The sequence below is a fragment of the Crotalus tigris genome, unplaced genomic scaffold (assembly GCF_016545835.1).
Source record: "Crotalus tigris isolate CLP2741 ecotype Arizona unplaced genomic scaffold, ASM1654583v1 scf7180000017622.5263843, whole genome shotgun sequence".
NCBI lineage: Eukaryota > Metazoa > Chordata > Lepidosauria > Squamata > Viperidae > Crotalus > Crotalus tigris.
In genome coordinates this window covers 4778356-4849144 of record NW_024096517.1, presented here as the reverse complement: position 1 = coordinate 4849144, position 70789 = coordinate 4778356, and the positions used below count along the sequence as shown (strand labels likewise).

Genomic DNA, 70789 nt, shown 5'->3' with positions numbered 1-70789 from the left:
TCAACACACTTTAAGCATTCCCCAACTCATCAAAAATCAGAATAAAGAAACTTCTTAAATAATTGGGCACCTCAAAGTTTCTTCTTCTCTTTTCAAGAAAAAATATAAAAGCAAGTTTTAAAAAAAAACTGATGTGGGTTTCTAAAAGGATTCCCACATCAGTTTTTTTTTAAAACTTGCTTTTATATTTTTTCTTAAAAAGAGAAGAAACTTTGAGGTGCCCAATTATTTAAGAAGTTTCTAATAATAGAATCCAGAAATTAATTTGTAGGCAATCCAGACAAGATAGTTATTTCTACAGCAGATAACATAATGGTAGACCCCTTGGACAACTTCAAAGAGGGGCTGACAAATTCCCGGTGATAAAGATCTCGGCATCTGCTAATCACAGTGGGTGTATATGAACCTTAGATCTCAACAATGTGTTCTGGGCACCCATTATTAGATTATAAGGTTGGGAAAGTGCTATTGCCTATATCCTCCTTATGAGATTAGTCTTTGGTTGACCACAACAGGAAATAAAAAGATGAACAAACAGAGAGTCTAGAGTAGGGGTCTTCAAACTTGTCCCTTTTATGACTTGTGGACTTCAGCTCCCAGAATTCCTCAGCCAGCGTGCCTGGCTGAGAAATTCTGGGAGTTGAGGTCCACAAGTCATAAAAGGGCCAAGTTTGAAGACCTCTGCTCTATACCATTTCAGACAAATGGTTGTCCAATCTCTTCTTAAAAACCTCCAGTAATGGAGCACCCACAACTTCTGGAGGCAAATCATTTCATTGTTTAATTGTTCTAAGTGTCAGGAAATTTCTCCTTAGTTCTAGGTTGCTTCTCTCCTTGATTAGTTTCCATCCGTTGCTTCGTGTTCAGCCTTGAGATGCTTTGGAGAAGAGGTTGACCCCCTCTTCTTTATAGCAGCCCTTCAAATATTGGAAGACGACTGTCATGTCACCCCTAGTGCTTCTTCTCATTAAACTAGATATACCCAATTCCTGCAACCATTACTCATGTGTTTTAGCCTCACATTTCTGGGGCCGAATTCCCTCCACCAGTCCAGTCCATATGTGTTACTTTCCAAGCTGGAATCCTAAAGGCTTCAAAAACTCGCTTCCCAACAAACCCCCTTTTCAAGTAACTGAATGACTTCAGTGGTTTGTCCAGTTCTATGTCAAATGATTCTGAATTGCTTTTTTCGTTTATTGATCCCTTTGATCTAACACTTGCATGAGCAATGAGAGACATGCCTGTCAGCATAGTTGAAAGAGCCAGCAAGCATTTCTGTAACCTTTCCCTGTGACCGGTATAAATGGCATTTATAATTCATTCAGTTTGTGTTTTTGAAATCTTTTCTTCCGTGATCTCTCTTGCAGGTATGTCAACTCTGCTGCTGAGCGCCAAGGAGGTACAGCTATGAGAAAGGTAAATCCCCAAAACCTCACCCTGGTCTCTTTAGAGAAATAATTTACCTCTATGACCCATTGCATGGTTATCTCTGGGGTTTTTTTTTAATGAATGAGTCAATCCAGCAATTCTGCCTGGCTTTCAATGCAGCTGTTTGCGCAGTAATGTTTTTAAAAAGTGCTCAACTTCTCCATCAATGTCAAACTGGAGATCAGAGATAGATGGAAAAATATGGCCTAAACCAGTGATGGTGAACCTCTTAGAGACCGAGTGCCCAAAAACCGCCCTGTCCCCTGTCCCGCCCCGCTGCTCCGGCCCCGTCCTGCCCGGCCCCACCCACCCCGCCTCACAGGGCCACCCGCCGCCTTCACGGACCACCACAGATCGCCCAGTGGCCCTGCAGCACCATGGCGGCCACACCTTCCATCCGCGCCCTGCAGTATCATCTGCACGCAACAGAGCACGAGGGCGGAGTCTTGTCCCTGCTGCATGTCCTTGGCTGCGCTGCTCTGTGCAGGCCGCGCCTGGGGGCAACTCTCCTCCAAGGGGGCTGCTGGTGAGGAGGGAGCCACAGGGGGAGGCGGGGCTGGGACAACAGCACACGTGCCCACAGAGAGGGCTCCGAGTGCCGCCTCTGGCACGCATGCCACAGGTTCGCCACCACTGGCCTAAACAGAACAATGATGGCCAAGGGCCTAGAGATTCGGTCCTGTGTAGGGAAAAAGTTTGGTATTCTTAATCCTAGGTAAAGATAGTTAAGAAATAAATAAGGATAGTTAAGATCGTGTTTAAATAATAAGAGACCAGCCATCTTTTCAGATCCCGGATACCAGCATACAATCTTGTGCAATGATATGGGCACCACAACTATTAAAATTGGTCAGTCTTCATGAGACATTAGCAATCTCGGCCCTCACAAGATGTCAACATTTTTGCTGAAAATGTTGATGTGATTTAATACTCTCATAAGATTTCGTCCCTTTTTCATCCATTTTTAAACAGAGAGATAGGGTTTGCCGGTGTCATTTCAGACCTGTCACAGGTGGTTAGCAAGGGAAGGAATGATATTCTGAATCCCTAACTTAATAGGGCAGAAACGGTTCCCTTGTTTCTGAAGAGTGCACAACCCAACTTATTAGACTGAAATTGCAAGAAGAAATCTTTTGACTAAACCTTAGGCAAAAACTTCTTGAGATAGATTGTTTTTTTTTCTTTTTCAATGCACTTTTTCAGTGTTTTCTTTGGGTCGCGTTGTTTGTTTTTGTTTGTGTTTTATTCTTTAATTTTTTGTTTTTGTTTTGAGTTTTTTTTTGTATTTTAATCCTTTTCGGAATAAAATAAAAATTTGAAGACGAAAGAAAAGAGATAGGTGACGGGTGCACGTGGATTGCCTTGATGGGTCTGTCTTTTTAGCTACATTTCAACAGAATTTGTTCAGAAGTGGAACAGTAATGTATCTTTGTGTCCAAAGGAATGCAGAAGATGTAATATTTGTATCTGTTGGGAGCCAGTTTGATCACGCAGTAGGCTAGAAACCAGGAGAGTGGGGAATTCTAGTTCCATCTTATTCATGGGTGATCTTGTGCTAGTCGCACTTTCTCAGCCCAACTCATCTCATGTTGAGTTATTTGTAAAAATAATAAAAGCAGGTTAATTTTTTAAAAAAAATAAGCAGGTTTAGATTACATTGATGTAGGCTTCCATGATCAGTATCTATTGGGCAACATCAGGTTGCAGGTTTTAGATATAAATATAGACCATGTTCACTAAACCTGGAAGCCTAAAACTGCCCATAGAACAGAGTAGAGTAGAGTAGAGTAGAGTAGAGTAGAATACAGAATAGAATAGAATAGAATAGAATAGAACAAGGAATAGGATAGGATAGGATAGGATAGGATAGGATAGGATAGGATAGGGATAGGATAGGGATAGGATAGAATAGAATAGAATAGAATAGAATAGAATAGAATAGAATAGAATAGAATAGAATAGAATAGAATAGAATAGAACTGGATGGGACCTTGGAGGTCTTCTAGTCCTATACCATCTCAGACAGGTGAATGTCTAGTCTCTTCTTAAAAATCTCCAGTGATGGAGTGCCCACGATTTCTGGTGGCAAGCTGTTCCACTGGTTAATTGTCCTCACTGTCAGGAAGTTTCTCCTCAATTCCAGGTTGCTTCTCTCCTTGATCAGTTTCCAACCATTGTTTCTCGTCCTGCCCTCTGGTGCTTTGTTGAATAATGTGACCCCCTCTTCCTTGTGGCAGCCCCTCAGATACTGGAATACTGCTATCATGTCTCCCCTATTTCTTCTTTTCTTTAGATTAGCCAAACCCAAGTCCCACAGCCGTTCTTTGTATGTTTTAGCCTCCAGGCCTTCGATCATCTTAGTTGATCAATGAGTCTTGATTACTTTGGGGCCTTCTTTCAAATTTATAATTTTCCTATTCTCCAACCCTTGAAGGGCACATTTTCAGTCCTTCAAGTGAAAACTTGTGCATGCACTGTGGTCACGAAGGAAAAAAGCAAGATAGAGAACAATCATTACAACTTACAAACTTGCAATAACTTGGATATCAGAAGCCCAAGTTGGATGGATTTTGTCAAGCGTTAATAACACTGAATTAAATTCCAGACCGTTTTAAGACACACTGCCTTCTGCTTGTCACTTTTCCCAGGGATTTGACACTCATCACTCAAACGGCTAGAAAACATTGTGAGGACAGATTTGTTTCTTAGCAAGAAATCGGTAGACTACTGTTTATTAGAGAGGTGTGAATCAATATAATATCATGTCTTTTTACCGTGTAAATTAATAAGGCAAGATTCCAAACTGGTATTTTTTTGGGGAATTAAAACATCTACTTTTAATAGCTTTACATTTCTAAAGTTCAAAGGCTTTGATGTGTCTTCCATTAAGTTGTGGAATTGTTTAATATAATTTGCTGAAGAAAATCATCTTGCTTTTCTTCTTTGACAGGAAGGTTTTTCCTTAATTCTAAGGTGACCAACCATCCTCCTTTAGGGAGGACAGTCCTCCTTTTGTAAGTTCTGTCCTCCCTCAAAAAGTGTCCTCCTTCATGTCCTCCTTTTCGATATTTGAAGACTAATCTGCAGGGCTTTTTTTCCCCTCATAGAACGCTCAGAACGGCGTTCCGGCACCTTTTTTTGATGGTTTTTTTTTTCAACTTTTGCATGAGCTGTGCTACTCCCCCTATTGGCTTTGAAAGCCAATAGGAATTGCTGCTGAGTGTGCCAAAACACCCGGCCGGCAAACTTTGCACATGCAAGTTGTCTGTATTTATTGTTGCAATGAATAAAATGTTTCTTTTATTTACGATATTTTTTTCTTCAATTTATTTGTGTCCTCCTTTTCATTGTAAAAAAGTTGGTCACCTTATTAATTCAAATTCCTCAAGTGTAGGTTATCTTGAACAAAACTATTGCTAATTTTGAGTAGCATAATTCTTTTCAAAAATAGTCATACGTAAATTTATGTTCGGATAAAAAGAGATGAGAGTTGCCTTTTAAAAGGTAAGATTCATAGCCCAGCAAAGGCCAATTACCTCCAAATATCCATATCTGATCTTAATGAACTCTATGGTGGGATTATGTTATAGGCCAAATATTATGGAGGTCTTGCCTTCTCACACAGCCCATGTCACCCTTGTCACCCAGACAGTTTGGGATTCAAATATGTGAAGAACTGGTTCTCTGTGTGGATGCTGCTTCTGGAAGTCCATTCTGGGCCTGAGCAACAAAAAATTAGCTACCGGTTCTGCTGAAGTGGTGCAAACCAGCTGAATCCCACCACTGCACCTAGACCATTTGTGCTACCGGACCATCCCTGACCCAATCAAAAGAATAAACAATCACTTAAGCTATTCTTCCCATACTGACACTTATAGGAGAAGGACTGGCAGAGCTGGGAGAGGAGTCAAGCGGGGCATAAGTTTAGCATCTCTACATAGTCAGAAAGGATGAAGGACAACCACCTTTGAATGCTGGTCAGTGTGGAGCCAGCTTTCTTCAAATGATGCTGATGTTTTGGTGTTGTTGTTTTCTCCCTGAGCTCTTTGGATTTGCTTCTTTGTAGCATTCCTGCTGAGGTTTAATGCAGATGCTTCGGCAGATGTTGCTGCAAACAATGTAAGCAAGTTCTGTGCTTTATTGTTGCCATTTGCCAGCCCGTTAAGAATTCTCTCTTCCTTTTGGCCCTATTCTTCATGGAGTGAACACAGGATAATTAGCCTGAACTCTAAATGCTTTGAATAGAAGAGTTGGCAGTTTCAGTCCTTTTGGGGGAGTGCTGCCTTTCAGTTTAAGCTGCTTTCTGACAAACTGAAAAGAGCATCTTGTAGCAAAGTGTACAATTAGGTAAGCATTCAAGATTTCAAATGAGGCGCAGGCTTTGAAAAGCAGCTGCTTATAATATTCATTTTTTAAAAAAAAAATATTTTCTTTATGTGGCTTCTGCCTGGGGATGACTAATCAGTCAGATCGGTGTGCGCATTTGTCATTTATCAGAGCAGACCCAGCTTGCATACAAAAATCGTATGTTTATTTTGAAATCATTGTGTGGTTTCTTCTCAAAAGGAGTCTTTTTCGGCGCCTCCTGTTTTCTCACAGGCTACAATTAATTGCAAAGGTTGTTTCGGAGGGGCTGAGTTTTTAGAATTAAATATACTATTTTGTTTAGAAGATTGGAAATTGGTCACCTAAATTACCGAGGCAACAAGTTGCTTAGATCAAGGGTCCAATTTCAAACCGAACAAAAAATAATCAGTCTCCAATTTCCACCGAAAAATAGACAATCAAAGACTGATTTAAGCACAAGAGACCTTTAGTCAAATTTCAAAAGCCCACTGCAAGTAATTAGTTCTGACTCATAACAAGAAAATCTTGTCTTTTGCCCAGCAAAGGAGGAGGAAAATGTTTTATTATTATTTAATTCAATTTCTATGCAGATATCTGGAATTTATCTTAGTTATGAGAAAGATAAAAGGGTGTATAACTAGGAAAATGGAAACCACTTCTCAAACCACTCAAGAATCATTACTTACAGTAGCGGCCAAAATCGTGGAAACCTTTTGGGAAAAGCGTACAGTAGAAATGCCACCTTTGGTTAAGTTTCCACCAATTTTTCTTCTAATTTCTTTATAACTGTAGCCTGGTTCACTTAATAATACTATTTTACATTGCTTTCTGGGTAACCAGTCAACTCATTAAATCAGTGGTTCTCAACCTGTGGGTCGGGAACCCATTTGGGGTCGAACGACCATTTCACGAGGGTCGCCAAACAACGCAGTCCACCATTTTTCCCCCTTTTCCTTAGCTGTGCTACTCCCTTTTATTCTATTAGTTTTTGAAAGCCAATAGAATAGACTCTCTTGAATAGAGTCTAATTCTATTGGCTTTCAAAAACCAATAGGAATTGTCCAGGCTGTCTCTGCCCTGCTGAGCCCGCCAAAAGTCCCATTCTGCAAATGGTGCGGCACCAGTTGAGTAGTCCTCGACTTACGACCGGTTGAGTAGTCCTCGACTTACAACCGGTTGGGGGGTTGCAGCATTAAAAAGGTTGAGAACCACTGCATTAAATGAAAGAACACAAAAACCCAACCAACTTGATAGCCATCACATAACACCCTGACAAACGTCCTCCTCTCAGCTTCAACACAGGACATCGATAACTGAATCCTACTGTGATCTGATTGGCTCATTGCCAAAACAAGAGGACACCCGATTGGCTCTCTAAACACTCATGCTCATTGGCTGGCATCAGATGAAGGAAAGCTACCTGATATCAACCTAAGCAAGTTGTGCTTCCTTTGTCTGGTTCTTTGGCTATCACTTTTCATAGAATACAGTACAGAGAATTGAACAAACTTTGTTGCATTACATTCTTGATTAAATTATCTTTCCGCTGATATATAATTTTATGTCGTCCAACCCATCGCGACCCCATGGACAACGTTCCTCCAGGTCTTCCTGTCCTCCACCATCCTGTCCTCCCACCCACGATGGGTCGGACACGACTTCGCAATTAACAACAACAACATAATTTTATGGTACTATTCCAAAAGAAAAGTGGTGTTATTAGCCATCAGACCTCAAATACACTTTTCCCAAAAGGTTTCCACGCTTTTGGCCACTTCTCTAAATATTTAGCACGGACCGGAGGGTGTGTGGTTTTGCATGCTGCCTGCATCCCATAGATGGAGCTTTGCTTGTTTGTGCGGACCGGTTGCTGGCATGCCGCAGTCCAGTACTGGTCCATGGACCGGGGGTTGGGGACCCCTGGTCTACATAATTCAGCACAGGGGGAAAGTCAATTATGGTAGACCAGTTGAGTTGCATCAGGCATGTCAATGAAAACCACAGGCTCACTATCTTGACTTACTGGCATTGGGTACCAACCTACTATTTGCTGTGGTTAACTGACAGCAAGAACACACATTCAGGGTTTCTTGCGCTCCTCTTCCTGTTTCCTGTAGAAATCTGGAGCTGTGCATTCTCTGTCTCTCATGTCAAGCCTATCTGCCCAAAGGCTGAAGCTGCCCACAGCTTTCTTATCTAGTCTGCATTTTTCTGCAACCCTGTTAACTGTCAGACAGCAGAAAGAGAAGTTAAGCCCACGTCCCAGAGATCTGAACTCCCTTTCCTTACTTTTGGCCCTTCTGCTGTTCTACAGGCTTGTATTCATTTTGCAGGACTTCCAGACTCTGAAACAAAACTCAAAGCCAAGGGCTCGTTTCTCCGTGAACTGGCTCAGATACTCCCCCCTCCTAAACAGTCTTTCTTAATTACCTGATTTTGAACAATGCAAATCCATATGCTCTCAGAGTTCACGGAGGGAAAGGAGAAGAATGTGGCTGATTGACTCCTATTTTTAGGCGTTTTTTCTCCCTTCTGCTTTTCTAATCTCTTCTGCTTCCCTGATCACCCTCTTCAGAAGCCTTTCATTATGCGTCGGGGAGGGGTGAGCTGGCGGTTGTTTGAATAGACAGCATGATCTGCAACTTCTTCAGCTGATTCTTAAGAAGCTTCCACTCTGGGGAGTCAATCATTTTCACTCAAAAGAAACTAATATTCCAAGAGTGGCATTTCTTCGGGATTATATCAGCTCGTGGAATCTCCTTGGCAAAGATGCGGAAGAGTTGTAAAAGGCCAAAACTCTGAAAGGGGCCTGTTTTCGGAGACCTTTTTCAAAGTGTAAATTGTTTTGTTTGTTTTTTTGCTTCCCTAACTACTCAGAGCAAGCTGTTTTTACTTATAATTCTACTGGAAATGAAGGTGCTGTGAACTCTGTAGAAGTAAACAAAGCAAAATATACACTAATAATAATAATAATCAGGTCTTTTTTGGATGGAACCTTGTAGGGTAGGCAAGGCGGGTTGTATAACGTGTGTGAGTTCCAGCACTTTTTTTTTTAGAAAAAAAGCAAATAATAATAATAATAATAATAATAATAATAATAATAATAATAATAAAGTTGGAAGGGATCTTGGAGATCATCTAGTTCAACCCCCTGCTCAGGCAGGAAACCCTACACCATTTCAGACAAATGGCTGTCCAGTCTCTTCTTAAAAACTTCCAGTGTTGGAGCATTCATAGCTTCTGAACACATTCATGGCCCATTGGGTGGGCGTGGCTGCAGTGGTAACAGCAGACTGGATAGGACTAAAAAGTTCAATCAATCAATTCCAACTTTGCAAGATCTTTTTTTTCCCACGAGAAGTTGAAATTGATTGAGTGAACCTTTTTTTTTTTTTTTTTTTGCACACGGCGGCGGAGGCCTAAAGCGAAAAGGTTTTATAAAACCCAGCTGAAGGCCTAGGACTGGGGCGACGGCACACATGCCCACAGAGAGGGCTCCGCTTGCCGCCTCTGGCACCCGTGCCATAGGTTCGCCACCACTGTTCTAGGATCTCAGCATCTTTTTTCTATTGTAGTGACCAGTACTGGATATGGTATTCCATTACTCTTTTTTTAATAATAATTAATAATAAAGATTATTTGATCAGAAAAGCTATTCAGGGGTTGTCTTCTTCACTTCTTCCTTCTCTTCCCAGCTGTTAAATAAGCACCAGGATGTTAGCTGCTGCCATTTTAACTTGATACCAACCCTGGCCAGTTAGAAAGGTAGATGATACATCTTCAAATCTGGCAGTTTTCCATGACATAAAAAAAAAACTTCATGCATAAAACAATTCTGCCTCAACCTTAGTGTAAGGGTAGGAACAACCAAGCCATTCCTCTCAAACCATACATAGATCTTGAGTTCAATTTTTGAGAGTTAGAGTCTCCCAAGAGTGTCCAATATTTGAGGGGCTCTTACAAAGACGGGGGTGGGTGTCAAAATATTTTTCAATGCACCAAAAGAGACTGGACAACCATTTGTCTGAAATGATATAGGGTCTCTGGCTTGAGCAGGGGGTTGAACTAGAAGCCCTTGGACGTCACGTCTATTATTCTATGTTCTAAGAACACTTCGCTAAAATCTGGCAGGAAATTACCACTTTTTAGTAGCATGCCTATGGTGTAATTTTAAAAAAAGAAAAGAGGTAAAATTGATGGGATAACCCTTACACACACACACACACACAGCCATATATTTCAGCTCTTCTCCTCTTGGGATCTTATGGGGTCATTCCTTTCCCCACTAGTTCTTCGGGAACTAATTAAACCCGACAGCAGTCCAAAAAACTCTTGTCTCTTCTTAGTTTTTAAAGGTAATGTTGCTGTCTTGTTAAATTTGCAGCTTGAACTTTACACAAGCTAGTTTTTTTTTTTTTTTTTTTAGCACTGATTGAGACATACAGAGAGTTTATGTTGCTGGAACTGCCCACCCCGGTTGCTATTTTTATCTCTTATTCCAAGCTGGATTGTCAAGAAAGATTGTTTCTGGTAAAATAGAGTGGTGGTGCGTGTGTGCGTTATTGTGTTTGCTTTCTGCTTGCTTACTGGAGCCAGAAGAATATCATCCAAGCAGGGCAATATCGACTGCCCTAAAATAACTCAGACTGGCCTGATGTTGTTGTTTGGGGGTTTTGTACTGGTTGCTGTTTTTGATTTGCTGATTGTTAAAACTCTCTTTTCAGAGTCACATTAACTTTAATGGTTGGTCTTTTTAAAGCAGCCACATCTGTTTCCCAGCTCACATGAAGCTTCAAAGAAGAGCGGCTGCTTTAATTAATAGCAGGAATGTGTTTGCAAAACCTGAAGCATTTCTTCTAAATTGTTTTCTCCTGTATAACTTTTACTGTTTTATCAATGTGTAAAATACAAAGAAAGTTAAAAATGGGAAATTAAGGGAAGAAAAAAGAAAGCGGGAAAGAAAACAGGAGGTACAAGAAATAAAGAGGCATTGATTTCCGACTCTCTTTAGCACAGTATAAAAGATAACATTACAACCTCAGCTTTTTACTTTTTCACATTAGTATATTACTAGCCACTTCTATAACAACAAATCTATCTTAATCAGCAAAACCAAAGTTAGTTTCGATTTTTTTTTCCCAAGCACAAAATCCAGAAGTGATATCAAAATAAAAAAACATAAATATATTCTCCTCTTTGAATAGAACAACCAGTTTAACCATTACTGCTTTATCTTCCTTGCTGTTAAAATAATATGTATTTCTATTTGCACTTAATAACCTTTAAAAAAAACTATCTGCATTTTTATGAACAAAATTCGCTGCACTCTTTCAAATTCTTTAACTTGAAAAGGGAAAATATTATCTTTTCATCCATTTTAACACACTCAGCTTTTCATTAAAAACATTTCTAAAACTAAAACATTCCAATGCATCTTTTTTTAAAAAAAAAAACACAAATGGCCATGAGCTTCCACCAAATAATGTAAAATAATAATATATAAGGAAGAGGAGGAAGACGTAACTGTCATGGTGACAGGAAAGAGAAACTAAAATAAAGGCTTTGAATACAGGTGGTCTTCAACTTATGACCACAACTGAGCCTAAAATTTACGTTGCTAAGTCAAACGCTTGTTAAGTGAGTTTCGCCCCATTTTACAACTTTGCTTGCCACAATTGTTAAGAGAATCACTGCTGTTGTGTTAAGTTAGTAACACGGTTATTAAGCGAATCTGTCTTCCCCATCGACTTTGCTTGTCTTCTTCTTCTTGTGCCATATCTGTTATCGGACGTTGGCGATCATGTTTTTATCAGCAGCCGCACGAAAAAGTGCTGCTGAGTTTTGTCCAAACCTGTCGCTTAGATTTTGAAGCCACGATGTTCTTCTTCTGCCTGGACCTCGTTTGCCTTCCATCTTTCCCTGGAGGATTAAATGGAGTATGCCGTATTTTTCTGGGTGTCGCATCACACGTCCGAAATATTCTAATTTTCAGTTTTTTAATTGTTTTGATGATTTCCCTGGGTTTTCCCAGGCGGCTTATCACCTCATTTCTGATCTTGTCAACCCAGCTTATACATAACAGCCGCCTGTAAAATCCACATTTCAAATGCTTTTAGTCTCTTCAGGTGGCCTTCTGTCAGAGACCAACTCTCTACTCCATAGAGCAGGATAGAAAAAATATAGCATCTGACAAGTATTTTGCTTGTCAGAAGGTCACAAAAGGGGATCCCATGTACCCAGGACACTGCAACCGTCATAAATATGAGTCAATTGCCAAGCATATGAATTTTGATCAGGCAATCACAAGGATGCTGCAACGCTTATTTTTCAGTGTCGTTATAACTTTGACTGGTCACTAAATAAAACTGTTGAAAGTTGAGGACTAGCTGCATTTCCTTTAAAGTAAAAGCTGCATGTGAGAAAGAAATCAAGTTAGAAAGAAATCAGGTAAAAAATAGGTTAGAAAGAAATCAGATTCCTCCCCCCCCCCCCAAAGATGCTGGCTGGGGAATTCTGGGAGTTGCAGTCCACAAGTCTTAAAGCTGTCAAAGTTGGACATCAGTATAGCCTGAAAAATCTCACCCTCAGCTTTCTACCACTTTATTCTGCTGCTTTTTATAGACTAGAGTAGACGTACTGTAGGGTCTTTAAAAAAAAATCTGAAAGTTTTGCATATTCCACATATTGAGAAATTTCCCTGTGTGGGTGGGGTTTGTTTTGTCCTGACTGATAACCAGAATGAATGAATCTTTTCTGCTTCCTACAGCAAGACTAATTTGTTCCGTTCCAGATCTGCACCAGTTTGAAAAATTCCATTTTTAAAGCTTGCATAGACAGCCATGTACCATTCTTTTTTTTTTTTTTTTTTTTGGTTCGCCTCCGTGTGATATTTTTACACCCAACGTGAACATGTTTGTGATCTCTTTTTAGAATACATGACATTTCGTAGGGGATTTCTCCCAATGCGTGCTTTTTTTGGTCACAAGTTTTCATAGTTTTATATGCTTAAAACACCCTTGGAAAATTATATCCCAAAATGTCAGGGCAAAAATTGAAGTTCACACATCATAGCCAGGAATTGTGAGCTCATTGGTATCTACTTGAATGTGAACCAAACATATCTCCCCACTTTACTGAACAGAACACAACAGAAGAACAGAATTGGAAGGGGCATTGGAGATCTTCTAGTCCAACCCCCTGCTCTATTCTATTGTTCTGTTTTGTTCTGTTCTGTTCCATCCACTCCACTCCACTCTCTATTATGTTCTGTTCTGTTCTGTTCTATTCTATTCTATTCTATTCTATTCACCTGGCTAACAAAGTCTTGACGTCTTCATCCCCCTCCATGTCCAGTTCTAAGATTGCTGGAAAGAAAGCATGTATTGTGTTGCACTTTGTGTGTACCTGTGTGTGTGTGTGTGTGTGTGTATGTGTGTATGTGTGTATAAAGAATCAGCATAACTGTTTGCTAAATCACCATCAAAGCTGACAGCAACTGGAACATAGAACAACTTAAAGACGTAGTGCATGATAGGAAGATGTGGAGAGACCTGGTACATAGAATCACCAAGAATGAATAGATATCATCATCATCATCATCATCAAATAAATAAAGGCAAACGTTTTAAGAAGTGTGGGGTTAATCACAAAGGGAAATGAGACCGGTGTGTTATTCACAGGGCAGGGTGTTTTCTCCACAATGCTGCTGTTTAACTTTTTTCTGTGATAGTAACTAACTAATATTTTCCTTTTGTCTTTTATTCTAGTCTTTTCACTATGCTTCCTTGAGGGTAAAGAGCAAAAAATGGCCCAAAGGTAAATGGCTGAAAAAATTAAGAATTTAAATAATATGACATTAAAGCCACAGTTGGATGGAAGTATAACATTGTATTTCACAGGTACAACATACGGTGCACCTAGAACTTGTTAAATTGTTGAGTTAGGTCAAATCCTGCAATGGGAACAATCACTCTTATCTCTGCTTTTCTCCAGTCTGTTCCCCTCCTTCTGTCTTCTCTTCTATCTTTCCTTCTTTCCTTCCTTCCTTCTCCTTTTCTTCTGCTCTTCTTCTCCTCTTCTTCTTCTTCTCCTCTCCTCCTCTTTCTCGTCTTCTCTCCTCTCCTCCTCCTCCTCCTCCTCCTCCTCCTCTCCCCTCCCATCTTCCTCCTCTTCCAGCACAAACCATTGTTTACAGATCTCAGTAGCCAGGTTCCTGAAATGAATCAAACCCTACCAACACACAACGTAACTTAGAATTATATGCCAGTTCATTTTCTTTGCCATTTTTCCTTGGTCTGCCTTTCTACTGATTTGGAGACTCTTCTGTATATTAATGGTAGCAATTCCAGTGAAGAACGTGTTACAGCTTCCTCGGTTTTCTACGGAAAGGAAAAATAAAGTTGGATGTCAACCAACACATTGATAACATCAAACCTCCAGCCCGTCTCAAATTCTGCCCAATGCCTGCAGTGATTTCAGGGTGTTAATTAGTACACAGAATAGTTCAATTTTTAAATGTCAGTCAGAATGAGTCATTATTTGGCAATTTCAATAAATTCATTTTGTAATCTATTTGAAAACCACAGGATTGTTCAAGAGTAATGCCTTTTTTATTACACACTTGTACACTGAATTGTTCTACAATTGACGGAATTCAGAATATCGGTTCCAAAGAAATAAACTTTTTACAGCTCAGCTGTGGGATTGTACAGAAGAAAGAATCATAATTTAATGGGATCTAAACTCCTGACTACGCTTCACAGCTGTAGGACAAATATAATTAATATAACAATGTAAACCCAATTTTTCACACTGCGCAGTCTGATGTTTTAATTAAATTTGCCCTCGGCTTTATAGGAAAAAGTGATATGAATATTACAAGAAATTCTGTTTCTGGTGATAAAAGAAAAAATGGCGAGAGAAATGGAGAATAGAATTTCTGAGCGATCCCGTCGTTTGAGAATAATGAAAACAAAGTCTTCTGATTTCTTAGTCCTCAGCTTGCACCCACAGTGGAGCCCAAAATTCTTGTTAAGTGAAACATCTGTTAAGTGAATTTTGCCCCATTTTACCATCTTTCCTGCCCCAGTTGTTAAGTGGATCACTGCAGTTGTTAAGGCAGTGGCACAGTTGTTAAGTGAATCTGGCTTCCCCCTGGACTTTGCTTGTTAGACGGTTGCAAAAGGGGATCACGTGACCCCTGGGACACGGCCGCCGTCATAAATATGAACCCCTTGCCGAGTGTCCACATTTTGATCATATGACCTCAGGGACCCTACAACGGTGATAAGTCCCTTTTTTCAATGCCGTTGTAACTTTGAACGGTCACTAAATGAACTGTTGAAAGTTGAGGACGGCCTGTGTAGTAGCCATTCTACATCTTTTCTTTATAGGCGGTTCTCTGAACAACAGCAGCCGACGGCGGATTTCCTGTAAAGATTTGGGTCACGGTGACTGTGAGGGTTGGTTGTGGAAGAAGAAGGATGCCAAAGGTTACTTCACTCAGAAGTGGAAAAAATATTGGTTTGTCCTGAAGGATTCCTCCCTCTACTGGTATACTAACCAAAATGTGAGTACTGAACACCATCGCAAGGAAGACAGAACCTGTAAACTGAATAATGGGAATTTGTCTGTTTTAACGAAACAGAGAGAGAAGCAGAGAAAGTAGGAGACGCTTCCAGTAAAGGGATAGCTTGATCAACAGAGGCGGCCGCAGAATGTTTATGTAGACACGTGATTGAGCTGATAAACGAGGGATGAATGTGTCCCCTCAGACTTCTGCGCCTAGCAGAGAAATGGCTCGCTAGAGAATGAAGCTGCCTTTTTCTTCACCCAATAGGAAATACAGTGTCAGTCCTTCTGCTGATGTCAGCTGTTGATACATGTGGACAGTTTGGAGATGTAGAATCTCCTTGATCCATGGATAGACTCAGGCTGATATTCAGCCACTGCACAGAAATAATATGAGAGTTGGGTATATTGTTCATTTGTGTGTGTGTGTGTGTGTGTGTGTGTGTGTGTGTGTGTGTGAGAGAGAGAGAGAGAGAGAGAGACAGACAGACAGACAGACAGACAGACAGACAGACATGGCCAGACAGACAAGATAGATAGATAGATAGATAGATAGATAGATAGATAGATAGATAGATAGATAGATAGATAGATAGATGATGGATGGATGATGAATGATGGATGATGAATGATAGATGGATGGATGAATAATGAAAGATGGATGGATAGATGGATGATGAATGATAGATGGATGGATGGACAGATGATGGATAGATAGATAGATAGATAGATAGATAGATAGATAGATAGATAGATAATGGATGGATGATGAATGATGGATGATGAATGATGGATGGATGAATAATGAAAGATGGATGGATAGATGGATGATGAATGATAGATGGATGGATGGACAGATGATGGATAGATAGATAGATAGATAGATAGATAGATAGATAGATAGATATTTTATTTATTATTTTATTTCTGACTTGTGCATTGCAAAAGACAAGGCAAACCCATCTTCACATTAAAGTTGTAAATCACTGGTCTTAAGTGCCTTTAATTCCAATTTTGATTGTGGCCTAGGCTTGCAGAAAGTAACATTAAATCAAAAGTCATATGCCCCATGCAGAATTAAAAGCAGTCGTGGTTCCATGTTCCTGAACATAATGTGGTTATTAATAGACTGAAAATTAGCCTTCCTTTTTCTGAAATTGCTTGGAATTTAAAGGCCATCTACAAACAGAACTGGCATCAGCTGTAGCATGCTCAGTGATCTGATAACCTTATTATCTGCAATGTCTCTGTCATCCTTGGTTCTGTCTCAGTGGTATGGTCTCTTTTCTCCGACCACAGGATGAAAAAGCAGAAGGATTTATCAGTTTACCAGAGTTCAGAATAGACAGAGCAATTGAATGCAGAAGAAAACAGTAAGTAAGAACCAGAATCACCTGCGAAGTAGAGATATGAGTAGCTTACAGACCCAACAAATCTGTTTGTGCTTTATGTAGAATTGTGCAAAGCTGCTTTAGGGGTGCAGGTCCAAGATCGCCAAATTTGAAGGAGCTTCAGATTTGAAGACTAGCACCTAGTTTGAGTAATGAAATGTCTGCAAGAAAATAACCAAACTCAGAGAGCACCAAAGATTCCACATTCTGCCCCCTCCTCTTCTTCCTCCTCCCATGAACCTTACTCCCTTCTAGCACTGATGATGTTACCTAGTTGGGTCATGAAATGTCTGCAAAAAAACAACCAAGCTCAGAGAGCACCCAGGACCCCACAGTTCATCCCTGAACTACAAATATTCTCCTTGATTGAAGGAGCTTTAAGTTCAGTGTAACAGGTGAAGTGATTCACTTAACAGTTGTGGCAAGGTTGTAAAATGGGGGCAAAACTCACTTAACCACAGAAATTTTGGACTGAATTATGCTCGTAAGTCGAGGACTACCTGTATGTTTTGATGCACATATAGAGATACAGGCTGTGCAATCCAACATTCGAAGGGACGGCTTCCACCCAAACTAATGCCAGCACCCAATCTCACCATGACAGAGTCCTTGAAAATCCTCATTTTGTCTCACTTTCGTTGACTGGTCTTGTCTGCCACCTAGCGGACTCTGCTTGCTGAAGTCCCTTCAAGACCTGTATTTTTATCACAGTCTGTCCCAGGGTTTCACAATCCTGGCAGCTTTAAGAGGTCTGGACTTCAACTCCCAGAATGCCCCAGCCAGGTTTCCATTCAAAACCACTGGAAATGCTGTCTTTCTCAGCAGAATTATGTGCCGTGTCTGAATCTCGCAGGAGGAGCATAACATGATGGTTAGCCATGACGAAACATCTCCTAGGACAGGGGTCCTCAAACTTGGCCACTTTAAGACTTGTGGACTTCAGCTCCCAGAATTCCCTAGCCAGCCATGTCTGGCTGGGGAATTCTGAGAGTTGAAGTCCACAAGTTTTAAAGTGGCCATGTTTGAGGGGAATTTTGGGAGTTGAAGTCCACAAGTCCTAAAGTAGCCAAGTTTGAGGGGAATTTTGGGAGTTGAAGTCCACAAGTCTTAAAGTAGCCAAGTTTGAGGGGAATTCTGGAAGTCCACAAGTCTTAAAGTGGCCAAGTTTGAGGGGAATTCTGGGAGTTGAGGTCCACAAGTCTTAAAGTGGCCAAGTTTGAGGGGAATTCTGGGAGTTGAAGTCCACAAGTCTTAAACTGGCCAAGTTTGAGAGGAAGTCTGGGAGTTGAAGTCCACAAGTCTTAAAGTGGCCAGGTTTGAGGGGAAATTGGGGAGCTGAAGTCCACAAGTCTTAAAGTGGCCACGTTTGAGGACCCCTGCCCTAGGATATCAACAAGGAAATGGTGTTCCCATAGATCACATGGAATCTGCATTTCCTGCCTTTGGAGGCATCACAATTTTACTAGTAGGCACATAAATCCAGGGCCTTCTTGCCAACGTTTGACATATTGAAAACAAGAAAACCCAAAACACAAATACTAACACAACCTTAATTGTAAGGTTATAGTAAAAAGAATCTTACAAGTTTGAAAACATGTCCCACCCCATTCCTCTGTCCTTAGATTCCAGAGAACCAGGGAGGGTCAACTGAGATGCTTTGTCCATCCCCCAATCCTGTTTCAGATTCAGGTTTTTCTTCTCAGACCATTGTCTAGATGTAGCTCTTCCTCCTGCCTCCGAAGGTTGTTCCCACTTTGGAAAACTTTGGAAGAATGAAGAGCTTTACATCCAGAGCAGAAATTCCATGTTAAAGAAGGGAAAACGTGGGTTCATGTCAAGCTCTCCACATTTTACCTAGGATAACTACTGGTTGAAAACCCCGTGAATTTCTGTTTCAAAAGATATGGATATACCTGGTCGCTATCAAATTCAAACAGTAACTTGGCTTCAGAATAAATGGCAATTTAGTCTAGTGGTTAAAGCATTGGGTTAGAAAGCGGAAGGTTGTGAGTTCAAGTCCCGCCTTAGCCATGAAAGCCTGCTGAGTGACTGTGGGCCAATCACCAGGAGACTATGAAGTCCAGTCCCGCCTTAGGCATAAAAGCTGGCTGGGTGACTTTGGGCTAGTCACACCCTCTCAGCCCAGCCCACCTCACAAGACTGTTGGTGTGGGGGAAAAGAGGAGGAAGGAGCACGGTGTGTGTTTGCCGCCTTGAGTTATTTGTAAAAATAATAATAATAAGCAAGGAGGGATACAAATAAATAAACACAATAAAAATCAAAGCCACTTGCTGTCCTATTAATAGACACCACATCTTTTTTCTTCTGTCGCCTCTCCTCCTAGTGCTTTCAAGGCTTGCCATCCCAAAATCAAGAGCTTCTACTTTGCAACGGATTGCCTGGAAGAAATGAACCGGTATGTTGCTTGAGTTTCTGCATCGGGTGAGGACAACAGAGCTGGAAGGGACCCTGGAGGTCTTCTAGTCTGACCCTTTTCCTCAGGCAGGAAACCCTATACCCTTTCAGACAAACAATTGTCCATGATTTACTCTGATTTCACTCTGATATGTGTTTGGGGGTAGAGCAGGAGAAGGGAAAGATTATGTCCTTTTATCTTTAGATCCTGGGGTTGAGATTCCCAGCAATATGAACAGATATGACATTCCTATTTTGCTTCCCCTGACATCAGGACTGGACTAACACTGAGATCAAGAATACTGATCAGGAATTTTTTTTCTGGGTTGTATTCAGAGGTGTATTAAAGAGTTGTGAAATGGGAAACCGAGGGATGGAAGCTCTGTAAAGAGAGAGAGAAAGAGAGATTAGCAGAATCATGTCCTCTTATTATCAAATCACAGAAAAATACTTAGAGAATATTTTGCAAGTACCTTTGCTTTTCAAAAATGCGTCAGCTGTAATGGTCAAATCGCAATTTTCGAGGAAGGAATAAAACTAAACAATTGCACGTCAGGGTTTCACCTCTGGATGGACACAATCACAAACACACACACCTCTTACATCCTTCTCTTTCAAAGAACCAACGCCTTACAAAAATTTTCTTTGCCTCCAACTTTCACATTTTCTGCATCTTCAATTTCACTTTACTTTTCCCCGTTTGTGCTTTAGGGTTAGCAGTCTGCAGCCAGATCTGCAAATGTTGCTGCTGAATGCAATTTCCCAACATTTAAGTCAACCCTGTTAAAGAGGAAAAAAAGGAGGAGAGTACTAGGAGCAGACCTAGAAATTGAATAAAATGAATAGTTGAATAATTAGTTGAAATTTAATAACAAAGAAATTGAATGAATGAATGAATGAATGAATGAATATGTAAAACCAGTATCATTGCCAGCAACTTCAGAGAGCCAAAATTTTCCACTCACTGCTTAATATAAGAAGTGTTTAAAGCCATTGGAACCCGTTTTTCTTTTTTAACAATCTTTCAATAGATGGATGAACCGTCTAGGCCTGGCTGCCATTGGTTACACACCTGATGACAAGGATATTCGGCCAGATGAAGGTGAGACTCCTTTCCTTGATGGTAAGAATAGAGTAGAACAGAGCAGAGCAGAGCAGAACAGAACAGAATAGAATAAGTGAAAAATAGAATAGAATAGAATAGAATAGAATAGAATAGAATAGAATAGAATAGAATAGAATAGAATAGAATAGAATAAGAGAAAGGAATAGAGTAGAGTGGAGTGGAGTGTAGAGTAGAGTAGAGTAGAGTAGAGTAGAGTAGAGTAGAGGAGAGTGGAGTGGAGTGGAGTGGAGTGGAGTAGAGTAGAGTAGAGTAGAGTAGAGTAGAGTAGAGTAGAGTAGAGTAGAATAGAATAGAATAGAATAGAATAGAATAGAATAGAATAGAATGAATAGAATAGAATAGAATAGAATAAGAGAAAGGAAGTGGAGTGGAGTGGAGTGGAGTGGAGTGGAGTAGAGTAGAGTAGAGTAGAGTAGAGTAGAGTAGAGTAGAATAGAATAGAATAGATAGAATAGAATAGAATAGAATAGAATAGAATAAGAGAAAGGAATAGAGTAGAGTAGAGTAGAGTAGAGTAGAGTAGAGTAGAGTGGTTGGTGGAATGGTGGTGGAATGGAATGGAGAGGAGTGGAGTGGAGTGGAGTGGAGTAGAATTGAATAGAGTAGAGTAGAGTAGAGTAGAGTAGAGTAGAGTAGAATAGAATAGAATAGAATAGAATAGAATAGAATAGAATAGAATAGAATAGAATAGAATAAGAGAAAGGAATAGAGTAGAGTAGAGTAGAGTAGAGTAGAGTAGAGTAGAGTAGAGTGGAGTGGAGTGGAGTGGAGTGGAGTGGAGTGGAGTGGAGTGGAGTAGAGTAGAGTAGAGTAGAGTAGAGTAGAGTAGAGTAGAAATACAGAATAGAATAGAATAGAATAGAATAGAATAGAATAGAATAGAATAGAATAGAATAGAATAGAATAGAATAGAGAAAATGAATGGAATGGAATAGAATAGAATAGAATAGAATAGAATAGAATAGAATAGAATAGAATAGAATAGAATAGAATAGAATAGAATAGAATAATACTTTATTTCACCAAGTGTGATTAAACACACAAGGAACTTGCTTCCGGTGCAGAAGCTCTCAGTATATATGCAAAGCAATAGAATAATAATCATAATAATGATACCAATAAGAGAAGGTAGTAGAAAAGATGAGAAGGATAATAGTAATACAGCCATACTACATGGGTGAATATACTTAGGCACAAGACAATGTTCTGAGAATTAGTTGTTCAAAAGAGGTGGCTGAAAATATCCAACTTCTCTGCAGCCTTTGGGAAATCTTGCCTAGCAAAGCATACATTTTAGTACAAAACGAAAACCTCTTTTTAGCAGATTATTGGAGTGAAAGTGACCAGGAAGACACTGACAACTCATTAATGCTGAAGCAAGAAGGACCCATTGTGCTTTGTGACTCCTACCATCAGACTCCCTCAGTAAGTCAAGCAAGTTGTGAAATGCAAAACTTTCAAAACCCTAGCCCTTTCTGGATGTCCCAAAGGTGCTTCCCCCCCCCCAAACGTTAACTGGACTTTCTTAGGTTTTGTTTGTTTGAAAACGTTTCGCTGCTCATCCAAGAAGCTTCTTCAGTTCTGGCTCTGTTAGGGTTGGATGAGCAGCGAAACATTTTCAAACAAACAAACAAAAAGAGAAAGTCCAGTTGCCTTTTGGAAAAACCACCTTTGGGACAATCATGACCTGGATGATGGAGAATCTCCCTAGAACAGACATGTCAAACACAAGGCCTGGGGGCCAGATGCGGCCCGCGATGTGGTTTCATGTGGCCCGCGAAGCCATCCTGGAAACAGTGAGGGAACAGCCCCCGCTGCCTTGGCCCTGGCCCAGTCCGGACGGGAGCCAATGTACAATTTTGTGGTGGCCATTTATGATGAAACGCATTCAGTCTTAGCGCCACAAGGCCGTCTGGAAACAGCGAGGAAACAGCCCCTGTCACATTGGCCCCACCCCCTGGGTGCATGCTGGGGAGATGTCACCCTTTGTGAGGATGCACCATCGCCTGGAAGTGGCCAGCAAATAGCCCTCACCTACTTCACATATCTGGCTTGATGGGCTCCGGGGGAGGGGTTTCGGCAGGCTCTTCCAGTGGACCATGCCTTGGTGCTTGCCCCGGTCCCACCCCCTTCTGCCAGAGACCCTCAGATCTGTCCCACTCCTGCCCGGGCCCCCACAGGCACCCTTGACGCGAACGATGTAGAGCTGGCCATGCCCACCCAGTACACCACACCCACTCCAGCCACACCCACCCAGTAGGCTGTGCCCACCCTGGCCACACCTACCCGGCCCCCCCAAGGACAACCGCAATGCTGATGCGGCCCTCAGTGAAATTGAGTTTGACACCCCTGCCCTAGAAACTCGTTCTGAATGTGTGTGTTGGGAACTTGAAACCAATGGTCAAACTGGATGGTTCAGCTGCATCAAAACAGTCCTACTTCCAAGGAGGCTTGGATATGTTCTGGGTTCAGCATGTTGTCAGTAGATAAGCCATCCTGGGTTCTTGTTGGCCACTCAGTCCTTTCAACCCTGGCCCTGAAGACTGCAATAGACAAGCCCACCTAGCCCGGATGATGTGCTGAATTAACCACTGGGAAATAAGGATGAGACCTGCTCAAACAAAACAATTCATATTTTAAATCTCCCTTGCTGTGTGGTTGATATATTTGTCGCTCAGAGATCAAATAAATATCCTTAGCCTGTGTTTCCGGATGCAGATAGGACCTTTGCTATTCTTCTTTCATATTTATACTCAGCCTGAAACATGTCACCTGCACATAACTCCAAAGAGTGCATGACGGAGTATACAGCATCACGTGGGCGAAGCTCAGACTGACTTTCCACCCATGTGATTCTGTCCCATCCTCTGGAAACAGGTCCTGCCCTTCTGTTTCCGTCCCCCACACCACTTTTTACCTTTTTTCCCTTGCCTCTCCCCCTCCCATGTTTAAACGTCTGCATTTAAGAGCTGTCTTTTTAGGCTGCATGGGGTAAAAATCTGCTGCATTCTGTTCTTGACCAGCCCCTAAAGCAGAGGTCCCCAACCATTGGGGCACCAGGGATCGGTTCCATAGAGAGATGTTTTTCCATGGACCGGAGGGGACGTGGTTTTGTGTGCTGCCTGCATCCCGCGGATGTGACTTTGCTTGTTTGTGTGGACCAATTGCTGGCATGCCGTGGCCCTGTACCGGTCCACAGTTCGGGGGTTGGGGACCCCTGCCCTAAAGTCCAATCCCTAAAGTCCACTTGTCCAACCCCTAAAGCCAATGCCACCATTTATGGGGACAGTGAGACAGATTCAGAGGGCAGCATGAAGGATGAGGGAGAAGAGATATTGAGGACACCATGTATGCATACCCATAAGGTTTGAAGATTGAGCAAAGTGTCACACAGAAGGCAACAACCATAACGTACTCTCCTTGAGTGCAGAATATCGAAGGAATGTTTGGAGAAATTTCCAAAATTCCTAACAATTTGACTATGGATCCCAAGTCCATGCTGAGCTGTCGGCCAACATTGCTATAAGATTTCACTTTAGACTGCTACTATCGTTACAAAACTCAGCAAAATGCCTGAAGTATTTTATCCCTACAGTATAGAAAGCAATCATTGCATAGGATATTGAATTATCATGGAACTGGGCATTTCCACTGCTACTGCCCATCATGATATCATGGCCATTCAGATAACTGGGGGGGAGAGGGGAAGCTTTAAAACAGCTTTGTTAAATCTGCTTCTCTCCAGACATTTTGGAACTGCATTTTCCAGAATTCCCAGCCAGTGGGTCACTCAGATCCAGGGCATTGTAGTATCAAGATATCTGGAGGCCACAAGGTTGAGGAAGGACAACATGGAAGCAACTCTGCAACAAGCAGTAACAGCCTGTTGAGGGAAAGAAAAGGTTTTACCTTGAAGAGTCTATCTTGTATGGTTCCGTCTTCCCATAACTATATCTTACAATTAGGTGTTTTAATTCTTTTTAGATGAATTCGTCAAGTCCATTCCCTGAGCCCAAACACGGCCGTCACTTCTCCAGTGAATCAACCTATTCCCATTCTTCTGCGGAAGAATCCCGTCAGGATCCAGCAGGGAACACACATTCTGCAGGAGGTTCTAGACCCCCCTACAGAGAACGGCGTTCATGGCAGGATCTTATAGAGACGCCACTGACCAGTTCAGGACTCCATTTTCTCCAGACTGTTCCTACTGACTCAGACTATGTGAATGAGAGATTTGGGGTGTCGCCGGAGAGGCGGCGACAAGCCACCTTACCCGTCCAGAGACGCCACAACCACGATCAGGATGGTCCTTTCCCATTGGTCGAGTGCTACAAAGGTCAGAATTCTCACTCTAGGCCCCAGAAGCAAAGAAGTCAAAGCCTTCCACGCAACCGAGACGTCCGAATCAAAGGGCGAGTAAAAACGAATGGGATCACTGAAGAGCAGTTGGAAGAGGAATTGGCTATTAAAAAGCCGAGTAATTTGTGTGAAGATGGTAAGAGGTTAAAATGACTGATCGTGGGAGGGGTGGAAGTGGTGAAGCTCAGCGACCAGACTTCTGCTCCTCATGCAGAAGGTGCCAAATGTCAAAACATGCCATCTCCGTTAACAGGCAGAAGATCTACAGAAGGTTTCTTTAGGAGATCTTGAAACATTAATCCCAGTCAGAGTAGATATTTCTGGATTAGGTGAACTCAGCATGAAACAATTTCTAGTATTGGTAAAAATAGGGTCATCGCTAATTGAGTCGACAAAATATCTGATAGAACAGATAGAACACAGAACGTAGAATTGTAAGGCTGGAAGGGACCTTATAGGTCCTCTAATTCAACCCCTTGATCAAGGCAGAAGACTTATACTATCCCAGTCAAATAATTGTCCAGTCTATTTTTGAAAACCTCCAACGATGGAGCACCCACAACTCCTGGAGGCAAGCTATTCCACTGATTAATTGTTCCCACTGTCAGAAAATTTCTCCTTACTTCTAGTTTGGATCTCTCTTTAACAAGCTTCCACCCATTAGATAGAAACTACTTAAATGTTCCCTAGCAAAGAGGTAGAGAGTCTGTGGCCATACTGCTGAACTACAAGACCCATTATCATGTTGGCCTTGCTGTCCAATCAGCAATATTTGAAGAGTCAAAACTTTCCAGTTATTCTGGAAAGTTCTGAATACAAGCAGTCCTCAACATACAGCATACAACCATTTGTTATGATGACATTGGAAAAGGTGACTTATGACTAGTCCTTATACTTAGAAGCATCGCAAGCATCCCCATGCTCTCATGATCAGAATTTGGTGTGTCACAATTTGTATGTATTTACGATGGTTGTAGAGTTTTGAGATTTACATGATTGCCATTTACCAGCCAGCTTTTGACAAGCAAAATCAATGGAGGAACAGCTTATCAACTGCAGTGGTTCACTTAACAACTGGAGCAGAAAAAGGGTGGATTCACTCAACAACCCCCTTGCTTAGCAAATGAAAATTCTGATCCCAATTGTGGTAGTAATTTGAGGACGATTGGTAGACAATAGGACTTTAAGTCTAGATTTTATATTTCATGACACTGTCAATGACTTCAAATAGGATTTTGAAATGGATTAAGAGCCAGCTATACCTCTAAAATGGCGTTGTTTGGTTTAGTTCATTTGCAGAGTTCAGATAGGCTGGAAGAGGGCTCTTTAATAGGTGTTATTTTTACATTTCATTGGGACCACAACAGAGGTAGCAATAGCACTTAGACTTATATACCGCTTCACAGTGCTTTACAGCCCTCTCTAAGTGGTTTACAGAGTCAGCCTATTGCCCCCAACAACCTAGGTCCTCATTTTACCGACTTCAAAAGGATGGAAGGCTGAGTCAACCTTGACCTGGTCAGGATTGACCTGCTGGCAGTTGGTAGAACCTGCAATACTGCATTCTAACCACTGCGCTTCCATGGCTCTTATTTACACAATATCTAGTTGCACAATAAGGATTACATCTTTACTTTTGCCCTGTTTCCCTTCACTATAAATATGTAGCTTCTAAAGCAGATTGGCTTCTCTTTAGAAAAAGTAGAAGAACGAAGGAACAGCACAGATGGCCTTCATGAACTCTACAAGACTTTGGAGCAAGCCAGTTTGTCAGCCTTTGGAGAGCAACGTCCTTCCACCAAGCAAGAATTCCGGAGGTCCTTCGTAAAGAGATGCAACGACCCTGTCGTCAATGAAAAGTTGCATCGCATCAGAGTACTGAAGAGTACTTTAAAAGTAAGAACATGTTATCTCTGTAATAGATTCTGTGAAAGGGGCTGTAGCTCGTTATGGTAACAACTAAGAGGGGTTTTGTTACTCCTGAATCAGAGAAATGTAGACAGTCCAATCCTCCATCTAGTGGCCATCTCTAGATCTCTAGAGCAGAGGAAGGGAAATTTGACACATTCATGTTCACAAGATCTTGCTGCTTTCATTAAAATAGTGAAAGAGCATTTCTGTCATGGCCTGGGTGAAGCACTATGACACTAAGACAGAAAAAGGGTGAGACTTGAGCGTAACGTCAGGTATAAAGGATCAGGATCACACATAAGTTCCAGTTCAGGAGATTTATTGCTGAAACTTATACACAAGAATCTGGTCAACTAACATACAATACTAAATTGGGGTATGATGACTGTCAACAAAATGAAAGCGGGGTTGGACTTCACATAATAACGTAATGTTATCCTTTCATCTTTCTGCTTGCTTCTCTCACCCATCTCGCCCTAGATGCTGTTGATTTCACCCCAGAGGGATCTAAATAAGTGGTTCTCAACCTCTGGGTCAGGACCCCATTTGGGGTCGAATGACCATTTCATGGGGGTCGCCAAACAATGCAGTCCGCCATTTTTCCCCCCTTTTCCTTAGCTGTGCTACTCCCTTTTATTCTATTGGCTTTTGAAAGCCAATAGAATAGACTCTCTTGAATAGAATCTAATTCTATTGGCTTTCAAAAGCCAATAGGAATTGTCCAGGCTGTCTCTGCCCTGCTGAGCCCGCCAAAAGTCCCATTCTGCAAACGGTGTTGCACCAGTTGAGTAGTCCTCGACTTACGACTGGTTGGGGGGTCGCGGCATTAAAAAGGTTGAGAACCACTGATCTAAATGTTTGATTCAACTCGTTATTTTGGGATTATTTGTCAACTTAATCTTATTCTTCTACTTTTTCCCCACCCAGTCTCTTTTCTTTCTCTTTTATTTCAAAGTTGAAGGAAGGGTCTCTCTCCCCCTGGCCTCAGTTGGTTACCTTCAGAGATAATATCAAGTCAAAACTGAAATTCAAAATTAAATGCATAAAAATGAACCATAAATCACACACACGTCAAAGCACTGCTTAGATCTTGTGTCCGCAAGCCATTAGCTGGAAGGCTCCTAATACTACTGCTGTTCCCAGAATGGAGTTATTAAGCTATTTTGTCTTTTTTTTCTTTGAATGAATTCTTTTTTCTGCTAAGGTAAAGAAGGAAAATAGGAAGAGGGCTACAAAATCAAAGAAACTTCTGAAATCTTTGTGAAACGAGGCGGTGTAATTGCATAACTGATCGCCAGTTTGGTATAATCGTCAAGATACTAGGCACGAAATCAGGAGAGTGTGAGTTCTAGTTCTGCCTCAGGCAGGAAGCCAGCTAGGTGACCTTGGGCCTGTTACTCTCTCTTTCCCATCCCTAGGAAGGAGGCAACAGCAATCTTCTAGAGCAGGGGTCCCCAACTCCTGAGCCACTACTGGGCCTTGAGCCCTTCGGAACCGGGGTGTGGAAGTGCTGGGCGAGCACACGTGCATCCCCACTTGTGTGAGCACTGAGTGCAGGTGCCCACTGCTCACACAAATGGAGCCCGCCGCTCACACGGAACCATACGTTTGCCCGCTGCTCATGTGGAACCATCCCCTCCCCTCTGTGTTGGTCCACAAAGCCGGAAAAGTTGAGGAACTCTGTTCTAGAGAGCCATCAATTCTTCTCCTCTGATGTTCTCCTTAAGTCAAACAGGAGCGTCTACGACTTGTATCGTCTAAGATCTACGACTTGTATCTTCTAAGACAGGCTTGGTAGTTCAAAGCATGACACTTTTTGTGTGGGGTCATTTATCTGCCTTCCTATGTCTGGACCCATTTGGCTTTCCATTGTGAACTGAGGTTAAAGTTGTTGGGCAGATGTTGTGCAAGTGCTAGTGGGGGCTTCTTAGATTTGAGCCTTCCAGCTGATAAATGAAGATGGTTGTCATGCACTGGTAGGAGCTGTTGTTTTGCTCTTTACTCTCACTAGTGCATCTTGCCTTTGTAAGGCTGGGAGCACTATATGGCTCAGAACAGGAAGCCAGCAAGTCGGAGTGGTTTTAATACATCCATTTATAATCCTCATGGATTATAACTTACTAGTGTCTAATTTACTAGTAGGGCAGCCTTTGAGCCATACAGGGACACAGTATTCTGTTGTGGAGTAGACTAATCCTAGTGCTGATGACTTGAGGGTGGTAGATGAAGCTATCCAAGAGCCATAGTGGAGTGGTTAGAGTGCAGTACTGCAGGCTACTTCTGCTGACTGCCGGCTGCCAGCAGTTCGGCAGTTCGATCCTGACCGGCTCAAGGTTGACTCAGACTTCCATCCTTCCGAGGTCGGTAAAATGAGGACCCCGATTGTTGGAGGCAAAGAGGCTGAGTCTGTAAACCACTTAGAGAGGGCTGTAAAGGAGTATGAAGCAGTATATAAGTCTAAGTGGTATTGCTTGGAAAGGAAGGAAGGGAGGAAGGGAGGGAGGAAGGAAGGAAGGAAGGAAGGAAGGAAGGAAGGAAGGAAGGAAGGAAGGAAGGAAGGAAGGAAGGAAGGAAAATGAGGAGAAGGAAGGAAGCCTTCCATCCTTCCGAGGTCGATAAAATGAGGACCCCGATTGTTGGAGGCAGAGAGGCTGACTCTGAAAACCGCTTAGAGAGGGCTGTAAAGCACTGTGAAGCGGTAAATAAGTCTAAGTGCTATTGCTATTTAATTCCACATAATTTCTGGTGTATGTTGTTCCCAGTATTGATTTTTTTTTTTTTTCTTTTTTTTTGCATCTGAAATGTTCTCTTTTTGAACAGGCCAAGGAAGGAGATCTGGCCCTGATCAACAACTTGCTCCACGAACCTAACTTGACGTCCAAGAAATTCAAAGAATGGAAAACAAAGAACTATGAGTTTTTTCTGGACATTTGTGAGTACAGCGGTGCTTTGAAAGCCCAGAACGGAGCTTCTGAACTCACCATTACGGCCTCTCTGCTCACACACACACATTCCTTCATCGAAACCCACGTCTGACCACATGAGGGATTGTCCGAGAAGGGCGAAGAGCCACCAGGAAGGGGGGGAAACGATCCCTTGTGACAAAACACTGTAACCCGTGTCAAAATAATGTATCCAGCTATATTGTAAATAGATTGGATAAGAATTTAGTACCATCGGATGCCTACTGCATTGCATGACAAGACAGACTTCTTTATTTATTTTATTCCCCTTTTCTGGAATTATTTCGGGTTGTTTTCCAATTCTGCTTTGGTAAGAAGCAATGTAGAAGGACGAACGGGCGTAAAGGACACAAAACTGCAGTATATTTATAGTGCTAGTATACTTACCCATATATTTAAAAAAAAAATCAGGAGAAAGAAAATCCTCTTTCTTTTATATACGTCGATACACTGCACCTACTCGTATCTACGTATATAAAACGTAATGTGAGAGCTGAGGTTTTATTTTTTAAATATTTCCAGATGTCCATCCTCATAAACTTCCCTCCCCCTTTTTTTTCTTAAGAGTGGAAATTTTAAATATGAAAAAGAGAAGAAGAAAAAAGAGTAAAGAAAGAAAAGAAAGGATCCATCGCTCCTAGGGAAAGAGGGTTTAACCATTCAGCATTTCCAAGGAAAGAGAGCTTGACGAAGTCTAGAAATGGAAAAGTTAAATTTTCCCCCCCCATCCCTTTTTGTCGTGCCTTAAAATATGCAGCATTTATCCAGGAAAACCACTTGCTTTCCCTTTAGCCTCTCCGGAGCGCAACTGGTACATGCTGTTGAAATGCTGTGCTATTTTTAACAATACTGTGCCTGCTTTTCAGAAAATGGACCCAAGACGCGTGAGGGCGTGTGTGTGCACGCTCACACGAGCCCCCTGTACGTTAATGTGACAGAGAAGAAATTAAGGTACAAAACTATTTGGGAGCAGGATTGTGCAAAACTGCAGATTCTGCTCACCTTCTCGGCCGTCACAAGTCGGGACCAAGGACATAATCCATCTTTCTGGAAATGGGTGGCTATTCCGGGTGTCAGCAATTGTCCACTGTGAATTTTAGGCAAAATTCTGATCTTGTCTTTTTGCAGCCTCAAGACAGAATAACAACAACAACCACAAAAAAAGGGTGCCAAACTGAATACCAACGGCTTTCTATACTTACACTGTGCTATGAATAAAGATCCTCAGATTTATGATTTGAGAACCGTTGCAATAAAGGAAACTAAAATCCTGTTGAGGCATTATAACTGAACAATAATGAGATGTGGGTTCTCCTACATTCCTGATCCTTCCAAACCTGTCTTGTTGAGCAGGAACTTAGCATCATTGTCCATCTCATGTCCATGCAAAAGCTAGTGGAAATCTCTATCTGTTCTAGGACATGGCCTCTAGTTATTTAGAAGGGATCTTCATCAAATCCTAACCAGAAGAGTGTTTGGAAGTACAATGCTATGTTTGCTTGCTTTAAACCTTTTGCACCCTTCAGCAAAGCATCATCCCATCCATCATATTATCTTTTTGACCATACCTTGAGGACATTCCTGGCACATGAAAAAATGTAATACTTTGATTACATAGTTAGAGTCCAAGTGTTGAAAGCATTTCTAGGACCCAACAGAACTCTGTTGGCCACCATCTGACCACCTTCTAGCTATAGAATGCTTAGATCAGACAGGTATATTTGCACTGAAAAATAAGCCTGGTTGGTTTTAAACTTGGTTTGCTTTTTTGGTTGGGATTTTGATATCTCTCTTGTGGCTTAGTATGTGTTGAAAACCCAGGTTAATTTTTCATTTAATAAATCAAGTACATTGCATCCAATTTTGGTCACCACGATATAAAAAAGATGTTAAGACTCTAGAAAAAGTATAGAGAAGAGCAACAAAGATGATTAGGGAACTGGAGGCTAAAACATAGGAAGAACAGTTGCAGAAATTGGGTATGCCTAGTCTAACAAAGAGAACATGATGGCAATGTTCCAATATTTGATGGGTTGCCACAAAGAAGAGGGGGTCAACCTATTCTCCAAATAGGTTGACCCCCTCTTCTTTGTGGCAACCCATCAAATATTCTCCAAAGTACCTGAAGGGAGGACAAGAAGCAATGGATGGCAACTAATCTAGGAGAAAACCAACCTAGAATTAAGGAGAAATTTCCTGACAGTGAGAACAATTAACCAGTGGAACAACCTGTCTCCAGAAGTTGTGTATCCTGTAACACTGGAGGTTTTGAAGAAGAGGTTAGATAACCATTTGTCTGAAATGCTATAAGGTTTCACACTCACATGGGTTAATTTACTAACCCATGGTATGTAAACATAACCGCTGAGTAGTGGCACTGATGCCTCCAGAGAAAAAATGTGGTATGTTAAGACCACATACCAAGTGCCTAGATAAAAACTTCTAGGATTTAAATAGAAAAATATGAAATTAAATGAAATTTAAAAAGCAGAATATTTATAATCCCAGGGTGAAGCTTGGGCCTGATTTGACAAAACAATCTTTGTTCGCTAAAGCATTGTTTACTTAATGGCAGACAAGCATTATGCCCTTGTGTTATGGTTTATTAAGCCAGAATAAACTGGTTTAGCTTGCACAGCTACGTAGTTTTATTCAGTTGGATGTATATCCCATTAGATATGGCAACTACTTTGAAGTTGGTAGATACAAGCTTCTGTCATAATTTATGTCTGCCAAACAGAATATGGTGGCAGTTTGATATTCTGGTTTTAATGTTCTAGTAATCTGTAATTCTAAGATTATGATAAAACTATAGAAGGAAAGATGGTGTCATAAACCACAAAGCTGGAGATGGAGGGACAAAGATGGGGTTTATATGCCCCAATCTCAGCTTTATTATGTCTGAATCAGACCTTTGACTCTGTTTATTTAACAATTACTTTCCCAAAGAACATTTTTCTTCTTCTTCTAACTGCTTTCTGCTCTTAGAAAAAGAAAGCATTTACATTTTTCAAGGCAAGTTTAAAGGCAGTATTTGATACACTGGCGATAACAGATTCTGGTGCTTCCAAAGAAGATGCTGAGATTACTTCATCCCAAACAGTGTGCTTCCCAAACCATGTTGCCAAAGGTTTATAAATCCACTGTTTTATTTTTGTTAGTCTCTCACAGGTCAGTCACTGTAAATCTATGCACATCAGCCTTTTCTATAAAGCAGCTATCCAAAATTGGCAACTCCTTGATCTTGATAGCTAGATTGATTCCGCTTCTCAGTATCCTCACTAACTTGTTTCTTTACATTAAGAGCCTATAAGTTCACAATCAATCTTTTTTCTCTTACTGAAAATGGCAATTTTATTGTTTATAGCAATGTTTCTCAATCTTAGCAGCTTTAGGATGTCTGGATTTCAACTCCCAGAGTTCCCCAGCTGGCATGGGGAACACTGGTTTATAGGATCCCTTTTCTCTCTCTCTCTCTCTCTCTCTCTCTCTCTCTCTCTCTCTCTCTCTCTCTCTCTCCTATTAAAAATATTTGGCATGCATTCCTACACAGGAATGAGACTTCCCACTTTTGTCAAAAACCATAATATTGCTGTTCTGTTAAGAAACACCATACAATGGATCAAGCCTAAGGTTGTTGCATCTGATTTCCACTGAAATCAATGTTTTCAACAGCAGAGAAATTCTGTGGCTCGGGGTTAAATTGTGGAGTTATTCATGGTTTCTGAGCTTGTTTGCTTGCAGATGTTTCATCACCCAATTAGGTAACATTATCAGTGTGAGTGTCTGGGTTTTGCTGGCAGGTTTTATTTGGGGAGGGGGGCGGATGTTGAAGGGTCTTCCTTGGTGGTTCCTTGATTAGACGATTGTTTTCTGCCTGTTCATTTGTCTGATGGTGATCCCTATTTATCTGAGTATAGGCTGCTAGAGGGGATGTTATTATATTTTGGTCACCTTTTTAAATTTGTTATTGTCTCCGTTGAATGGTGTGTAATTATGGTTTATGTGTCTAAGGATGGGTGGTTTAAGCCCCAGAGATTTCAATGGGAATCAAATGCAAGTGATTGAGAGGAGATGCAACCTGATGCTATTTCATCTATACCAAGTAGCATCTTCTGAGTGAACATTTTAACCAAGAGTCACATTTTGTTGATGATCTGGGTGTATCTGAAACTAATAAGACTGTGAAGGTAGATGGATGAGGTTGTTAGATTACTCTTTGTTTTCTCACACATCTTATTTTCTTCTTGTTTGTTGCTTAATTTTAATCAGTTTTATTGTAAGATAAAAATACAAACAGAAAAATGAAATAAAATGGAAGTTAGAGAACTAAAGAGAGAGGAGAAAAAAATAGTGACTTCCAACTTTTTTCACAATAGTCATATATGACAAAAAAAAACCCCACAATCATGACCCTTTGTTTTACAGTTCACAACATTTCAAGCCATTTCTAGAACAACAAATTCATTCTAATCGTCAAAGCCTTTTAAAAGTTTTGATTTTTTTTTTCATTTTTGAGCGAAAAGTCCAGAAGTAGTTTCCAAGTACAATAGAAACAAAACGAGATATATTCTTTTCTTTGATTAAAGCGGTCCATTTTGCTATCTCCATTAATTCCATCACCTTCCACTCTTCCGTTGTGGAAATTAGTGTGTCTTTCCATCTTTGCACATATAAGATTCTCGCCGCTGTTAACATATAGAATAAGAAAGTTTCTAAATTTTCTTTCAAGTTCTTTATTCATCAAACCTGATGATAAAAAGTACCTTCTTTGCAATTGCATTTCCAACCTACATTAGAAATTCCTTTATACATTTATACGTTAAATGCCAATGTTATACATCTAGTTTTCTTTCATCCTCTCCCTCCTAAACGACTAAGTGGGCAAGGAAGGAGAGCCTGCTAGAAGCTGATCCAAATGCTTCCAGTTCTTTCTAAACTTTCTTAAACGCTTATTTAACTTCCATCCTTAATGATCTTCCAGTAGGGTATACCTGAAGTGGTTCAGAGTCACGTAAGTGTCAGAGAAAATTGACAATTGTTGTTGTTGTTTAAAAAATGGAAACCTGAAATAGGTATTCTCCTTGTGTGAATCCATTCAGGTCCAACGTTGTGTGTGCAATGCTAGCGAGTGGTGGAGAACGAAGATCAAATTTGGTTGTGTGTGTTTTGTCCCATCAGCTAGAATCAAAGAAGGAACTCTCTGACTGACACAATTCTATGTATTCTCAGGCAAAGAAACCGGAAGTTAAACACTAGGTACATCTGCACACAAATATAAATCATGCTGCATTGGATTCCAACGGTCAAAATCTTCTTCCAAAGACTCCTGAGAAAGGTAGTTTTGTGAAAACATTGATTATTCCATGACTGGATTCACTCATCATACAAAATCACAAATCCATACTATACATGGTTGGATTTGCACAATACATTAAGGCTGTTGCCTCCTTACACCTAAGATCCTCGTTGTTGTTTTCTTAACTGTATCTCCACTGCATTCATCTTATCCTCGGTTCAGAAGTAGGGACCTTGATTGGAGTCATCCTTAGCTGTACCAACATTAAAGTAGCATTTAATATTCCAAATTTCTCCAAGGATAGTCTTAAGAGGAATAAATGTGTTAGGCTTTGGAACCCACTACTTTGAGTCAGTGAGCTATCTACAATAGGAGCGTAAATGCGCGTGCTAGGGTCACTTTCTACGCCAGTGGTTCTCAACCTTTCTAATGCCGTGACCCCATAATACAGTTCCCCATGTTGTGGTGACCCCCAAGTGGGTGTGGCCACCAATAAGAAGGAGTAGGACAGCTAGGGAAAAGGGAAAAAATGGCGGACAGCATGGTTTGGCGACCCCTGTGAAATGGTCATTCGACCCCAAATGGGGTCCCGACCCACAGGTTGAGAACCACTGTTCTACGCTATTAAGAATGGGTGGAGTACAGACCAGTAGTGAAGAAAGCCTTAAGCTATGATCCATGGTTGATAAGAGCAAATTGCTGGTTTCTTGCAATATGAGAAGCCCAACCAAACCAATCATTCAGTTGCTTAGGACAAGAAACGAACCTGTTAATCTGTTTTTTGGGGAAGAAGCCGTGACAATGGAACCCATCTGTCCCGAAGGTGTGACTTGAAAGTTGTTAAGAAGAGGAGCAGAAATTGAGAGGGGATCTCTTTGGTAGAACTGTGCAGGCTTCCACAATGTCTAGGAAGAATTGGTTTGTATCTCTCAAGAGCCAAGCATTTCTCTTTGTAAAGGGAGCCCAACTTTTTTCAAAGCTCCATATCTGCCCGAACAAAGATACCACTGCCTTAAAAGTCCCAGGGACTCTTTAAAGCAGCGGCATTCTTTCTTCAGGCTTCACTGGCAAAGTGTGCACCGCCTTCCTGTTGGCACTGACAATAAGCATCCTTCCACATTTGACATTGAAGCTGTATTATTACAAAGACACTTGCTTCATAACACCATTCCTTGCTGGTCCATAGCTAGCCTCGTCTGATTTATTCAATAGCAAATCAATACGGATTTTTTTTGTTTACAAATAGAGAGCTTTTCAAACAATATAATGCTTAAATGTATGGAAAAAAATGCATGACACCATTGTATTACGGCCCGCACATTACTTGCATATGAGCTTTGATATAGGTTGTCGTCTTATATTCTTTTTAGTTTTTTCAGGGGTTGAAGTAGCCACAAGCTGGTACTAAATGCCTGGTTCTCAAGCTGGAGTTTTAACAAAATGTTTCAGGAGACAGACATCAGCATTTTAAAGAAAGTTGAACGTGGTAAGAGAGAGAGAGAGAGAGAGACATGCTTTCACTTTGGTGTCATCTTGAGACAAAGAGAAAAGTTGAGGCTGTAACTGTCAGTCTGGACTTATATACCACCAATATTCTTACAATATCTTCAATCATTATGGTGCAACCTGGCTATACAACGTGTCGCCATGATTTGATGGCCATATTTTCCTAGACCTCTAAACTGTGGTTAGGGACATCATTCTCTGCTTTAACTTTGATAGCCAACTTGTCCAGCTGTGGTTTGAGTCCTCCTTCTAAATGACTTACAAATTACAGTTTGGCCCTGTTTAGAAGGCTGTCTCAAACCATTGCTTCTTCTTAGCTTGGATGTCCCAGCAAACCATGGCTTAACTCAAGCCAAAAGTAAGGAATTAGGCTTGCAAGAACAAGATAAGGGAAAGGAATTTGTATTTAACAGTACGTTCAAGAATAGAGTCTCCACTCTGTCAATTATTCAAAATGTTTTTAAATTGAATTGTGTGGTAATGGAAGAAGAGCGTTTTTGGTTCAAACGTGGGTTGTATTAAATGTAAGGTTGTCTTCCTTGGGTATACACAGTACATATGACATTTAACATTTTCCAAACCACAGAATGGAAAAAAGAAAAGAAAAACAATGCATGTTTTTTTTTCCACCACCTTCAAACCTCTCTAAAATAATAACTGATTTCCTACCAGTCAAAGACCAGATAAATGTCCTTGAGGCAGAAATCTTTGGCTAATGCTAATGTCTCTTTTTGGCTGTGCTAAGAGAGCTCCACGGTTTTTCTTTTGTAAATAATGAACATTCTTACAATTTCCGTAGCAATAGGAGGCTTTAAGGCTAGCCAACCTCCCCTTGGACTGTTTTCAAACAACAATTTAACCTTCCTGAGCGCCTTGTATTTTAAAAGAAAAAAAAAATGGAGAACCAATGTCTTCTGAACATGAGGCAGCACTGTTATTAAGGATATGTTTGTTTATTTCTAAGTCTTTTGTCATGGATAAATACGTTATTCATAGAGAGAGAGAAAATTTTCCCCATTGGATGTAGTTTTTTCCTCATAAACTGGAAGAACCGAAGGAAAGCGTTCAGGGAAGGGACATCTGTAATGGTGGCCTTGATTTCAGCCCTCTGAACATGAGGCAGCACTGTTATTAAGGATATGTTTGTTTATTTCTAAGTCTTTTGTCATGGATAAATACGTTATTCATAGAGAGAGAGAAAATTTTCCCCATTGGATGTAGTTTTTTCCTCATAAACTGGAAGAACCGAAGGAAAGCGTTCAGGGAAGGGACATCTGTAATGGTGGCCTTGATTTCAGCCCTCTGAACATGAGGCAGCACTGTTATTAAGGATATGTTTGTTTATTTCTAAGTCTTTTGTCATGGATAAATATGTTATTCATAGAGAGAGAAAAAAATTTTCCCCATTGGATGTAGTTTTTTCCTCATAAACTGGAAGAACCGAAGGAAAGCGTTCAGGGAAGGGACATCTGTAATGGTGACCTTGACTTCAGCCCTCTTCTCTGTTTTCCTTCAAAAGTTCTAAAAGAGAATTGAAAAAGGGATCGTTATAAACCAGGGGAAAATCAACCCAATCCCATTACACCTTTTATTTTCCCTTGTTGTTTGAAAACATCTGCTCTGTCCACAGCTCCGCTGAAAATGGGGACAGCGTAAACCATCCTTTGTCTATTTTAAAGCCCATCCCCATTGATCTCAATGGGAGCTTGTTTCCATAGGTAAGCGTCTATGGGATTGCAGTATCAAGACCACCAAAATTAAATTTCAACCTCTGGATAATTCAGATTGTTCTGTGTTTGGTTACATTTTCCAAGTTCACAAAGATCTTTTTTAATTATCCTCGCTCTATGTCAAGAAGCAATCACCAATTTGTAGAAGCAATGAATGTTCCTTCCGTTTTGTTTTGTTTGTTTTTAGGGGGAAAAGGTAATATATTTTTTTTTAGTGTGTACTTGGCTGCATTTCTTTTCTTTTTTTCTACCACAGATTAATGTTAAACTTTTTGTGTGTCTACAATGAGAATTTATGAATGGACCATGAGAATTTATGAATGGACCATGAGAACTTATGAATGGAAATAAAATTCACTGTGTGTTTTTCACTGGGCATATACCTCATGGTACATTGCACAGACGTGTAAGTTGTAAGTTGCACTGCAACATTATAAAAGGAACATATTGCTCTTTTTTCAAAGATATTAACTTATTTAAAAATATATATAGAGAGACTGTATATTATTGAAAAAGGACATTTATTCTTCCTAAATTGAAAGTTAACTTTTTGTTTTGGGAAAAGTTGTAAAACTTCAGTTGTACATTGAACTTCAATAAACGGAATTCTCTGCATTCCAAAGATTCTTCCTTCCTTCCTTTCTTAGCACTGGATGATCCTTGAAGAAGACAACGGAAGCTTCATTCCTACAGCCCATTGGTCAAGCACGGTAGGGGGTCCTCAACTTAGGATCACAACCAGGACCAGAATTTCTGTCACTAAACAAGGCAATTGTTAAGGGAGTCACGCCCAATTTTACAACCTGTTTTGCCATGGTTGATAAGCAAATAATTGCAGTTGTTAAATGAATCATACAGTCATTAAGTGAACCCAGTTTGCCCCATTGACTTTGTTTGTCCAAAGCCAGCTAGGAAGTTTGTAAATAGCAATCACATGACCTGAGACTTTGCAATGGTCCTCGACTTACAAGTAGTCCTCCAACTTAGACCAGATCACTTAGTGACCGTTCAAAGTTATGACGTCGCTGGAAAAAAAGGGACTTAGGACCGTTTTTCACAGTTACGACCTTTGCAGCCTCCTTCATGATCCTTGCCAACTGAAAAGTAAGGGTATCACTCTAGGATGGACTTGTTCCCAGATATGCAATGTATATCAAACCCAGAAGAGCATCAACTACACCATAGCACCTGACATCCCATCTTGGTTCACATATCCTGCAGATAATTCAGGTCCCAGGTAAGACCGCATAGAAGAAGCCCAGCCGAGAAAATTAAGAGACTGACTTATATACCGCCTGCATTTTAGCTTCATCAGTTGCTGGAAGGTAGACGGGCTTTTCATCTCCACTCAGAATGATTCAGAAATATAATTTGTTCTTGTTAGTTGCAAAGTCATGTCCGACCCATCGCGACCCCATGGACAACGTTCCTCCAGGCCAGGGGTAGGCAACCTTGGCTCTTTTATGACTCATGGACTTCAACTCCCAGAATTCCTGAGCCAGCCTGGCTCAGCTTGGAAACCTCTCCCTTTTCCCTCAGCATGGCTGGCTCAAGAATTCTGGGAGTTGAAGTCCACAAGTCATAAAAGAGCCAAGGTTGCCTACCCCTGCTCCAGGCCTTCCTGTCCTCTTGCATCTTTTTGGAGTCCATTTAAGCTCACACCTACTGCTTCAGTGACTCCATCCAGCCACCTCATCCTCTGTCGTCCCCTTCTTCTCTTGCCCTCCATCTTTCCCAGCATTAGGCTCTTCTCCAGTGAGTCCTTCCTTCTCATTAGGTGGCCAAAGTACTTGAGTTTCAACTTCAGGATCTGGCCTTCTAAAGAGCAGTCAGGACTGACCGGTTTGATCGCTTTGCAGTCCAGGGGACTCATAGGAGTCTTCTCTAGCACCATAGTTCACAGGTCTCAATTCTTTGGCACTCACCCTTTCTTATGGTCCAACTTTCACAGCCATACATTGCAACTGGGAAAACCATGGCCTGGACTATAAGAAATACAATAGGAACATTAAAATAATACAGATGCTAAACCATTACGGATACTCCTTGACTCGCAATCACAAAGAGGTCAGAATTTCCATTGTTAAGCAAGGCGATTGTTAAACAAGCCGTGCCCAGTTTTACAACCATTTTTGGGCCACGGTTGTAAAGCAAATCATTGTAGTTGTTAAGTGACTCACGCCGTTCAGAGTGGGATGTGTGGATGCTTGCTTCTTAAGCTTGTCTTTAATAAGATGAACAATCCCTGTCAATCTGCATTAAAAGGGGCGATCTGAAGTGTGGTTTAGAAAACGGGCGAGTACAGGTAAGGCTTCACTTACGGCCACAGTTGAGCCCAAAATATATGCTGCTAAATGAAATGTATTAAGTGAGTTTGCCTCATTTTACGACCTTTCTTGCAACAGTTGTTAAATTAGTCAAACTGTTGTTAAGTGAATCTGTGTTCCTCACTGACTTGCTTGTCAGAAGCTCGCAAAAGGGATCACGAGACCTTGGGACACTGCAACCGTCATGAGTCAATTGCCAACCATCTGAATTTTGATCATGTGACCACGGGGATGCGGCAATGTAATAAGTGTGAAAGCTGGTCATAAGTCACTTATTCCGGCGCCGTTGTGACTTTGAACGGCCACTAAATGAACTGTTGTAAGTCTGTACTACCTGTGCACGCTGGGAAATCTGTTTCCTCTTCCGAACCCTTCCTTCTTTCTTTACATCACTAAGGCAGCTCAAGGTCTGCCCCTGTTGGATTTCTGCCTGTCACGTAGTTTCAGTTGAGATCCCCAGATTCACGACTACGGCAGTGATTCTTAAACCTTTTGCTCTATCTTAGCATGTATTAGAATGATTATTCTGTATTTCCCATATTAAAAATTAACATTGATAACGTTTTGGAAATATTTCCCTAAATAAAATATTGTTCCTGAAGAAAATTTTTTTTTACTGAATACAGATAATTGTAAGAAGACTGATGTGGCTTTACTTTTTTTGCCAATATTTTCCATACGCAGCAAAACAATGATTTCGTGGACCCCTAAAATCCCCTCCTCCCTCCTGTCCCCCAAACCTGGGACCCCCTTTAAAGAAACACTGGACTACAGCATTCATTACTTGTACAAGCATGATGGGAGCTGTAGTCTAACAAGACTAAGAAACCCAGAAACCCCTATTCCCTCTCATCCCAAATACCACGGGTTGGAACTTTATTTTGGCCCAGTACATTTCAATCTTGACAACTTTAAGAGGCGTGGAGTCAAACTCCCAGAATTCCCCAACCAGCGCTGGCTGGGGAATTCTGGGAATTGGAGTCCACGCCTCTTAAAGTTGCCAAGCCTGAAAAAAAACACTGTTTTAGCCCTCCAATTAAAAAAGAGCGTCCATCCTCGGGGAACCCCATAAACTCCCTTCTCGTTTCTTTTCCTCCCTACAGTAGTTGAACCATGCTCTTGGGGGATCATGGGAGCTGTAGTCCCGCACGGGAACCTCCGCCGCTAAGGCTCCGGAATGGGAAAACACCGGGTGACGTCACTGTGACGCCACTTCTCCTCTCCGCCAATCCTAGGCCAGCTTTCCTACCGCTCCGCCCTCTTCCAGGTTGGGCGCCTCCCACGCGAAGCGGTGGAGCCAAAATGGCGGCCAAGGTGAGTGGCTCCGTCGCGCCTCTCCGGTCTCCGATTCCGGCGACTTTCGAGGCTGCTGGAACCCTCCTTTTTTTCCCTTCCTTCCTTCCTTCGTTTCGGGATCCAAGACGGGGCCTCCCACCGATAGGGGAGCCCTTTCCTGCTTTTCCACTGAAAAGAGTGGCTCTGGGCTGCAAAGGGTGCCTGAGCATGTGCAGAATTCCCTTTCCCTGCGGGGTCTCTTGAGTGTCAACCAGCAGGGCTCCTTTCTGATCTTTGCTCTTGTGTTCCGCCAGCCACAAAATTGGAACTTTGTCCTGCAAAAGAGGTCTCAAAGGGGAGGAAGAGTGGCAAAGGCGAGTGGACTCCTGAGCATGTGCAGAGTGATTTATCCTATGCCCTTGCTCGGAGGAGACAGAATGTGGGGATGTGAAAGACATAAGAGGAGCAGGGCAATGAATGAGGAAGGATGGGCAAAGCTTGTTCCTTTGCATCCCTTCCCATTGCTAATTTTTGTTCCTGCCTCTCCTTTTCAATATGGAAAGGTGGACCTTTTGGGCATTCCTGAAGATGCTGGGCAGCAGAGCATTTGCAGAATGCCCTTCCGTTGTGAAATCCCACTGATGCTGCCCCCAGGTGTAACCTAATATCCTTGGGATGTTTTTGAGATGCTTGGCCATCCACCTCTCCTTAAAAAGAACCACACTCTGCATCCTTCACCCATCTGATTATGCATCCCATCTTCCCCAAGCTGATGCTGTTGACCATGGGAGTTGTAGTGGAGCATGGTTGGGAGATAACCAGGTTAGGGAACAATGTGAGGCTAGCAAAATCACATTGATACTGGAAACCCCTTACACCAGTTTTTTTCAACCGTGGCCACTTTATCTTAAACTGTGCGACTTCAGCTCTCAGAATTCCCCAGCTACTGTGCAAAATTGTGTATAGTGAGCAATTTTTTTAAAAAAAAAAATCAAGTGAGGAATTTGCTGTTCAAGCATTCACATCGTTGTTCATATCATCCCCTTTCAACAAAAACCAACAGTGTTTTAAATATCTTCGTTTTCTCCAATATATTCGGTACAGCTCAGATAGTGAAGGGGCTACCGTAGTAGGTACGCACCAGATTGGGGGGAAATTGCTTTTAAAAATTTAGATTACACCCATTTTACATTTGTGGTTTGCCTTTTGTTTTTTAAACTCTCCCCAGTTTGCCTTAAGGATAGAATAGAATAGAATAGAATAGAATAGAATAGAATAGAATAGAATAGAATAGAATAGAATAGAATAGAATAGAACATAGAATGGAACGGAATGGAACAGAATGGAACAGAATAGATGGAACGGAACAGAATAGAATAGAATAATGGAATGTAATGGAATAGAACATAGAATGTAATGGAATAGAATATAGAATGTAATGGAATAGATGGAACGGAACGGAATGGAACAGAATGGAATGGAATAGATGGAACGGAACAGAATAGAATAGAATAATGGAATGGAATAGAATAGAATAAAATAGAACATAGAATGGAATGGAATAGAATATAGAATGTAACAGAATAGATGGAATGGAACGGAACAGAATGGAATAGATGGAATGGAACAGAATAGAATAGATGAACGGAACAGAATAGAATAGAATAATGGAATGGAATAGAATAGAATAGAATAGAATAGAATAGAATAGAATAATAACTTTATTGTCACTTTGAATGTACACTAATTAACATACATTAAAATGAAATTTCATTGCTTACAGCAGAGGTCCCCAACCTTTTGGGCACCAGGGACCGATTCCGTGGAGAGAGGTTTTTCCGCGGACTGAAGGGGGCGTGGTTTTGTGTGCTGCCTGCATCTTGTGGATGGGGCTTTGCTTGTTTGTGCGGCCTGGTTGCTGGCAAGCCACAGTCCGGTACTGGTCCACAGACTGGGCGTTGGGGACCACTGGCATACAGCTTTCAAAGGGTCACCACCTTCAATATACACTACATAAATATGACATACATAATACATACCTATATACATACATACATACAGAATAGTGCATATACCCATATATATGACAGAGAAACAACACATGAGTCAATTCCCTGGCCAGTTCATGATGAATCATGGATAAACCAGCATTCCTAGCTCAAAGAGAGATGTGGGCACAGCAGTTTTCTTGATTTCAGAGTGAATGTTGAAGCACAGAAGCTGCTTTTCTGGAGATATTGAAGTTGTTCCTTGATTTATCTTGACTTTTGCTTGTGACAGCAGGTCACCAAATGGGCAGCCTTTCCCACAGTTTTAGCATGGACTTCCACTCATGCACTTGGTGCAGCCGAAGGAGAACAGAAATCCCACCGGATTAAAGTACATCAGGTAAGATTTGTAAGATCAATGCAGGCTTCGGCTTGTGCAGGGAAGCTTTTGCTCTGAAAGTTCTATTTCAGGAAAGCAGTCTTTTATCGTAGTATGGGAATTTTGAGTTATGTTAAAATAAGATTATGCATCATTTATTTTGTCATACGGCAAATAAAAATGCATCGTGGATCATTATATAGCCCCTCTGCCTTGTGGCAGCCCCTCAGATATTGAAACACTCTATCATGTCTCCCCTATTTCTTCTTTTCTTTAGACTAGCCCAGTGGTTCTTAACCTTTTTAATGCCGCGACCCCCAACCGGTCGTAAGTCAAGGACTACTCAACTGGTGCCGCACCATTTGCAGAATGGGACTTTTGGCGGGCTCAGCAGGGCAGAGACAGCCTGGACAATTCCTATTGGCTTTTGAAAGTCAATAGAATTAGACTCTATTCAAGAGAGTCTATTCTATTGGCTTTCAAAAGCCAATAGAATAAAAGGGAGTAGCATAGCTAAGGAAAAGGAGAAAAAAATGGCGGACTGCATTGTTTGGCGACCCCCGTGAAATGGTCATTCGACCCCAAATGGGGTCCCGACCCACAGGTTGAGAACCACTGGACTAGCCAAACCCAAGTTCTGTAGCCGTTCTTCGCATTTTTGGTCTCCAGGCCTTTGATCATCTTATGATGATCAATGACTAAGTAGACCGTATAGGAGGAGAGGCGGAGTCAAGAGAGGAATCAGCCTAGAGGCGTTACATTCCCACCAGCAATCCAAGTCCAGTCCCTCTTTAATTCCGTTGACTCTTATCTATTTAGTGCTGACCCTTTAGTGCTTGACTGGACTCTTGTGTATAGACATCAGCAATAAATCAGGGGATGATAACGGGACCTAAGGTGTGATCCTAATTCCTGTCCTTGACGAGAGGCAGATGTGAGCACTCCTTTGAGCCATTGATTGCAACATCTATGGCCAACGAATGGTGGAGCACCACTCCCCTTCATTCTAGTCAATAACCTGATGGCCAATTCTTGTTGAGTGGGAGCAAAGAAATACCACTGATAAGATAATGGAGTAGAGGGTTGGTTTTCATTTCCGCAGGCAAGCCTATGGTCACTATCTCCCCCTCCTTTTTTTTTGCAGCTTCCCATTTACAGTGCCCCACCTCTGGAATCACGGTACATTGACGAAAAGCCCGGCCAGCTGCAGACCAGGATTTCATCTGTGAGAAAGACGACAAGTTATTACGTAAAGGGTTGCAAGGTGAGAACACAAGCGAAATTCTTGATTTAGGAACAGAAATAATACATTTCAGAAGACTCAGTCACAATCCTGTTAAAGAAATGGGGGGAACATGTTGGGAATCAAACCAACCAGGAGATGTGGACCAAATATCTCTCGGTCACAACAATTACAAGCTTGTTGGGTTTTTGCACTTAAGATGTTTCTCCCTTTGGAGTGGAGACATTCTTAAATAAGTCATTTCCGTGGGTTGTTTTTTTTTCCTCATGCCTATCCTTTTGTCCTCTTAATTATCGTGATAATCCTGAGCTTGTTGGGTAATGGCATCTGGTGGAGTGAACCCCAAATTATGTTTATTATAAGATTCTTATCTTGCAAACTGTGGCTCTATGGATAGAGAGAAGACATTCTGATTGGTACTTGACTTAATAATTGGAGGAAGGGCATTATAACACTCAATATCATCCTTGATGTCAATCACAGTTCCATATGGAATTGGACATCCAATTATGAGGCCACTGCTGTCGCCCCGTAGAAGTTTTGTGTATAATTCCATGGGTTGTTTGTCTATGTTTACTTGTATAAAGTTCATACGCTAAATCAGTGGTTCTCAACCTGTGGGTCGGGACCCCATTTGGGGTCGAACGACCATTTCATGGGGGTCGCCAAACAACGCAGTCCGCCATTTTTTCCCCCCTTTTCCTTAGCTGTGCTACTCCCTTTTATTCTATTGGCTTTTGAAAGCCAATAGAATAGACTCTCTTGAATAGAGTCTAATTCTATTGGCTTTCAAAAGCCAATAGGAATTGTCCAGGCTGTCTCTGCCCTGGTGAGCCCGCCAAAAGTCCCATTCTTCAAACGGTGCTGTACCAGTTGAGTAGTCCTCGACTTACGACCGGTTGAGTAGTCCTTGACTTACGATCGGTTAGGGGTCGCGGCATTAAAAAGGTTGAGAACCACTGCGCTAAATAAATAAAACCTTGCAAATTATAATGAAAACTGAAATTGTCCTGCAAATGCGTGGAGATTAGAGAGAGAGAGAGAGAATGTGTGTGTATTGTTCACTACCATATGGTCAATTTGCTGAGAGCTTGGATTGTGGTATGAATAAATCTAATAAATAGGTACCACGTATGCTGCATATGCCTTCTGATGTCCAAAATAACAGGAAAGATTCTTAGCAGGTTTTTTTGGGCTGCTTGTTTTTTGATTTCGTAAAAATCTTTGACTTTGTGCTCTGGAAATTCAGGGAACTGTGATCTCAACCCATCTGCGTTGAATGACATTGTCTACACCAAGGGTCCCCAACTCTCGGTCCATGGACCAGTACCGGCCGCGGCATGGCAGCAACCAGTGATCACAAATAAGCAAAGCCCCATCCGTGGGATGCAAGTAGCACACAAAACCACATATTCTTCGTTGCGTGGAAAAACCTCTCTCCACAGAACTGGTCCCTGGTGCCCAAAAGGTTAGGGATCTCTGGTGTACCCCATTCTGTCCATGGATACCTGTGGGATGAGAAGGGAGAGCAGCGATTTGTGTTTGCGTGTGCCGATATCCCACGAAAGCTGCCACTTGCCTCAAACCGATAAAATATAAACTATACAAGATCAGCCTTATGTGAAGACTGTCTCTCATCCGTTTGTCATCCCATGTATGCATCGCCTTTCAAGTACAAATCACTTCCCTTGGGATAGGTTTACATACTGCATAAAAAAACAAAGAGTATTTTATTTTTCAGCCATCTCTTCCTTCTGTTGAAGCTGCCTTCGCATTTGCCAGTGGGATTATTATTATTTTTTAAAACAATGATCTTTTGTTTATTTCCACAGGACGCTTACCTCTTCGTCAAAAACGGAGTCACTGCTTCGCTACAGTTTGGAAAAGGTGGGTGTGTCAGTAGAGCACTCTGCACCTTCCTGTGCTTGGGGTTGTACTTCTGTCAACCTTGCAAGGTAGTCCAGACAAGAGGCCTACCCATAAATATAGGTGGTCCTCGGCTTATGACCACACGGGAGCCCAAAATTTCCGTTGCCACATTTGTTAAGTAAGTTTTGCCCCGTTTTACAACCTTTCTTGCCACAGGTTGTTAAGTGGATCACTGCAGTTAAGTTGGTAACCCGGTTGTAAAGTTGAATCGGGCTTCCCCATTGACTTTGCTTGTCTGAAGGTCACAAAACGGGATCACGTGACCTCAAGGACGCTGCAACCATCGTAAATACGTGCCAGTGGCCAAGTGTCCCAGTTTTGATCACGTGATCCTGAGGATGCTGCAACGGTCGTGTGAATAGCAGTCACAAGTCCCTTTTTTCAATGGTGATTTAACTTTGAACAGTCACAAAATGAATGGCTGTAAGCCGAGAACTATGCTAGCTTTAAATTTAATGTACAGTAAGGATACATTTTATTTAAATTTTTTATAAATTTATTGCAATATAAGCCCCCCACCCCTCCCCCACTTCCCAGAGCTAATTACAGGGTAAAAAAAGAAATAAACATAATCTAACTAACATAAACCAACTATACTATCAATCAAAGCCATAACACACTTTAACTCCTTCTCAAAATAAATATTAACAAATTAAAACAAAAATAATAATATAATTAACACCGTTAATAATTATCTAAAATCTACTCAAAAGCAAGATAATACTTTTCAATTTCATATTTCTTCTGAATGTAATCCATCTTCTCCAAGCCATAATATATCTTTCTTGTGAATGGTCCTTCAAGTAGGCGGAGATTTTCGCCATTTCTGCTAGATTAGACACTTTAAGTATCCATTCTTCCAAAGTAGGCAATAAGTTTTTTTTCCAATATTGCCCCACCAATAATCTCGCAGCTGTTATAAGATTCAACATCAAATTAGTTGCTTTAACATCAAAATCTACAATAATACCCAACAAAAATAACTGCGGAGTAAAACTTTATCTTTCTCTTAAAAATCTTTTGAATATTCCACCAGTAAGGATACATTAATAGGCTCTTGCATGCCTGAAAGTACAATTTGCCAGCCAGTCTCCTTTGTCCCTAAGGAAGTTGAGAGGATCCCTTCTGAGCTGCTTGCCCTGCCCATATTTTTTTTGGGGGGGGGCTCAGCTGCCTCTTATCTGACCATTATTGAGTCCTCTTTGCTTTTGTTTTCCCAAGCCCTACCTAACCACTACAACCTCTGGCCATGAAAATAACAGACGAGATAAAGAGGTGGGATAATCCAGCAAGAACTAACCGTGAATTGTTTTGCTTATTTTTAAGATGCGTATGTTTACCTGAAGAATCCACCTCCGGAATTTCTCCCCAAAATTGGGGTGATCACAGTTTCAGGACTGACTGGAATAGTCCTGGCCAGGAAAGGTGAGATGACGGGAAAGGAAACCACTCCAGATAATATGAAAAAAAAAAAAAGTACTTATTTGTTAACGGTGATCTCTGTTGCTGTGTTCAGTTCATTCTTAACCTAACAGGTCAGTATTTGCAGGGGTGTGGTTAGAAAAAGGGAAGATGGCAACTGCGAAAGTGTGGTGGCAGCTGTGCCCTAGGTGTGCTGGACATATAAAAGGGATCTCACTGTCATGGCTTCATCTTGGTTTGGTGGACTAGGCTGTGGGGAGACCCTACTCCAAGCTAAAATTAATCTTTTGACCTGCAGCTTTTGAAGCTGCAGCTGCGGACAAAAGGAAAAGATGCAGCTGCTTTAAAGGGCTGCCCGCAAATGTTATAGGTACAATGCCACGCTTCAAAAACATCATTTCACTTCCGTATCTTAAGCACTGCACATCTACTGAATGTTGAGCATATCGAATACGCTCCGTTCTCAATAATAATAATAATTAATAATATAATAATAATAAAGTTGGAAGGGACCTTGGAGGTCATCTAGTCCAACCCCTTGCTCAGGCAGGAAACCTTATACCATTTCGGACAAATGGCTGTCTAGTCTCTTCTTAAAAACTTCCAGTATTGGAGCATTCTCCGCTCCTGGAGGCAGGCTGTTCCACTGGTTAATTGTTCTCACTGTCAGGAAGTTTCTCCTTAGTTCTAGGTTGCTTCTCTCCATGATTAGTTTCCATCCGTTGCTTCTTGTCCAGCCATCAGGTGCTTTGGAGAATGCCTCCTCTTTGGGGCAACCCCTGAGATATTGGAAGACTGCTATCATGTCCCCTCTCGTCCTTCTCTTCATTAAACTAGACATACCCAATTCCAGCAACCGTTCCTTATATGTTTCAGCCTCCAGTCCCCTAATCATCTTTGTTGCTCTTCTCTGCACTCTTTCTAGAGTTTCAACATCTTTTTTACATCGTGGTGACCAAAACTGTTGACTTGGTTAGTTTTGGGTGGTTGAGCCTGATGTGCAAATCTAGACCAATACTTGGTTCAATGTACTCTAGGAAAGCAGTTCAATTATGTAATGACCTAAGCGATTTATGAGAACAGAAGTGTTGAAATTTCATGTTGCAATTAGTGGTGCTCTTTATTCTCACTTGTGACTTGTTTCTTGCAGGATCTAGATTCAAGAAAATTGCTTATCCCGTGTGCCTGGGCTCACTAGGTATAGCTCTTTGCTATCCAGCACAGTCGGTGATTGTTGCAAAGGTAATCTCCTTTTAAGCTTCTTATTTAGGTGCTTTTTTAAAAAAATAAACTTTTTCTTTCACTTTAAGAATGTTGCTGCTAGTTGATATTTTTAAACTCCGGGTTACAAATTTCCAAAAGATCGTTATTCAGAATTAGGGTGTTGTTGTTTTTTTTCCTTCCATTCTCTGAATTATCCTATTCATAAAAAAAAAAAAAGTAAGATCACCACCTTGTGTCTGTTGCTCAGTCCAATAACCTATTTCACGTTAAACCAGGTTACAGGTAGCAAAGTTTACGCCGCAAGCCATAAAATGTATACAGTTGTAGGATCACTCTGGACCAAAAAATCTTCCACAGAAGTTCCAGTTGCCCAGGAGAAAGATACTCAGGTACGTCCTTTTCCAAGAAGCATTTTAAATAGCAAAAGTTTTGATAAATGTTTTAAAATGCCAACATTTTGCGTCGGATTAAATGGTAAAATCTACGGCATCTCTACATTGCCCATTATAAAGAGGCCCTAAGGTGGAATTTAATGTTAGTTATCTATACATGGAGTCCTTGATGCTTCTGAATTTGGTGGTTTGTTTGGTTGTATGTATACACGCGCGCGCGCACCACACACACACACACACACACACATACAGTATAAAAATAAAATAAAATCTGGCCCAAGTCTTTTTCTTACTGGCATTTTTTTAAATAATATTTTATTAATTTTCCAATTTTACATTTGAGTATTTAAAAAGCAATGTGGTGACTGGGTTAATCAATAGTTCAATAACAAAATCTTTAGTGCAAATCTCAGGTTACAACATCAGATATTTCTTTTCTTTTTCCCTTAACATTGACTGTCTCGTATTCAAGCTAGTACATTTCTAATTATACCATCTCAATAAAAACATCATTATTACATTTATCCATACATTTTTAGCTTATACATCTCTTAATCACATTCAATCTTCATAAACAATCCATATCCTGTTATTAATTTTTACATAATTTTTAATTTCTCATCAATATTCCAATTTAACCTTTGATATCCATAATTTTCAGACTTTGGGTAACCAAGATTTCCCTTATCTTGCTTCATAGCAAACTGTAATATCCAAAATACACATTTTATCTATTTGAATGTAATCTTGTTCTATTTTCTAAAAGGTATCTTTTTTCTTACTGGCGTTTGATGACTTCTAATAAGGATTCTGCGCTAAAGATAAAGCAGAAATGTTTTGGCCAATGCTTTTATTAAAATCACTCCGGTTTTTTGGGAAGTCACATTGTTTAGTTAGAATAGACTGCCCGGCCAATGTATCTTACTGGATATTCCATAATTATGCCTCTTTTTCAGGTACAGGAAGCCTCACGAGTCGATCATAGCCTCCCAAAAGCACAGGAGGCCTCTGTAGAACCAAAGGACCAGACAGAAACCTCAGAGGAACCAACCCATAAAGAGAGGTCAGACGCCCAGAAAGATTTTGAGACTTTGATGGGTGCAATGAAGATGCCAAATGTCAGAACAGGTGAGAGGTTCTAACTGCCCTCACGGGCTTTCCCAGCTCTGGATCTGTAATTCCCAAATGGGATGACTTTTCACACAGCTTTTGGGTGGGGGAAGTCGTTAAACACCTTTGGAAAACAACTGATTAGCACGGGCTGTTTCACACTCTTCCCCACAAGAGACGAGACGTGGTGAGAAATTAAAATGGTGTCTGTCTACCAGTACAAATCGAAGGGAATGAACGAACACAGGTCGTCCTTGAGTTGGGACCAGAATTTCCGTGTCGTGCTTATTAAGTGAGTCACGATCCCTTCGGTCGTTAAGCGAATCACTGCATTTGTTAAGGGAATCACAGAGCTGGTAAGCAAAGCTGGCTTCTCCCATCGACTTTGCTTGTGAGAAGCCAGATGGGAAAGTCGCAGATGGCGATCAGGATGCTGCGACCGTCGTATAAAATACATGATGGTTGCCACCCATCTGAGTTTTCATCCCATGACTGTGGAGATAGCTATGATGGTCATAGGTGTGAGGATCAGTCATAAGGCCCTTTATTCAGTGCCATTGTAAACTTCAAATGGTCGTAAATGGAGGATTACGTGGAAATAGATAACTCATAATCCTTAGCAGCCCTCTCCCTCGTTCCAGAGATGCCTATCCTAACATCCTGGTGTCTATTTGGCAGATGCATTGAAGGCACCCACGTTTAAAGCAGATGCAAGCCTCATGGACTACGGACAGGCCAGCCCAGAAGATGCAGATCTGTATAGTAAGAGAAGTTAATACCCTCCAGTTTTCCTCATGGGACTTTAAAAACAGGTGGAAGCCCTATGCAATTTGCTCACAGGTCTATATGGTGATAACGGAGTCAGGTTGCATCTTAACTCTTGTTCTCTTGCCAATTTTCCCGTGCAATTCTTAAATCTTTTTTTTACTCATTAGTGCCACTTCGGATTTTCAACTGGTTGAAAGTATAATTGGTCTCTGGGTGTAAAAAGCAAGAAGCTTCTCAAGTGGTCCTTGTTGCCAAATTAGTGAAATAATGTAAATAACACAGGATACCGTGCTGCTTCTATTCAAAAGCTTGCAATAATAACATATTTAAACCACATTTTGCTTTGCGTTTCTTTCTATCTATTTCTTTCTATTCAAAAACCTCTGCTGTCTGAGGACCAGAAGGATGTGGAGGTCTGTAGAATTGATTGTGCAACTTTCAGTCCATCAAATATAAATGATATAATTTTGTGTGCCTGGCTTTAATGAGTATAAGAACAGCGCTAGGTTTCCCATGCATATGATTGCACATCCTTTACAAAGATGTGCAATCATATGCATGGCTCAGAATACTTGTCCTACTTCCACTTGCTCAAATAATCTAACCATTTTAACAATCCATGGAATGTCTTAATGAGGGCGGTTGGGTTGGCCTGACAGATTAAGCTAGACAGGCAGGGAAACACTTGTGCATTTCCACTCCACCTCCGATTCACACACGGCTTTTCATTTGATACTGTGAGGCTTTAGAAAGAGCCAACATCTCTAACCCATAGAAACCTTGGTTTCAAGTGCAGATCTTGATCTACCTCTGACTTTGGTTAAGGAGCCCTGAACAACCAAGAGAGCCCGTCTAATGTGCTGATGTACGTACTTATCAACCAAACATTCAGCATAGCTTGCCAATGGGAAAACACCAGAATTAAGAGCCGAGGTGGCGCAGCAGTTAGAGTGCAGTACTGCAGGCCACTTTAGCTGACTGTGTTCAGCAGGTCAGCGGTTCAAATCTCACTGGCTCAAGGTTGACTCAGCCTTCCATCCTTCCGGGGTAGGTAAAATGAGGACCCAGATTGTTGGGGGCGATGTAAATATATATATATACATTGCTTACTGGTGTACACCGCTTAGAGAGTGTTTGCACTTAAAGCGGTATATAAGTCTCATAAATAAATAAGGACCCAGATTGTTGGGGGCAATGTAAATATATATATACGTACATTGCTTCCTGGTGTACACCGCTTAGAGAGTGTTTGCACTTAAAGCGGTATATAAGTCTCATAAATAAATAAATAAATGAGGAAGACACTTCCAATTTTACGCGGGAGAAACCGCTTAGAGAGTGCTTGCACTTAAAGCGGTATACAAGTCTCATAAATAAATAAATATAAATAAATAAAATCCAATCGCATCTTGAGCGACTACTGCCAGTCATAAAACTTCTTTTTAATTTCTTGTGGCTAGTATTTGCCTGCTTTAGAGCCTCAATTTTAGCTAGAGATTTCCTGAGGAGCCGATGGAACGCCAGCCTCGGACAGAGACTTCCTTGCTATTGTCCGGTTGCCATTCGGACGAGATGCTCTTTATCAAATCGGAAGAGGTGCCATCCCTCTTCGGTGGACAGATCGGATGCCCCGTGCCTCATGTAGTACTCGATCGACGGCTTATTCCAAACGACAACGAGAAAGTGCATGCAGCTACAGTTGGAATCGAGAGCAATCTGTTCAAGCAGAAGCACAGAGGGATTGCATTTGAGCGCAAAGGTGAAAATCAGGGGGGGTCTTCAAACTTGGCCCTTTAGTGACTTGTGGACTTCAACTCCCAGAATTCCTCAGCCAGCATTCCTGGCTGAGGAATTCTGGGAGTTAAAGTCCACAGGTCATAAAAGGGCCAAGTTTGAAGGCCCCTGGTTTATATAGATCTTGTGTGGTGGTGTCAGTTGGTCATGGGTAGGTGCAACTGAACCACATCTGTTTTTCTCTGACAGTAGCAATCTTGCACATAGAAAGTTGTAAATTGTAAAGGAACAGTCAACTATGAAACATTCCCTTTGCAATCTAAGAATTCATAAGCAGTTTTTAGCAAATAAACTCAACTTATGAGAGAGGTCAAGAAATTTAAGATGGTGGACTCCATTGTCATCTTGACTTTTTTGATCCTACAGATAGCCCTGATCCCGTGGACCCTTTCTTTTGTGGCCTTAAAGAACGCAGCCACTGATGGTCCTCTAAATTTAATGTCCTATCCTAGAAATGGCCATTAGGATTGAGGAATGATGGAAATTTTAGCCACCAACTCGAGTAGGTTGCTGTAACTCATTTTTTTTACTGTTTTGCTAGCTCTTTGGCCATAATTAGAGTTTTCAAATGAAAATGATGACCATCGCATGTAAAATATAACTTAAAAGTGTTAAATGGTTACTTACCTGACTTAAATTTTTTAAAAGTTCTGATCCAATTCCCCAGCCTGCCAAAACACAGTTAAGAAACTCAGTTGTCTGAACTGGAAATTTTCCACTATTTTGTTCTAACCCATAGAATTATATGTACAGGAAGCAAAGGCTTTATTCTACCAACCTCTATAAAAAGATATTTAGCTGGTTTTTGTTTCAGATCTAACTGGCTGCATCTATCAGGGTGGCAACAATCCACCATCAGGGCAGCTGCATTTACACAACAAATTTATGTTGCCGTGTTTCTCAGCTTGAAGATAGGCAGACCTCAAGATGCTGAGCTTGAGAAACACTGCTGTATTGGATAGTAACACGCTCTTGGATTCACAAAATCGATAAGAACTCGGATTGTACAATATGCTCGGAACCCATAACCCCAGATAACAACTCGTGATGTTAGTTTATTGGATGCAAGCAACCAAATTTCCTGGAATATCACTACCTCTGCAATTCTGATAGGTCGCTTAGAAGTTATTCATCCCCCAGCAGAGGGGCAGTTTAATCCAGCGATTAAGCAACCAGGTTAGAAAGCAAGAAGCTGTGAGTTCGAGTTCCGCCTTAGCCATGAAAGCCAGCTGGGTGATTTTGGGCCAGTTCTTCATTCTCAGCCTGACCGACCCACCTCACAGGGTGATGGTGTTCGGGAAAAGAGAAGGAAGTAGGTGGCGTTGGGTAGGTTTGCCACTTTATTTGTAAAAATAATAAATAAATGCAAATAAGCACTAGAGGGAAGAATGAGAAACAATGGTTGGAAACTGACCGAAGAGAGAAGCAACCTGGAATTAAAGAGAAACTTCCTGACAGTGAAGACAATTAACCAGTGGAACAGCTTGCCACCAGAAATCGTGGGCGCTCCATCACTGGAGGTTTTCAAGAAGAGTCTACACAGTCACTAGTCTGAGATGGTATAGGTTCTCTTGCTCGAGCAGGGGGCTGGACTAGAACACCTCCAAGGTCCCTTCCAGCTCTATTCTATTTTAACTTTCAAAATAAAGCGGAGAGGCAGGGCAAGATGATCTCTTAGTTCTTCTCCTTTCTATCTTCTGGGATCCTTTCTCAATTATGGGCTTGTCAGGAGTCCTATTTTATATATACAGGTAATCCTCAACCTAGGACTGCAATTGAGCCCAAAATGTCTGTTGCTAAGTGAGGCATTTGTTAAGTGAGTTTTGCCTCATTTTACAATCTTTTCTTACCACGGTTGCGAAGGGAATAGCTGCATTATTATTATTATTATTTTAGTAACACGATTGTGAAGTGAATCTGGCTTCCCCATTGACCTGGCTTGTCAGGAGGTTGCAAAAGGAGATCACGTGACCGTGGGATATGGCAACCGTCGTAAATATGAGTCAGCTGCCAAGCATCTGACCCGGGGGGGGGGGGAAATGCTACAATGGTTGTAAGTGTGAAAAACGGTCATAAGTCTTTTTTTTTTCAGTGTGTTGTAGCTAAACTGTTGTAAGTTAAAGACCACTTATATCAGTGGTGGTGAACCTATGGCACGGGTGCCAGAGGTGGCACTCAGAGCCTTCTCTGTGGGCACATGCGCCGTCGCCCCAGTCCTAGGCCTTCAGCTGGGTTTTATAAAACCTTTTTGCTTTAGGCCTCCGCCACCATGTGCAAAAAAAAAAAGGTTCAATCAATCAGTCAATTTCAACTTCTCGTGGGAAAAAAAAATCTTGCAAAGTTGGAATTGATTGATTGAACTTTTTAATCCCACCCAGTCTGCCATTACTACCGCAGCCATGCCCACCCAATGGGCCACACCCACCCACTGGGTTGCAGTTTGGGCCCTCGGTCTCTAAAAGGTTCATCATCACTGACTTTATATACTACCCTTCTAGCTAAGAGAATTCTGGATATAATAAACACCTGGCGGGAACATGAATGTTGATCAAAACCTGACTATTCTCCAGTCCTGCCACAAGGTCCTAATTCCACCTGGTTGTTCTTCCTTTTTCTGGCTGTATTAGAAATGAGCAACAAGGAAACAGGGTTGTTAAGTTACCTCTATATTGTTCCATAACATAGAAGTCTTCTAAGTATAACAGCTTGCCAATCCAAGGGTCGTATGTAAAGTAATACATAGCAAAAGCTACAATACCTGCATCTGTGGGGTAAAAAAAAAGTAGAAGCACACTTTAAGGAATTATGTACCCAAAATGAAAAAGGGAAGCCTCGGCTGGAAATGTCACCTGAAGATGTAATGAAACATTTGGAAACCAACTCACAAGCTCAGAGGATGAACCTTCGCCCTCGTCCTACAGATATTCGCCATCTAGCATAAGTACAGGTATTGGGGGGGGGAGGGAAATGGGTAGCATAAAAATTTAATAAATAAGTTCACCAAAACCCTTGTGAGACCAGCCATCTCCCAGGCAAAATGTGGTAATTTCCCGATTGATATATTACTTTTAGGTGTCTAAGAAATCCAGGCAATGGTGACCTTAGTCTGAATTTTGTTAGGAATGCTAAGTAGCACAGTAAATGTTACATGCAAATGATTCTTTTGATTGTAGGCGAGATGGTGACTTTGAAGTAAAATGTGTCTTGAGCCTGTGGAGAAATTATCTTTTTGCTTAACCCATTTTTTAAAGTCTCTTATATCCTTGGTCCTCCTTAGTTACGTTTTTGGAGTAAGACAAGGAATAACAGATTTGGAAGGGACCTTGGAGGTCATCTAGTCCAACCCCCTGCTCGGGCAAGAAACCCTGTACCATCTGAGACAAATGGTTGTCCAGTTTCTTCTTTAAAAATGTCCAGTGGGGGAGAAGACCGTTGAATTTCTGGGATACTCTGTCTACAGCCATCAATAGGTACTTTCCATCCTGCAAAGATAACGGTAGTTAAGGCTCATTTTTGGCTTACCTAGCATTACGTTTTCTGATGATACCTCTGCTACTAAACACTGGAAGAAGGGACGACTTCCAAAACCATCTTGAAGTAAATCTGAAAAATATTCAAGCCATTGAATGAAGGGTGAAAAATACTAAATGAAAATCACAAAAAAGAGGACCACCACTGGGCCATCAAAGGTAGATCTGGAGATAAGGTCAGCTTCATAGCCGGGGGGGGCAGGGGGGAAGAGACAGGAGCAGAGAAAAATGATAGAAATAGGAAGAAGATAATCAGATATAGATAGGATAGAAATAGAAGTGATAGATGAGACAGAGAGATGGATGATAGAGATAGATTACCCAGAGGATGGATGGATGGATGGATAGATGGATGATAGAGATATATAAAGAGACACTAGAGTTGATAGAGATGATAATTACATATAGATTGGATACAAATAGATAGAATAGTAGGTGGGTGGATAGATGGATGATAGATGCCTGCCTAACTTGGAAGAGTTTACTCCCACCCTCTTACACATACACACACACTCACTCCAGTCCCTTTTCCTCCTTGTTCCCCATCCTACTTCCCCTTTTCCCAAGGAACAAATGGCCCCATCTCTGCCTTTCCATCTTTCCAAGACCCCAGGCAGCCTGCAGAAGCAGCCCAGTTTTGCCCCCAACCGTTTCCGTGTCTCTCTCCGCCAGGGCCCAGAGAAATTCGGGATGATTAAGATGCCAGCCTGAGAGCACTTCCAACATGCCACATACTGTAGTCAAATTGTTCAAAACAAAAAACAAAAAAAAGTGTGGGGGGGAAGTGAGTGGAAGTGCTTTGGAGGATGGGAAAGGGGGGAAGGGAGAGGTTTCCAGAAGAGGAGGGGGGAGGCACAAGCTTCCTTTTCTTTCAGCTGATGGTGAACTTTTTCAGTGTGCACAAAATAAAGCTTGTCCTCGATGTACAATCACAACTGAGCCCCAGATTTCCGTTGCTAAGCGGGACAAGCGTTAAACGAATTGTGCCCCGTTTTACGGCTTTTCTTGCCACTGCAGTTAAGTCTAACCGCTGTGTCATGGTTCCGATAGATGAAACTCTTCAAAAGAACTTTGAGGCATTGTTTACCTTAAAGAATCTTTTATTCGAGAAACAAAATATCGGCACCACATACTTGAACCCAGAAACTAAATTCCCCTCTCCTGGATGCAAAGTAACAAAGTGCAATTCCCTCCTCCAATAAACAGTCATAAATCACATTCCCCAATTAGCCTGAAGCCCTCAGCTCTCCAGCCCGCCCAAACACTATCAGCTCTGTGCCCAATGTCCTTGGGTTCCCACGATTAAGTTATTATTGTTATGACTAGCTGGACTATCATCCCTATCCCCCCTCCCAACAGCCACTAATTCTAAAAGCAATAGAGAAAATGGCTGTATTTCCATCTGTTGTCAAAGCAAGAACGTCCAATGTTAGCAGCGTTGATACGCTGCAGTTGTTAAGTTCGATTGTCAATTGAATTTGGCTTCCCATTGACTTTGCTAGTCAGAAAATCACAAAAGGGGATCACGTGACCTTGGGACACAGCAACCGTCATAAATATGAAACGGTTGCTAAGCATCTGAATTTTGATCACATGACCATGGGGATGCTGCAATGGTCGTAAGTGTGAAAAATGGCCATACGTCCCTTTATTTCAGGTGCCGTTGCAACTTTGAATGGTCACTAAACAATCAACCAATCAGAACAGAGCTGGAAGGGACCTTGGAGGTCTTCTAGTCCAACCCCCTGCTCAAGTAGGAGACCCTATACATTTAGACAAGTGGCTGTCCAGTCTCTTCTTAAAAATGAAACGCTGTAAGTCGAGGGCAACAACATGGAAAACCCTCAAAGCTGCTGTTTTTACCTATTTCTGTTATTTTTACTGCTTCAGGCATGTTTTCATAAGCAGCCAGTTCCTGCCAAGAGAAGAAACCAGAATGTCACTGGAATAAAAAAAAAAATGTTATTTGTTCAGACTTCTTAATAGTTGACAGGCTAAACCAGAGGTCTCCAACCATTCCGGGCTCAAGGACCGGAGTGAAGGAGAGCAGCTTCAAAATGTGTGTGTGTGTGCGCGTGCATGCGCACAGGGCCATGCATACTGGTGCGGCACTAGCAGCCCCATTCCTGCTTGTGGCATGCGCTGGTGCCATGCACGTGCATGAATGGCCAGGCATCCTCCATGGCAGCTAGCGGCCCGTTTGCACATGCGCAAATGGGCCACGCAAACCGGGCTAGCAGCGCATGCACAAACGGGCTGCAGACAACTGCTCTGTGCTAGCATTTCCATTCACGCCCACATGCATGCGCAAACAGGGCCGCAGGTGCTAGCACAAGTGGGGAAATACGCACCCACGGCAGCTAATTCCGCAGCCCGCTGGCCAAGAGCCCACGGCCTGGTCCCGGGCCATAGACCATAGGTTGGGAACCCCGGGCTAGACCCAGTGGTGGGATTCAGCCGGTTCACAACACTCCAACAGAACCGGTGGCTAATTTTTTGTCTCCCAGGCCCAGGACGGACTTCCGGAAGCGGCCTCCACACAAAGAACCAGTTGTTCCCATATTTGAATCCCACCACTGGCTAGACCCCCCGCAAGCCCATCTCTCCTCTCTTCTCCTCTCCTCTTACTCTAATGAGTCGCATGATATGAGAACAGTCCCGCGGCTCGGCTGGTCGCACCCGGAAGCGATTCATGGGGTTGCTGTTGCCTTCCATAGTGAGAGTTTGAAGCAGCAGAGTGGCTGTTCGCTTCCCACAAAGGGGCTTAAGCGCTGCTGAGCCTCTGCTGGGGCTCCTTCATTCACCATCTCAGGGAGTGAGGGTTGGACAAGGCAAGAAAAAGAAAAGGAAGACAAAGAGGAAGTTAAAAAAAAAGACGGTCTTCCTCCTTCCCCACCACCCTTCCCCACGTTCTCTTTTCTCCTGTCTGTTTACAAAGGTGGGGATTCGAATTGTGGCCTCTGTTTCAGGCTAGCTTTCATCCCAACTTGTGCTTCACTTCAGGGGTCACCCAACTAGGCCCTGGTCATGCAAAGAGTCACAATGGGACCGGCATCACAATATCTCATCTCTGCTCATCTTCTTCCCTGCAAACAATGATCAAGGCAAGGTGAAGTGGGGAGGGATGATCTCAAGGTAGATCTCCCACTCTGATTCTACTTCTCAATCTTTGAAATCTCAAATGGGAATTTATGAATGGACTTATTAGGGTTTTTTCTCCTCTCCTAAGAAGTATGCAGGTTGATGGATGCCCCCAACAAGGAGGATAGGAAAAATGCTCAGGAAAGCCACCTACCGTATATTCCCGCGTATAAGACGACCCCCAACTTCGATGCCAAGTCGCAAGCCTAGAAAGTCATCTTATACACCGGAAACTACCATTATTTCCGACGTATAAGACGACTCGGCGTATAAGACGACCCCCGACTTCGGCGCCGATTTCAACGCTCTCAAAAGTCATCTTATACACCAGAAAGTACGATACTTCTTGGAACAGGTCTTCACTCAATGCTGGAGAAAAAGAAACTGTAATAATTTATTGTTGTTAATTGCGAAGTCGTGTCCGACTTATCGCGACCCCATGGACAACGTTCCTCCAGGTCTTCCTGTCCTCTACCATCTTCTGGAGTCCCTTTAAGCTCACGCCTACTGCTTCAGTGACTCCATCCAGCCACCTCATTCTCTGTCGTCCCCTTCTTCCATTGCCCTCCATCTTTCCCAGCATTAGGCTCTTCTCCAGTGAGTCCTTCCTTCTCATTAGGTGGTATTTGAGTTTCAACTGTAAGTATTTGAGTTTCAACTGTAATAATAATCTTGCATTTATCCTTGATTTATATAACCAGTATAAGACACAGTTGGGTATGTATAATAAGCTGAAGTCTCACACTAGCAAGGCAGGGACAAACAAATCCATACATTGTCTTCATTCAAAGAGTCTGTCAAATGCATGCATCACAAGACATGTTTTTCAAACTCACTTCCCACCAACATTTCCATGGAGGAGTCACCATCATGGCCAGCTTTGGACACTGTACCCAAAGATAAGACTTTAGGAAACAAAATCATACATAGCACAATTGAACTGCTGTTTTTATTCAGGGTATTTTCCAGTTCCCTTTTGCATGATGAGCTCTAGATAAACAGGTCAGGTGACCCAGCTTTTGAATAGGTAAGAGGATTCCAAAGGACTAAATTCAACACATTTTCAATCTCTGTGGCATTTAATTTTGAAGGGGAATTAAATGCCACAGAGATTGAAGATGTGTTGAATTTGTCTAATAGATATCTGAAAACTCCTTTCAACTGCCATGTGATTCTGTTTTTAATAAGGGAAACTTTAGAACATTGCCCTTATAGAGAAGGAAGTAGTTCTGTATAATCATACTTAGGATCAATAATCCTCCTGCTGACATACTTGTTTTAAAAAGATCCTTATCTAAATTGCATTCAGTCCACAATGAATTCAATTCATCGGTCAGGAGAAACAATAAAAGCGATTTTATATATTTATATAAATGTTTGATATGTGAATGCCATTTTTGTTAAATTCTTCAGCCTTGATGGGATAGTTTATAATTTCAGTTTGGGATTTTATCTTCTATGTAGAGAGAGCCATTTGGAACTTAATTTAACAGACTAAAAGAGTTGGAAAGTCATCTAGTCCAACCCCCTGCTCAGGCAGGAAACTCTATATCATTTCAGACAAATGGCTGTCCAGTCTCTTCTTAAAAACTTCCAGTGTTGGAGCATTCTCCGCTCCTGGAGGCAGGTTGTTCCACTGGTTAATTGTTCTAACTGTCAGGAAGTTTCTCCTTAGTTCTATGTTGCTTCTCTCCTTGATGAGTTTCCATCCGTTGCTTCTTGTTCTGCCTTCAGGCGCTTTGGAGAATAGCTTGATCCCCTCTTTTTTGGGGCAGCCCCTGAGATATTGGAAGACTGCTCTCATGTCGCCCCTCGTCCTTCTCTTCGTTAAACTAGACATACCCAATTCCAGCAACTGTTCCTTATATGTTTTAGCCTCCAGTCCCCTAATCATCTCACTTAACAAATGTCTCACTTAGCAACAGAACTTTGGGACTCAGTGGTGATTGTAACTCAAGGACCACCTGTAGAGGATTGTTTCCTGCTGGTTGAGGATGTGTCACAGAAAAGGAGAAAAACAAAACCAAGAGAATCCACCATTTTCTATCCTTAATGTGCCCTATGTTTCATTAATAAGGCTATCACTACTTGCCAGGGTACTCTGGTAATCTGCTTTTCATGGACATTATCATAATCTATATGTAATATATTTAGGAAACGCTATGATCCCATTTCTAGTCATTTATTTACATGAATATTAGTCTTACAACCAATCCAAGAAGACTTATCTTTATAAAAGTTAATTAAAAGCCAGAAGTGATGCTGTAAAGCAAGTTCAAAATCCATGACCTTTGCTTTAATGTAAATCCAAATTACTCAGATTGGAATGGAAACTTCAGAAAGCTGGAAAAGGATCAAATCTCTCTTTTTTGAAGGAATTCCATGATGTGGGCATCCAGCCTTCACCTGCTCCTACTCCTGTTAACCATCACTTGTCTGACCACTCAAGCTGCAAATCGTAAGAAAACCTTTGGGATCTTTTTTAGCTGACTTCTGGTTAACTCGATCCTCCAGATATCAGAATCAAGTGGAATCCTTTGGAACTTGACTTTTTTTTAAAGAAGTGGATGTAGTAAGGGCTAAGATTAAAATCCGCAATCTTATATGCATCCGTTGGAAACAAAAGAACACAGACCGCAAGGGATGGGCCTGCACAATATATTTACCTAGTGCAGTTAAAGATTTAACATGCTAAACCTGGTTAGTTCCTCTGGAGTTTAGCCTATTGTGCCAAGGAATGATGATTGTGTGAACCTAAAAAGGGGTTGATTTAATAGCCAGCATGCAGTGTGAAAGAAGACAAAGGATGAAAGATTGTATCACGCAGAATTCTGATTATCCTCTATCATAACTTTGTTTTCACACAGATAATAATAATAATAATAGTAATAATAATAATAGTAATAATAATAATATTAATAGTAATAGCAGGGCTTTTTTGTCATAGAACGCCCAGAACGGAGTTCCGGCACCTTTTTTGGATGGAACCTTGTAGGGTAGACAAAGCGGGTTGTATAACGTATGTGAGTTCTGGCACCTTTTATTTTTTTACAAAAAAAAACCTTAGTAATAGTAATAATAATAATAAAGTTTGAAGGGACCTTGGAGGTCATCTAGTCCAACCCCCTGCTCAGGCAGGAAATCCTATATCATTTCGGACAAATGGATGTCCAGTCTCTTCTTAAAAACTTCCAGTGTTGGAGCATTTACTGCTTCTGGAGGCAGGTTGTTCCACTGGTTAATTGTTCTAACTGTCAGGAAATTTCTCCTTAGTTCTAGGTTGCTTCTCTCCTTGATGAGTTTCCATCCGTTGCTTCTTGTCCAGCCTTCAGGTGCTTTGGAGAATAACTTGACTCCCTCTTCTTTGGGGCAGCCCCTGAGCTACTGGAACACTGCTATCATGTCCCCCCTCATCCTTCTCTTCATTAAACTAGACATACCCATTTCCAGCAACCATTCCTTATATGTTTTAGATGTGGGGGACCAGTTTAAAATCAAGATTATAAATCCTCCATGATTCTCTACTTGAGACTGAAAGTCCAAATATTGCTGAGAAAGAGGAGGGGGATAGAAATTTCTTGACTCACTAAAAAAAGAGTTGAGTTCTTTCTCTGTGGGAAGCAACTTCTGTCTTTTGGCTGAGAGGGACCAAAAACATGTTATGGTCCTACAATCATGGGAATGTAGATAAAGACAGTTAGAATGTTTAGAATGCTGAGTTTAGATATTTCCAGAAAGTGACTGTTGTTACCCACTGGCAATCTGGAGCAGAAGCATAGTTATAGGAGTGAATTATTATTGCTGTCATGGAAGAACTTAAAATTAAATGAATGCCCTTATCAAGTCTTATGGTCAGCTATTAATCACACAAAACACAATCCAATCCTTTTTTCCCCAAACAGGAAAAAGTAACTTGCTGGTGATTTGGGAAAAGAGAAGATAAAATAGGGGAAAAAAAGTAAATAAGCAGTTTTTTGTTTCTTCTCATATAATAGAAAAGGGAGCAGGTTTACATGTTGCAGTAAGTCGTAGCTTGTTTAACTGTAGCTTGTTGAGTAAGCCTTGTTTGGCTGTTCTGACATGTAAAAGTCCATTCTAGTCCAATATTCCTTATAATAGAAAAAAAAGTTTTTTTAAAAAAAGAATCTGCTAAACATGCCTTGCTATGCTATTAAATGAATCATACCTAGCTCTGTTCTCATGCCTTGCTAAGCCAAAACTCTGGCTTATGAAGGGCAATAGCTGAGCTGACAGATTGTATCTCATCCAAACCAACAAAACTACAGTATATCATGGTTAACACAATGCATGAACCTGGTGAGAGATCCACGTAGGCAGTGAAATTTGGTCTTGGAAGTCCAGTGATGACTAATGTGAACACAGTGATTGAAGTGACACTTGTCTTGTTTTCCAGCTGATTGCACCCATGTTGCAGACTTTGATAACTGTGTAGGTGATACAATTGGTTTTTGCCCTGAAGGGATTACCTGCGGTTGCAAAGATAAAGTGCCTTATTGCAAGTAAGTTTACTTCCTTGTTTTGCAAATTGGGGAGGAGGGCTGTATTTGCAAAATCCAGCCTCTTCTTAAAAACCTCCAGAGATGGAGAATTTATAACCTCCATAGGGACAACTTCCACTATGAACTTTTTAATCTAGGTAGCACTATCTATCTATCTATCTATCTCTATCCCTCCATTCATCAATTGTTATTTCTGGCCTAGTTTCCACAGTATGGAAAAAAAGTTCTTGACTATCTTCTCTGTAGCTTCTCTTTATGTACTTCAGCATGGCTATCATCTCTCTCCTAAGTCTTTTTTTCTTAATCTGACATCCAAAATTTAGTTTGCCTGTCCTTGTAGGCATGTCCTCAAGCTCTTGAATTATCTTTGTTGCTGTCCACTGAACCTTTGTTGATAAGCAAACCTGGTCTGAATGTTTGAGGCCGATAACTTGCAGATGTTCCTCCAGAACGCAAGGAAGCTCTTGATTCTGCCATCCAGCCCTAAAGTTGTTGGGTGGATTAGCACCCAACTTCCTGATACAGAGGTACTTCTCAATTTGGGTCTCCTCCATTTCTATCTTTAAGATGTCCCTCCTACCGAAACAAATGGAAAGATTATTGGTACATGGGGTCCAAATGTAACTATCTTTGGAGCACCCTGGACTTGATTTTGATGATCACGGTTCCTGCAGTAACGTTGTCTGTGGTTGTCTTCACCTTAATGCAGTGGATTGGCTACTGTACAAGCCCGTCGAAAAAAAGCAGGTGAGTTGATTTGGGGCAGAGAGAAGACCTGTTCTAATTAAGGTAGGATGTATTTCCACCAAATCCCTCCCCTGACCAATGAATTTATAGGTAACACTAACGTCTCAATAAAGAGAGAACTTAAAAGCAGCACAGAGGTGGTGTTCATATAACATAACCGGTACTGAGCCATCGTTTGCCTAATTATGGTTTGTTCATCACCCTACAATAGGCTGAGATCATCCATTTTTAATGGTCTATGATCCCAACCACAGTTTAATGGTGAAGGTATGAGGCTAGAAACCAGGAGATTGTGAGTTCTAGTTTTACTTTAGGCACAAAGCCAGTTGGATGACCCTGGGCCAGTCACTATCTCTTAGCCCTAGGAAGGAGATAAGGGCAAACTCTTATGAAAAACCTTGCCAAGAAAAATTCAGGGACATGTCTAGGCAATCTCCAAGAACTGGACATGACTGAACAAAATAAATTAGCTTAGCCACAGGTTTTCTCCTCATCCGGAGTACGCTACATTTACGTTTAATATTTCTTTTTTTAAAAAAAAAATCTGATATTTTGATGTATTTTCAGAAGTCAAGTACAACAACCAAGGATCTCAATCCCTGTCATCCCACCCAGACCTCAACCCCAAAGACAGCCGGTAAGCAAATATATTTTAAATATATTTCATTGTTGTTATTATGGCTTTGGTTTTTTTTTATTATGTTTAATTTTGTTTTAAGTTAAGATGTTTTTAAAGGGTTGTTTTGCTTCTACAAAAATAGTGGATAGTTATTTTGAGACATATCTTGTATCTTTTTTTTTTAAACATCCTATTTGCTTTCCAATGGAAATTGATACCAGATCTCCGATATATAAGATGCGATTAATTCCTATAGCCGACACTCCCAGAATGATGTGAAAAAGATGGCGTAAATTTATGTTCAATGTGTACGTACAATAAATCTCTAAAGTAATGCCAACCCCCTTGCACCCCAGTCTAGCTCATCCTGGCCTATGAAAGAAAAAAGGACAATGTGTTCCTTAAAAAGAGAGGAACAAAGAAAGAAAGTATGGCTCATATGGAAAACAAAATAGGATGATACTATCTGTGCAATAAGAACAGTGCTTTGCAACCTTTTAGAAGGCAGCCTAAGGTGCAGTGTCCAGTTTTGATCCCCTAATGATAGACGCATGGCCGTCTTTTTTTCCCCAGTTTTATTTTTCCTCCATCATCATAATTCTGAAGCCGTTTCATTTTCAGAAATGTTGCACCTTGGAATGTCCGTGTTTTTCTATTTAAAGCAACAATCAAAATCAAAGCAATCTGCTTATTTTCCACTTCTGATTTTGCTCCCACAGGATGCCCAGCCCAGACAAATGTTGGCATTTCCTAGGCCTTTGATCCAAGACCAACAGGAGATCCCCTTTCCTGAAAGACTGAGGTATGATCTCCTGGGATAAAAGATTTTTTTTTTCTATCACAGGGCTTGAATCCAGGTTGTTAACTTTCTTTCACACTCAAAAAGCGAAGCTCATGGAGTCCCAACGAATTTTAAGCATTTGTTTCGGTGAACGTAAATCAAATGCGTGTAACTTTGAACGGTCACTAATTAAAGTCCTTGACAGTTTGTTTAGTGACCGTTCAGAGTTACAACGGCACTGGGGAAAGCGACTTATGACCGTTTTTCACACTTACGACTATTGCAGCTTCTTCATGGTCACGTGATCAAAACTCCGGTGCTTGGCAACTGACTCACATTTATGACGGCCGCAGTGTCCTGGGGGGGGTCACGTGATCGCCTTTTGTGACCTTCTGACAGCAAAGTCAATGGGGAAGCCCGATTCACTTAACAACCGAGTTACTAACTTAACAACTGCAGTGATTCATTGAACAACTGTGGCAAGGTCGTAAAATGGGGCAAAATGAACTTAACAATTGTCTCACTTGGCAACAGAAATTTTAAGTTCAATTCTGGTTGTATGAATGTACCATCCACTCAACTTGACTTAATCTGGACTCTGTGTGTGCGCGTATGTGTAGCATAAACACACTATATAGATTTAGATACACATACACACACTCAGCCCCCACCCAGAAAGAGGTTATTTCACATTCCTCTCTGATTCTATTCCATCTACAGTAATTTGCTTGAAAGTTACTTCAAAGAAAAATATTTATTGGAATTCAGCCTTACAGTAACTTCCACATTGTGATCACTACATGTACAATATGCAAAAACAGCTCTTTTTTTTCATATAAGCAGAGGGAATTAGTAACAGTGGAAAATTATTTGTTTGTGTGTCTGCTTTCATTTCCTGGCCAATACAGTAAATTCAGCCATAATGTGGTTTGTTTACATTTAGCTTAAAGTGTTGCAGGAATACAACTCCTCAGTTGCATTTGCAGGACTACGGAATGTTTTTATGGTGTGTTCAATTTTTCTCATGACAGCTATTCACCCCAGAGACCTCTTCCAACCGTTCCATCTACCCAGGCTGGTCGGGGTAACCCCTGGATGAATGAAATCCCAAGTGCAGATTATGATCAACAAAACCCATTTGAAGCTCTGCCTATGAGGCAACTTTTGGTACGTCCAAATTTTGGCTATACACAAAAATGCCATTTTTCAGAGTGTTCTTTAGATCAGTGGAAGCCACCTTTGCTTGTATGAAGGAAATTGAAAATCCTTGTCAGAGGAATAGTTTTGAGACCTTTGGTGGGAAGGAAATAATGTTCATCATTGTGCAAACGGAATGTTGCCCGTGGTTTTCTGGATCCCGTTGCTTCTACAAGATCTTGTCTAGACACCTCAATCATTCAGACAGTTCTCAAAAGACACCTGTACTTAAGCAATACTCCCAACTTAGACTATCAAATAAAAAAAGGCAATAATAGGCAGACAGACAGACTGAACCAAACAGGTAAGTGTTTCTAAAACCTCAGCATAAAAATTTAATGGTTTTTGCACGCGGTCCATGAGCACTCTATGGAAGGAAGTTGGGTTAAAAATTGAAGGTATAATCACTAGTAATAATATAAATAATAACCAGAATCTTATAAGGATTCAGGCAAGAACATGGAATTTGTTTGTTTAGAACGTTTCTATGGCTGCCCAGTTACAGCCATTTGTCTGAAATGGTATAGGGTTTCCTGCCTGAGCAGGGGGTTGGACTAGATGACCTCCAAGGTCCCTTCCAACTTTATTATATTATTATTATGGATCATCGCACAGTCAGCCAGATGTTCAGACTGGATTTGGCATTTTGTCTACCTATTGAGTCTTTACCCAGGACCTGGGATAGGCAGATGTGGATGTTTAATGGTATTACAGATATCGTCGCAGGATGGAAGCAGTTCCTAGTAAGGCCGCCTTTTGTAATTGACTAATAGCAAATTTGTCAATGCCAATGGTGTTCAAGTGGTGCTCCAGTTGTTTTGGGATTGCACCCAAGTAGCCTATTACTATTGGTACTACCCTTGCTTGCTTTTGCCACAGTCTTTCTATTTGTAGGTCTTTGTATTTTGTTATCTTCTCCAGTTCTTTCTCTTCTGTTCTGCTGTCTCCAGGCACTGCCACGTCCACTATCCAGACTTTTTTGTCTTTCTTATCGACAATTGTTAAGTCTGGGGTGTTATGTTGCAGGTGCTTGTCTGTTTGAATTCTGAAGTCCCAGAGCAGTTTAATTTTATCATTTTCTATGACTTTCTCTATTTTATGATCCCACCAGTTTTTGCTTTATGATATTATTATTATTATTATTATTATTATTATTATTATTATTATTATTATTACTATTATTATTTAGCCAACTGTAACATGATTTGACCCCAGGTGTCACATTCCAACTGGGTTGGACAAGGTTGCCATCAATAAGCCAAGCATTGCTTATAGTTAAATGGAAAAGAGTTCCCATGATCAGCCTTTCTGCAAATCACGGGTTACTTGATTTAAAGGGATTGTATCCAATATTTACATTGAAGAGGATACAAATGGACTTTGTGCAGGGAGGGAGGGAGGGAGAGAATGTTCCATTATGTCATGCCTTCTAGGATGTAACTTGTCCCAACTAAAATACTACCAATTAATGAATCAGAGGATTTCAATCTTTCTTAAGTCCCACCATTACTCTAAAGAAGAAACCAGGGTCATACTGAGTTTATTGGTCTTTGTGTATTTATCAGGCTCTAAAGCCCAAATTTTCAGGGGCTGTTCAGGGGCCAGTGTCCAGGAAATACCCTGCTGAAAGTCAGTCCCCTCTGCATAGATTTAGGCTTTAGGCTTACCGCTACTGAGCTGCAAAAGTCTAGACAACTACTGGATAGTATAAAATAATTAGTTTTGATGGTACTTAGTGATTGTTCAGATGTTTGTAGCCTGGATAATGTAGGTCTGCTTTGCTTTAACACACTCAACTGGAGATGGTTGGTGTGCCCTCTTTCTCTGCTCTCCTTTCTTTTGTGGACTTTTCAATTGTGAGAAATAAGTCAAATGTCCTATCCCAAGGACTGCATAGTTGAGAAAACAGTCTTAAATGACTTAATCTTAATTTTCCTTCACAGAAGCCTAAGGCATCAACGCTTCCTCTTCCAGACTATGGGGAGAACAGTTCCCAGCCAATGAATGGTCTCATTACTAACATGCCTTCTAGATTTGTCCGTCCACAGTATACATATAACTAAAAGGAACTTCAGAAAACTTAAGTAGCGCCTTACGGTGTAATAAACTACAAGATAAATACTTTTGTCTGTTTACTCTTTACTCCTCAGAATTGTAGTCCTCAAACTAGTCTTTGGCAGTTCCATTCAGGTTGTTGTTGGGGTGCATGATAACTTCAATACCAATATTCATTTTGCAGTCCCACATTTCAACTTGTATCCTAAGGATGACCACTAGATGAATAGATACAGACCTGGGGGCAGCACCCAACTATCCTAATCTTAAAAGGGACTTTGTTTTGCATTCCCACAGTAAAAT

At 41.2% G+C, this 70789-nt stretch overlaps 4 protein-coding genes across 7 annotated transcripts in view; 3 read left to right on the top strand and 1 right to left on the bottom strand.

The window, feature by feature from the left end:
• LOC120302840 (connector enhancer of kinase suppressor of ras 2-like) overlaps positions 1-29747 on the top strand; it is a 228902-nt gene extending 199155 nt beyond the window's left edge. For 2 of the 3 annotated variants that reach the window (XM_039331852.1, XM_039331835.1), the window contains exons 15-24: positions 1368-1416; positions 13542-13590; positions 15168-15343; positions 16645-16718; positions 19081-19152; positions 20183-20253; positions 21599-21702; positions 24262-24772; positions 26333-26532; positions 29368-29747. In XM_039331852.1, coding sequence (XP_039187786.1) covers positions 1368-1416; positions 13542-13590; positions 15168-15343; positions 16645-16718; positions 19081-19152; positions 20183-20253; positions 21599-21702; positions 24262-24772; positions 26333-26532; positions 29368-29583 — 1522 coding nt within the window. In that variant the 3' untranslated portion in view covers positions 29584-29747. The remainder of the gene's footprint in view (positions 1-1367; positions 1417-13541; positions 13591-15167; positions 15344-16644; positions 16719-19080; positions 19153-20182; positions 20254-21598; positions 21703-24261; positions 24773-26332; positions 26533-29367) is intronic. The other variant, XM_039331843.1, reaches the window with a different exon arrangement.
• Positions 29748-41602: 11855 nt separating this feature from the next.
• APOOL (apolipoprotein O like) lies at positions 41603-52438 on the top strand. Of its 2 annotated transcripts, none has more exons than XM_039331813.1 (9): positions 41603-41686; positions 43928-44035; positions 45159-45278; positions 47090-47144; positions 48513-48611; positions 49759-49850; positions 50108-50221; positions 51181-51352; positions 52013-52438. In XM_039331813.1, the coding sequence occupies exons 1-9, from the start codon at positions 41675-41677 to the stop codon at positions 52108-52110; spliced, it is 870 nt and encodes a 289-aa protein (XP_039187747.1). In that variant the 5' UTR covers positions 41603-41674; the 3' UTR covers positions 52111-52438. The 2 variants fall into 2 exon arrangements, with proteins under 2 accessions (XP_039187747.1, XP_039187757.1); XM_039331823.1 differs by having other exon boundaries at positions 41632-41686; positions 43931-44035.
• Positions 52439-53523: 1085 nt separating this feature from the next.
• Positions 53524-60833, bottom strand: SATL1 (spermidine/spermine N1-acetyl transferase like 1). The gene is made up of 6 exons (XM_039330001.1): positions 60055-60833; positions 59290-59341; positions 57419-57499; positions 56559-56660; positions 54524-54564; positions 53524-53818 (listed from the first exon to the last, which is right to left on the bottom strand). The coding sequence occupies exons 1-6, from the start codon at positions 60139-60141 to the stop codon at positions 53648-53650; spliced, it is 534 nt and encodes a 177-aa protein (XP_039185935.1). The 5' UTR covers positions 60142-60833; the 3' UTR covers positions 53524-53647.
• Positions 60834-62862: 2029 nt separating this feature from the next.
• LOC120302825 lies at positions 62863-70552 on the top strand. Its single transcript, XM_039331801.1, has 7 exons — positions 62863-63025; positions 64982-65087; positions 65655-65834; positions 66402-66471; positions 67173-67255; positions 68266-68401; positions 70375-70552. The coding sequence occupies exons 1-7, from the start codon at positions 62950-62952 to the stop codon at positions 70492-70494; spliced, it is 771 nt and encodes a 256-aa protein (XP_039187735.1). The 5' UTR covers positions 62863-62949; the 3' UTR covers positions 70495-70552.
• The last annotated feature ends 237 nt before the right edge of the window (positions 70553-70789 follow it).

Excerpts from the sequence above, each read along its gene's own strand:
- APOOL (XM_039331813.1), top strand. Across the intron at positions 44,036-45,158 it reads ACCGGATTAAAGTACATCAG|CTTCCCATTTACAGTGCCCC; the intron begins GTAAGATTTGTA and ends TTTTTTTTGCAG. Across the intron at positions 51,353-52,012 it reads GATGCCAAATGTCAGAACAG|ATGCATTGAAGGCACCCACG; the intron begins GTGAGAGGTTCT and ends TCTATTTGGCAG.
- SATL1 (XM_039330001.1), bottom strand. The coding sequence starts at position 60,141 with ATGGAAGGCAACAGCAACCCCATGAATCGCTTCCGGGTGCGACCAGCC. Across the intron at positions 59,342-60,054 it reads ATATCATGCGACTCATTAGA|GAACTGGCTGCTTATGAAAA; the intron begins GTAAGAGGAGAG and ends TTCTCTTGGCAG. Across the intron at positions 54,565-56,558 it reads TGTTATGGAACAATATAGAG|GCTGGGGAATTGGATCAGAA; the intron begins GTAACTTAACAA and ends GTGTTTTGGCAG.
- LOC120302825 (XM_039331801.1), top strand. The coding sequence starts at position 62,950 with ATGATGTGGGCATCCAGCCTTCACCTGCTCCTACTCCTGTTAACCATC. Across the intron at positions 65,088-65,654 it reads GATAAAGTGCCTTATTGCAA|ATGTCCCTCCTACCGAAACA; the intron begins GTAAGTTTACTT and ends TCTATCTTTAAG. Across the intron at positions 65,835-66,401 it reads AGCCCGTCGAAAAAAAGCAG|AAGTCAAGTACAACAACCAA; the intron begins GTGAGTTGATTT and ends ATGTATTTTCAG.